Source organism: Neoarius graeffei, chromosome 5, assembly GCF_027579695.1.
Source record: "Neoarius graeffei isolate fNeoGra1 chromosome 5, fNeoGra1.pri, whole genome shotgun sequence".
Classification (NCBI taxonomy): Eukaryota; Metazoa; Chordata; class Actinopteri; order Siluriformes; family Ariidae; genus Neoarius; species Neoarius graeffei.
Window position 1 is genome coordinate 47,648,787 of NC_083573.1, and position 57,992 is coordinate 47,706,778.

Below are 57,992 nucleotides of genomic sequence, written 5' to 3' on the forward strand. Positions count from 1 at the left end.
ATGAGCAAACACATTGTACCATTAGAACACTGGAGTGAGAGTTGCTGGAAATGGGCCTCTATACACCTATGGAGATATTGCACCAAAAACCACACATTTGCAGCTAGAATAGTCATTTACCACATTAGCAATGTATAGAGTGGATTTCTGATTAGTTTAAAGTGATCTTCATTGAAAAGAACAGTGCTTTTCTTTCAAAAATAAGGACATTTCTAAGTGACCCCAAACTTTTGAACGGTAGTGTATCGACTAGGACGAATCAGATGATGAGCAAATGATGATATTCGTGGTGGGTCTGTGTGTGTGTGAGAGAGTGAGAGAGAGCAGTGTGTGTGTGTGTGTGTGTGTGTGTGTGTGAGAGAGTGAGAGAGAGCAGTGTGTGTGTGTGAGAGAGTGAGAGAGAGCAGTGTGTGTGTGTGTGTGTGTGAGAGAGTGAGAGAGAGCAGTGTGTGTGTGTGTGTGTGTGTGAGAGAGTGAGAGAGAGCAGTGTGTGTGTGTGTGTGTGTGTGTGTGAGAGAGTGAGAGAGAGCAGTGTGTGTGTGTGTGTGTGTGTGAGAGAGAGAGAGAGAGAGCAGTGTGTGTGTGTGTGTGTGTCCCCGCGCGCGTGCACGCCTCACTGAGCAGGGCACACTGCGCTTTGTTGCCCTCGGGGGCGGAGCTCGGCTCTGAGGTGAAGCTCCACATGACGGGAGTCGCATTGTGCGCCGAGATTTTGAGGAAAAGACACAAAACCGAAAACTCGACACAGAGGAAGCGGACTATACTGAATGGACAAAGAAGTTCCTCACTGTATTTAATTAAGAGGCTTTTTTTTTTTGTGTGTGTGTGTGTGTGTGTGTGTGTGTGTGTGTGTGTGTGTGTGTAAAAACAAATGGTTTGAAACTCATAGAGAAGGAAGGCTGCGGCAACAACGGCCGCTCTATTGTTATGGGTAAGTTACAGTTTGTTTGTTTGTTTGTTTGTTTGTTTGTTTTTACTAGTGGTCCAATTTGTCCTGTGCTATTTTATGTGATCTGACATGTAAGTTTATTGTGTAAAAGTTAACTTTTATATGGCGAAATGTTGTCAGGCTCTTTAGTAGGCAATGAACTACAACGTTTCTAAGCAACCTGTTGTCTAGGAAACGCTCTCGCGGCGTTATTCATTGGTGCTTCAAGCCTCGCTTTAGATGAGCGCACGTGCTCGCTGTGTTTTTCAACGAATGCATAGGAATGCAAACGAAGTAACACATAGAACCGTATAAAATGTGAACGTACAAAAACAACATTTCTGATGCTCCTCCTTCGTCCAAACTACTGAATAAAACAAACAAACAACGCTTTTAAACATTGCGTCATAAAGTTATATTATTATTATTATTATTATTATTATTATTAAAGTCTAAAACGTCTTCATATAAGGATACATTTGAAAAGTGTAAAGTGTTGTGAGCACTCTTGTCCAACTCGTGTGTTTTTGTTGTGTTTAGCGCTGCCCTGCGGTTGGATGACCACGGTGTGGACAGCGCATGCGCGAACAGCATGTTTCCCGCCGGCCGGCAGGTGCGGGACGCGGTGCATTGTTGTAAGATTTCCCGCCAATATTGCACTCGTCCCGGCCTCCTGGAGCGCGAGGACACCGCGAGCCGGTCTGAACTAGCAATGGACGGATTCATTAATGATGTCTGTGGACGCGGATGTGATCCACAAAACACACTGACACCCCTACATTAGAACATTCCGTTTCTTAACAGACAAAACAAATACATAAACAACTCTGTGTGTGTGTGTTAGTTAAAAAGCCAGCCAGTCTTGTGGTCGTCTTAATCTACTTGCAACTTCACTGGAACTGTTCTATAATTAAACCTTAGTTATAATGTGTGTTCGAGTCACCTGGATGTAACTGTAGTCTAGAACCCGCACTGTGAGTAAAGACTCTCTGTAGGCCTATTGTTTCATATCTGAGGCTATTCACTTTTAATTATATGTATATTTAATGGTGGTCTATTAAACCTGCACATCTTTCATTTTACAATACAATACAATACAAGATATGACACAGGATGGCTCCTTAAGTGTTATTCTTGGCAAATCTGTTTCTTATATACTTTAAGGTTGGTTTAATGGGATATTTACAATAGTGGGATGACAGATTTATGGTGAGAGGTTGCCAAGGAAATCTGTCCTCGATGTAAAGTCAGTGATCATTAACACATGGTCATCTTTACCCATTTTCCCTTTCAGTTCCCTCATACATTATACACACACACATGCACACGCGCACACAGCTTTTTTGCTTTTTACATTGACCTGAGGCATCTACCTGCTACAACAGTCTCATTCATATCATAGAAAAGTCAGTTGTTGGTTTCTCTACTTTGATTTAGCTTTTTAAGATTTCCACTTTTTTGATCTTGTGTCATTTTCTTTCTTTTTTTTTTTTCTTGTGTTCCCTTTCACACAAGAGCTCAATAGTCTGACTTGTGCACAGTGGCTGGTTTGCAGACCCAGAGCAAATGTAGAGACTTTGAGTGTTTCTGTATGAAGAGTCAGTGCAGATCAGGGTGGCCAGATTTGATTCTCCTATTCCTCACACCTGAATGTGCATTAGTACTTGTTTATGCTGTAACTCAAAGTCCTCCGGGACAGTGTCTGTAAAAAGACAGATATAAATATTCAGCCATCCTGTAAAGCATGCTTACTTGAGTATTATCCTGTCAGTAAAGATTTTTAGTTTTGATTCTACTGCTCAGTCACTGCAAATTATTATATTAAAAAAAAAAAATCAGCATTGCATGATTCACTGGATGTTTATCTGAGAGTGTGTTAAGGGTGCGGTACCATTGCATCGGTAGCGTAGGTTGGACCAGATGATGTTCTCTTGAGAAAAGCAGAAAACTCCAAGCCGACCTCCTCTCATAGTCGTGTCAATCACTACATCGGAGTCAGCCACCAGTTCCATTCCCTCATAGAGTTTTACTCTGACACACACACACACACACACACATACATATATACTGAAGTTATAGAATTCTTATTATAGGACATATGAGTGTATTTCAATAACAAGTCTGGACTTTATCTGGAGTTCAACAAAATGCTGGGTTTGATTCTGATAATAATAATACAATGCTTACAAAGTGCTTTACAGAATATTACACACAACAAAGAGAAAACCAGGTACAACAGATTATTAAATGTAATCAAGCAGGAAACAAACAGTTAAGGAGACAATTAAATCTGAATAAATTCAAAACCCCAAAAATAATCTCATGATACACATGATACATGATGTGTAGTAAGGTATTAGGTGCCAATGCTTTGTTGCTGCAAAAAGCAACTAACTGGACATTATAAACTACACTGAAAAAAATGGCCTGTTAAATTAACCCAAAAAAATCGTGTACATCGGTTGCACTTATTAAAATCATATCCACTAAGACCAATTAAGTCATGTTCTGTTTGACTGAACATGACTTAATTGGTCTTAGTGGATATGATTTTAATAAGTGCAACCGATGTACAAGATTTTTTTGGGTTAATTTAACAGGCCATTTTTTTCAGTGTATTTTATGCATTATTGCAGGATAACAAAACATGTTTTTAGATTTTTTAAATATAAAAATCTCTGAAATTACAAGGAACTTTGTTGAGACTTTGTTAGCTAAACCTTAGATTAGTATGTTGGTGATCTATACAGTGGTGCTTGAAAGTCTGTGAACCCTTTAGAATTTTCTATATTTCTGCATAAATATGACCTAAAACATCAGATTTTCACACAAGTCCTAAAAGTAGATAAAGAGAACCTAGTTAAACAAATGAGACAAAAATATTACACTTCGTCATTTATTTTTTGAGGAAAATAATCCAATATTACATATCTGTGAGTGGCAAAAGTATATAAACCTTTGCTTTCAGTATCTGGTGTGACCCCCTTGTGCAGCAATAACTGCAACTAAACATTTCCGGTAACTGTTGATCAGTCCTGCACACCGGCTTGGAGGAATTTTAGCCCATTCCTCCGTACAGAACAGCTTCAACTCTGGGATGTTGGTGGGTTTCCTCACATGAACTGCTCGCTTCAGGTCCTTGCACAACATTTCGATTGGATTAAGGTCAGGACTTTGACTTGGCCATTCCAAAACATTAACTTTATTCTTCTTTAACCATTCTTTGGTAGAACAACTTGTGTGCTTAGGGTCGTTGTCTTGCTGCATGACCCACCTTCTCTTGAGATTCAGTTCATGGACAGATGTCCTGACATTTTCCTTTAGAATTTGCTGGTATAATTCAGAATTCATTGCTCCATCAATGATGGCAAGCCGTCCTGGCCCACATGCAGCAAAACAGGTCTAAACCATGATTCTACCACCACCAGGGGCGTCACTAGGCCTTTTTTACTGGGGCACGTGCCCCAGTAAAAATCAGCTGTGCCCCAGTAAGAAAATGTTGAAAGATTTTCGTAACAAACTAGTTTCTTTGGCAGATCATTTATCTACTGTAAGTTGTAGGACAGAGTGTGTTTCAAACTTCTATCGCCTCTTCTTTCTAACTAATTTTCTGATTGGTCTGGGAGATTCTCACTGTAAGCATAGCGTGCGTGCGGCGTGCCATGAGTTCATTTAGCCTACTGGAGAGACGAGTCTACTCTTTGGATGAGTCAGAGAACGGGCTCTGGATGAGTTAAGGTAGCGCAAAGTTTTTGCAACAAAACTAAGCAAACCATATTCTAACAAACCCATTAAACTACATCGAATTAAACGATATTAAATTACTTTTCCAGATGGATATCAGACAATTCTTCTCACGAAGCAGAGACAGGGGCAGGGAAACAGTGACAGATGAGGAGGAGGGTGAGAGAGGTAAGATTAAGGTTGTAGGCTATGTGCTAGTCAGTCATAACTAACCAGCTAAGTTCGTGACTTGTGAGACTTGAGGTGACACGTTTAGCATCAGCATGCATTAAAAGCCCAAATGCCAACAATCAATTTTTTTGGGGACTGGGATGTGTTTTCCATCTCGTTGACCTATTCCTCGCATAACTTCATCCACGAGAGCATGAGAATTATCCACTTTGCATAGGTTGGGGACAGGACTGTTAAGGTGCATTGGGGGGGGGGGGGGCATTTTGTGTGTGTGTCGGGGGGGGGGCAGTGCCCCAGTAAAGCTTAATTCCTAGTGACGCCCCTGATCACCACCATGTTTCACAGATGGGATAAGGTTCTTATGCTGGAATGGAGTGTTTTCCTTTCTCCAAACATAACGCTTCTCATTTAAACCAAAAAGTTCTATTTTGGTCTCATCCGTCCACAAAACATTTTTCCAATAGCCTTCTGGCTTGTCCACGTGATCTTTAGCAAACTGCAGAAGAGCAACAATGTTCTTTTTGGACAGCAGTGGCTTTCTCCTTGCAGCCCTGCCATGTACACCATTGTTGTTCAGTGTTCTCCTGATGGTGGAGTTATGAACATTAACATTAGCCAATGTGAGAGAGGCCTTCAGTTGCTTAGAAGTTACCCTGGGGTCCTTTGTGACCTCGCTGACTATTACACGCCTTGCTCTTGGAGTGATCTTTGTTGGCCGACCACTCCTGGGGAGGGTAACAATGGTCTTGAATTTCCTCCATTTGTAAACAATCTGTCTGATTGTGGATTGGTGGAGTCCAAACTCTTTAGAGATGGTTTTATAACCTTTTCCAGCCTGATGAGCATCAACAACGCTTTTTCTGAGGTCCTCAGAAATCTCCTTTGTTTGTGCCATGCTACACTTCCACAAACATGTGTTGTGAAGATCAGACTTTGATAGATCCCTGTTCTTTAAATAATACAGGGTGCCCCCTCACACCTGATTGTCATCCCATTGATTGAAAACACCTGACTCTAATTTCACCTTCAAATTAACTGCTAATCCTAGAGGTTCACATACTTTTGCCACTCACAGATATGTAATATTGGATCATTTTCGTCAATAAATAAATTACCAAGTATAATATTTTTGTCTCATTTGTTTAACTGGGTTCTCTTTATCTACTTTTAGGACTTGTGTGAAAATCTGATGTTTTAGATCATATACAGAAATAAAGAAAATTCTAAAGGGTTCACAAACTTTCAAGCACCACTGTATATCTCGTATTAGTATACATACACAGGTGATTATAGAAAATCGTGCGCACTGATATGTTGTGAAATTCTGACTATTTCTTCATAATCACCTCGAACGACTCAGTAAAATGGCAGCCAATCGCTTTGTCACTGTAAGTGAGGAAGAATTAGAAATTATGAAAGAAAATGCTGTTACTAAAAGCACTAAAGATGCTACAAAGTTTGATCTAAAACTATTCAAACGTAAGGTGGAATTGTGATTTATTTTATCCATTTGAAAACAAAGTATTTTATGAGTCGGCATAGATAAGTGACACAAGTCACTTTACATTTCCATGCCGCTTTTTGAAGTTTGAAATAAAATATTTAAAATTTTTTAAAAATAATCACCTGTGTATTTATACTAATACAATTATTTGCCTCAGGCTAAGTGAAGATCAGATAATGATAACCTCGACTTCGTCTCGGTTATTATTCACTGATAGTCACTTCGCCTTTGGCGAATAATTGTTACTTGTAAATTCAACATTTCAGCAATATTGTCCACCCATAATACCCCATAATTAATCTGTAATAACTGGTTAATATCAGGAATTACTAATTAATTAGATAATACTAAATACTATTTATATTAGATAGTGTAGGTATACAGGTAGTATAAGAATAAGTCAATGAGAAGTGCTTAAGGATTATTGCAATACAGAATATCCATGCTAGAGTTTGGTGAGAGAAAAGCCGTTGGTGTTTAAAGACAGAAAAGAAGAGTCCGGTAGGAGTTTGGAGGATGACGTGATGTTTTAGAGACACTGGACTGAAGTGCAGTATAGTGTGTGTGTTTAGTTCTATTCAACACTAACTGAATACAAAGCAGGTGTTTCTCTGTGTGTCTGAAAGAGCTTGGAATTTCACAGAGAACTGGCTACACACACACACACAGCAGTGTGACAGAGTGACCCCCCCCCCCCCCCCCCCCCACACACACACACACACACACACACTCCCCCATCTGCTGTAAGTAGTAATGTGCAGAAAGGCGTGTGACAACTTCTCTAATTCTGAAGCTAAATCCTAACTCTTGCATGTTTGGGGCTTTAAAATATATATTTCTTTGATGTTGGTTAGAAATTACCACTGCACATAAGTGCATTAATATATAGCTTACATATTATTCTCCAATGTCAGGTTTGGTAAACAGTTATTTTCTGAAACACTTGTACTTGGTAATACTTTGTGTGCTCGAATGAAAAATATATTCCACATGAGTATATATTGTATATGTATATAATACATTAAATCACACACATTCCTTGTTCTGTCTTCTCACTTTTCCTCACTGTCTCTCCAGCGTGTCCACTACAGTAGTTTCCGTTGGATCTGCATATCAACAGGCACCAAGGAAATTCTTGCCAAGGATTTCATTGGCATGGCAACCACAACAATAGAAGACCAGGAGGCCCAACCACTCACTAAAGTCACAGAGGTTTTGTAGGGCTAGGGCTTTAGGAAAAGGGGGAGCAGAACAAAAAAAATAATCCAAAGACAAGCATCCAGACCCCCATCTTCGTGCCCACCAGTGAGGATTTTGTTCACCTCAAGTTGGGATCAATGCAACCATTAACTGTATGCAGAAGGGCGCCCTCTAATGTTTAAAAAATGTTTTACAGAATGTGAGGGAATGATAAAAATTTCTCTAGATTGAACAAGTATTAAACAATAGGAATAAGACCCAGGTATTGTAATCAAAATCAACAGTTTTACAACATGGAGAATTTGTTATATATATATATATATATATATATATATATATATATATATATATATATATATATATATTCAGGACACGCTTTTACTCTGGGGTACTGGTATTTACCCTTCCCAGCTTTACACACACACACACACACACACACACACACACACACACACACACACACACACACACTCACCTGATGTAGCCAACCTGGGGCCGGTGACTGAGCTGCCAGCGATAGGAGGTTTTATCTTTCCAGCCAACATTGCGTGGGTCTTTCCATAATAACTTCACCTCACCTTCTGTATCTCCAGTGTGCCACAAAGCGTTACGGAGAAATTCGCCAGGCCCTGTACGGGACTTTACTGCCTACAGAGGGAGCCAGGGAGCCAAGTGTAAACCATACCTAATCTGAGTATACGTGGTTCTGTATCATGAGGTCTCTAATATACGAACACAGTACAACACAGTAAAAATCCAGCAACACATGGGAGAAACCTGTTAGGTAAACTATATAAAGCTATTTCAGTTAAATACTTCTAAACCAATAAAGTTGTCCTGATCTGAAGAGTATCTGATGTATGGCTACCTTGAGCTGTAGGCCAGGCTCAGCCATGGCTCTAAATGGCACAAACTGCCAGTATGTCTGCTCCGTCTGCTTCCACATCACTACATAGAAGCTGGATGAGTCCTGGTAGCCAAAGATGAAGCCAGCATAGTCATCATCTGTCACTGTGTTCACATGAAAAGTGCCTTCAAAGTCCACGCCATTAAATGCTGTGTAGCCTGTAAATGAAAGGGAGGGGGTTAGAAGAGAACAGACAGAGGATGGGAGAGTGCTGAAATGTGTAACCTCACATAACTCACATTATTAATAATTTATAAATGAATGATTGTGGCTAATATGAACAGCACTAAAACTACCAATGTTAGAAATCAACTGGTGTTGAAATGCTGAGTTTTGTAAAGGGGCCTACCGACTGCTAATCCAGGATCGCTGTTCATCGTCTGAACAATCTCCATACCCTGAAATGTCAAAATAATCAATAAGGATTTTTTTTTTCACATAAGCAACTACACTGTAAAAAATTTTACGGGCGGGTGTTGATTGAACATAGATTTTACATATCATTTGACTCAGAAATGTCATTTTCACTTACAACCAACTAAACCAGGTCGGCCTAATACACTTTCTCTCATTGTGATATCATGTTGAGCTATCAAGAATTTTAACATCCAAATATCAAAGATATCCTTGTTGATAGAACTAGCTGCAACCTGTTGCAACGCTGCATGTTGGTATCCTTGTTGGTAGAACCAATGACGCATATATACACGTGCTGTATGGGGTTTCCTTACCTCTGCGCAGGGGCAAATCACATCAAGGAGGTGTAAAGGTTAACTTAATTTAAAACTCAGGTAAAGGTTAACAAAGGTTTTTAGTTCTTTGTCGTAAAATTGAAATGTGAGATTGACACATAGCAGTCACAGTTGGTTTATTTTGTCAAGTGCAAGTAGCTGATGCAGCCTGAGCACTTGTTTCTGTGATGCAGCCTGAGCATTTTTTTTTTATTGTGATGTAGAATTTCAGTTTATTCCAGAACACTTTATACTTTTAAAGGCCTTAATCATTCAACAAATGTTTGCAAAATTTCAAATCATAGTCCATATATTAACACTAACGCTCAGCTGTGAAGGTTAACTTGATTTGAATACTCAGGTAAAGGTTTAAGTTTTTTTTTTTTAGTTTTTTGTCGTAAAATTGAATTTTGAAATTGACACAGTAGTCGGGTGGCATGGTGGTGTAGTGGTTAGCGCTGTTGCCTCACAGCAAGAAGGTCCAGGTTCGAGCCCTGTGGCCGGCGAGGGCCTTTCTGTGCGGAGTTTGCATGTTCTCCCCGTGTCCGCGTGGGTTTCCTCCGGGTGCTCCGGTTTCCCCCACAGTCCAAAGACATGCAGGTTAGGTTAACTGGTGACTCTAAATTGACCGTAGGTGTGAATGTGAGTGTGAATGGTTGTCTGTGTCTATGTGTCAGCCCTGTGATGACCTGGAGACTTGTCCAGGGTGTACCCCGCCTTTCGCCCGTAGTCAGCTGGGATAGGCTCCAGCTTGCCTGCGACCCTGTAGAACAGGATAAACCGGCTACAGATGAGATGAGACACAGCAGTCACAGTTAGTTTATTTTGTCAAGTGCAAGTAGCTGATGGAGCCTGAGCACTTGTTTGTGATGCAGCCTGAGCCCCTTTTTTATTGTGGTATAAATGTCAGTTTACTCCAGAACACTTGTGAAAGACTCATTCAACAAATGTGTTCAAAATTTCAAATTATAGTCTGTAATCCAACTTGACTTTAATGTTCAGGTAAATTTCAACAAAGGTCTTTAGTTCTTCATTCTAAAATTGAAATGTGAGATTGACATGTAGCAATCTGTCTGGAAGTGGATCACTTTTTTCCTGCACATTGCAGAATTCTTTTTCATTTGCAAGAGACACAGTCTTACAAATAAAAGTGTTTTCCTTTGACAATTATTTGTAAGTGTCTTTTTTGCGCCAGTGATTTATTGTATGTTTTAAGGTACAGGTAACTTGAAAAAAACATAATATGAAATGTAGAAATACATGTTATTATAGCAAACATTTATTTGTTATTATAAGAAGAGTAACCTAATTTGGGTAACAGCAAAAATATGTTGGTTGAAATCAAATGTAAACTCAAATTTTCTAGGCAACATGATGCAAGAGAATTTTGAGTTGAGATGGTCAACAACAAATAGTATGTTGGTTGAACTCAAATTTCTCTCATCTCTCATCTCATTATCTCTAGCCGCTTTATCCTGTTCTACAGGGTCACAGGCAAGCTGGAGCCTATCCCAGCTGACTACGGGCGAAAGGCGGGGTACACCCTGGACAAGTCGCCAGGTCATCACAGGGCTGACACATAGACACAGACAACCATTCACACTCACATTCACACCTACGGTCAATTTAGAGTCACCAGTTAACCTAACCTGCATGTCTTTGGACTGTGGGGGAAACCAGAGCACCCAGAGGAAACCCATGCAGACACGGGGAGAACATGCAAACTCCACACAGAAAGGCCCTCGCCGGACGCTGGGCTCGAACCCAGGACCTTCTTGCTGTGAGGCGACAGTGCTAACCACTACACCACCATGCCGCCCAGCAGGGAGAAAAATAATATGAATTATTTGTTATTTTATTATCAAGCACAAAACTATCAATAAATTGCAGCTTCTGGATCCCGGAAAAAGGCAGCCTTGCCTCAGGGCTAATTTCGCATGACATCACACGTGGAACCCTGGTTATATCTGGGTCATTTCGGTTCATCTGACTCCAAGCTTGTTTACTCACTGAAATTGGATATTGTTGGAATTTTACAAAAATAAAGATGAGAAAGTGCTGCATTGTGTTTGGATGTTCAAATCCATATACAACAGGACATTCAGTTCACAAATTTCCGAGAAATGACAGATAATCTAAAGTGACAGTGGATGAGGTTTGTGCAAACGGAGCGGGCAGATTTTGTGTCACCTACTAATAATAAACCTGATTCGTCAAGCGTTCATCACCACCAGAACGACTACATGGGAATTACTGGAGCAAAAAGAAATCCATTTATTTAATAAATGACATTTGATCTGACATTTGGACAGTTCGTTGATTCCCCTATTATCACCCACTTCATATTTTCTTTCAATAATTACACTGAATAAGTGTACGTTTTAAAGATTATATTTCTGCATTTATTGAAGTACATGTAAATATTTTCCCTATATTTTGCAGTTGCCAGCTTAGAATAAAAATCCACAAACCAATCTGTGTTTCCAATTCTCTCTGGCTGGTGGTGCGCTATCAGCGGTGAATGGGACTGTCGTGAACTGAGCGAACTGTCAGTTTCTCGTCTTGGAGGTTTGAAAAGAGAACCATTTACTTCAGAATATCCTTGATAATCATCTGTCCCTTTATCCGACATATAAAAATCCCAATCACTATCAGAATTCTCTCCAAAGCGTGATTCCATATCGAGACTGGTCTAACCACTGCTGTGCATGGGAACTAAATTGATACCTGGATTGTTCCACGTGTGATGTCACGCACCCCTTCAGGATCTTCCAGTTCAAGTCTCGGCAGAGTCCGTGAGAATCGGCTGATTTTTATTGATTTTACATTAATTTATGGCCTTTTGGATCAGCTATGGTTTGAAAACACATGGTCAATCAATATAACGATTGTTGCTTTGTACAAGGAAAAAAGTGGAGTTTAGGGACATTACATTCACTTTAACCAAAATTACAAGCTTTGGTTGAATTAACTATATACTTTGCCTGTAAAATGGTTAAATGTCTATTATTTTCCATGAAATTAGATCAGCACAAGAGTTATATAGAAATTATCTGCCAGGCTCACCTGGTTAAGCACCACCCAGTTAGGATCAATTTGGGCATCACCCTCAGGGTCCAGTATGACAGTCTGATAGGCTCTAAAGTCTGTAAGTGTGACTTCAGAACTCTCTGGACACACGTCGATCAAATCCAGTACTGCATCATTGTCAAAGTCATTCTCACACACGTCTCCAACACCATTACCTGGGGAGATGGGGAGAAATAGAATAAAAAAAAAAGAAACAAAAATAAATCTTGGTTGGGTTAAATGGTGATGGACTTGTATATTGATATTTTAATAAGAGAGTGCAAAATATTAAAAACTTTGCAATATTTTGGCAAGAATGAGTTAATATTAAATATTATTTACATCCCACTTAATATATGTGATACATTTTACACCAAAATATTGCTTTAAGTTATAAAAAAAAAATAAAGAATGGAAAAATTTAATTTGTTTTAACCTTATCGACCAGAGAATTCTCAGATTTATCTATATCATTTAAATGTTTAAATTTGTAATCTTCACTGGTCATAAACAGGTAACCAAGTGTTTCTTTTTTGGCACGACCGAGTGTGTTTCTCACCCCTGTAAATGTATACTGGTAAAAAAAATAAAACCACATGTAATCAACCACGATGTTGTATCAGCTAGCCATTTAGTTAAAGGTCAACAGTACCAACAGCACTGAAAACAGACTGTCAGGAATGCTAAGCTGTGATCATAATGGTCATAACACCAGCGCAAATAACCATGAGATGAGTTCATTACCATCTGAGTCTTTCTGGTTGGGATTGGGAATGAGCCGGCAGTTATCAGGACCGAGACCTCCTGCAGTCTCAGTGTCGGGAATTCCATCATTGTCATCGTCGTCATCACAGTCGTCTCCAATACCATCGTTATCCGAGTCAAGCTGAGAGCTGTTGGGGATGTCGGGGCAGTTGTCTCGACTGTCTTGGTGTCCATCCCCATCACTGGCCAAACAACCATTCAAACTTAAATCACACACTATACATTAAGAATGCAACCAAATAAGAATACACTATGTGAAAAGGTTAATATGGCATCTGGTTGAAATTAGAGCCATCTGTACTGGGATCCTGCAAAAAGCAACAAAAATGAAAATGAAGCAGGAAGGTTTTTACCTTAATGTAGGTTACAGATCAGACATGAAGCTTACAGCAAGGCCGGATTAACTATATGGGCCTGCGGCACAGTGCCCAGGGGCACTAACCACTCACAGCCAGTGGGGGGCACCACATGACAGAAACGTTAAAAATATTTTTCGTGAATGTTTGTACACTTAAAATGGTTATACACTTGACATTGTTAAATAGTCATATATAATTCATTATGAACACTAATTTCATAAGAACAACAACAATAATCATAATTCTGAGCAAGAGTGGCCTATGTGACCATTAACCGCCCTTTCCTCAACCTGTCAGTTGAGCCAGTCCACCTACAGTGAAATGTATCAATTTTTTAAAAACCGCGGTAGAAATGAAAAATGGACAGACATCAATTGAGTGGTTGTGTGAAGAGAAAATTAAAAAAGAGAAAGACTCCAGGCGTGTAGCTGCAATTAAAAATGTTCCAGTGTTAGATCGTTTTTTTATAAAAGCATCGACAACTGCTGTCACTACCAGCGCTGAAGCCGAAGCTAGTGAAATCAGCGATGCTAGTGAGGGAGATGGCCCTGCTACCACTAGCCGGGGAGATGCTACAACCACAGCCAGTGTTAGCCGAGGGGTCGGCGACGACGAGGATCCCCTTGAGGAAGATGGGAGCGAGGGAGACCCCGGGGAGGAGGATATGTGCGAAGCCACTTTAAGCCAGGTAGAGATCAGTTCACACCATGGTGACGAGAAAGAAGACGAGGGTGTTATGGATGTCAACCCAGCGCAGCCGACGCCAGTAGAACACTTCTCTATTTCAACTGATCCTGCGCTATGCGGAGATCTAACGGAGTTCAAAAAAGAACTGGCTATTGCTAATGGTCCCGCCAACTACCACAACCGGGCGGCTAAATATGCAGCATCCGCATGGCACGACAGTAAGAAAACCAGATTTCTAATAAATGATCTCTTTCAATGGCAGCTGACGAACAAACAGTCAGGGTGGTGGTGGTGGGGGGGGGGGCACTTGAGGTATAGTGCCCAGGGGCACCGCATTGGCTTAATACGGTACTGGCTTACAGGACAAAGAAAGACTACATTAATTAATGTAACCATGAACAATGCATTTACAGTATTCATTAATCTTTAGTAACTGCCAGGTCAGGGTGGTTTAAATTGGGCTATTACATTGTGTAAGGCTATATTTTGGGAAATAGAACCAACTAAATTGGTTAGAACATGTAACAGGCAGGTGCAAACAAAAATAATAAAAGCACAAGCCAGATTAATAAAAAGCAGATAGTGGCAATGTGTTACACCCCCAGTGTTGTAGCTGAGTCACTAAACCTCGAGTTTAGTGACTCAGTCACTAACCTCCAGTCTCGAGTCCCCAGTGTTCAAGTCCAAGTCTCATCTCATTATCTCTAGCCGCTTTATCCTGTTCTACAGGGTCGCAGGCAAGCTGGAGCCTATCCCAGCTGACTACGGGCGAAAGGCAGGGTACACCCTGGACAAGTCACCAGGTCATCACAGGGCTGACACATAGACACAGACAACCATTCACACTCACTTTAGAGTCACCAGTTAACTTAACCTGCATGTCTTTGGACTGTGGAGGAAACCGGAGCACCTGGAGGAAACCCACGTGGACACGGGGAGAACATGCAAATTCCGCACAGAAAGGCCCTCACCGGCCACGGGGCTCGAACCCGGACCTTCTTGCTGTGAGGCGACAGCGCTAACCACTACACCACCGTGCCGCCCAAGTCCAAGTCCAAGTCATTAAAAAAAAAAAAATTGAGTCAAGTCTGAGAACAAGACTCCAACTGCACCATTTGACAGTGGCTGTTTTAGCCCCATTAACTCAACTCAACTTTATTTATATAGCACTTTAAAACAACCGTAGTTGAAAACAAGGTGCTGTACATAAAAGACATAAAACAAAAGCAATGAAATAAATAAAAACAGACATTCAAACAGTTGTTTCATTGTTTTTAAAAGCAGTTAGAAACAATAAAACAATAAATAAAAGCAAACCATAAAACACTAAAACAAGAGCAGAGTCTCATGCGGCGTTAAAAGCCAAGGAGTAAAAATGGGTTTTAAGACTAGTTTTAAAAAACTAAAAATTAACATTAGTTTGTTCCTGAACATGACGTATGAACAGGTGAATGTGCTTCTCTTTATCAGGGAGTGTGAAGTATTCTGTCAGAGATGGTTGGGAGACGGATGTAAGTGCAGAAAGTGTGTTTATTAATACAAATGAAGACAGGTAAACAATCCAGAACGGCAGGCAAAATCATAAAACAGGCAATAGGTCGAATGAGGCACAAACAGGCTATCATAGACTCGGGAGAATCAAAGATGAGAAACAGGAAATCAGGGATCAGGAAACCAAACAAGGAAATAAGGCTCGGTAACGTGTCAGCAACGCAACTCAATACTTCGCAAAGTAAGTGCGTTTTCACAGTTTTTATATAGGCGCGCTGATTGCGCCTTAATCCTGTGCAGGTGTGAGTCGTTTACGGCGCATGCGCGAGAGTCCACTTTGTGCACGCGCTGTCCGGAACGTGTCCAAGAGTCTATCTGGTGCATTTGCCAAGGCGCACAGGTGTGACACTCTTGCATGAAATTAGTACAAAAATTAATGTAGATATCTTATGCCAAATTATTATGGCATGTTACAAAAAATGGGGTGGCACGGTGGTGTAGTAAGAAGGTCCTGGATTCAAGCCCAGCAGCCGGCGAGGGCCTTTCTGTGCGGAGTCTGCATGTTCTCCCCGTGTCCGCGTGGGTTTCCTCCGGGTGCTCCGGTTTCCCCCACAGTCCAAAGACATGCAGGTTAGGTTAACTGGTGACTCTAAATTGACCGTAGGTGTGAATGTGAGTGTGAATGGTTGTCTGTGTCTATGTGTCAGCCCTGTGATGACCTGGTGACTTGTCCAGGGTGTACCCCGCCTTTCGCCCGTAGTCAGCTGGGATAGGCTCCAGCTTGCCTGCGACCCTGTAGAACAGGATAAAGCGGCTAGAGATAATGAGATGAGATGAGACAAAAAAATGGGGTGGCACGGTGGTGTCGTAAGAAAGTCCTGGGTTCGAGCCCCGTGGCCGGCGAGGGCCTTTCTGTGTGGAGTTTGCATGTTCTCCCCGTGTCCGTGTGGGTTTCCTCCGGGTGCTCCGGTTTCCCCCACAGTCCAAAGACATGCAGGTTAGGTTAATTGGTGGCTCTAAATTAACCGTAGGTGTGAATGTGAGTGTGAATGGTTGCCTGTGTCTATGTGTCAGCCCTGTGATGACCTGGCGACTTGTCCAGGGTGTACCCCGCCTTTCGCCCATAGTCAGCTGGGATAGGCTCCAGCTTGCCTGCAACCCTGTAGAACAGGATAAGCGGCTACAGATAATGGATGGATGTTATAAAAAATAAAGAAAAACTCAGAGTCCTCATCTCCAATTTATGAGTCCAAATGCAGTTAATGCACGAGTCTGAGTCCAAGTCCAAGTCATTAGTGCTCAAGTCCAAGTCGAGTCACGAGTGCTTAAAATTAGGGCATGAGTCGGACTTGAGTACTACAAGGCTGTACACCCCTAATATACAGTTCAAGGCAAATGTCCGTACCCCTCATGGTTTTTTCATTTCATTTCATTTCATTTCATTTCATTTCATTATCTCTAGCCGCTTTATCCTGTCCTACAGGGTCGCAGGCAAGCTGGAGCATATCCCAGCTGACTACGGGCGAAAGGCGGGGTACACCCTGGACAAGTCATAAAACAAAATGTAAATCAAAATCAACAGAAATTTTTTTTGAATATCTGCCATGACCTCAGCCTCCAGACCTGATATGAAGAAGACAGTGTAAAACCGTATATGTATAAATCTGGCAGATTAATACAGTATTGTTCTTGATAGGCCATGAAGGGATGCAAATGGTCAGCAACAATACTCAAATAGGCTGTGGCATTCAAGCAATGAGTGACTGGTATTAACAGGCCCAAAGTGTGCCAAGAAAACATTCCCCACACCATTACACCACCTCTACTAGCCTGGATTATTGACAAAAAGCAGGTTGGGTCCATGGATTCATGCAGCTGACAGCAAATTCTGACCCTATCATCACTGCCTCATCAGAAAATGAGATTCATTAGAGTAGGGTATGGTTCTCCCCCAGTTTTCAGCTGTCTAGTTTTGGTGAACCTGTGCTCAATGCAGCCTCAGCTTTCAGTTCTTAGCTGACAGAAGTGGAACCCGATGTGGTCTTCTGCTGTTGTAGCCCATCTGCCTTAAGGTTTGATGTATTGTTCATTCTGAGATGTACACAATAGTTATCTAAGTTTCTGTAGCCTTTCTGTCAGCTCGAACCAGTCTGGCCATTCTTCATTGACCTCTCATCAACAAGGCATTTCCATCCACAGACCAGCTGCTCACTGAATGTCTTTTCTTTATTTCACCATTCTGACTAAACTCTAGAGGCTGTTGTGTGTGAAAATACCAGGAGATCAACAGTTATAGAAATACTCAAACCAGATCATCTGGCACCACAATCATAACTGAGATCACATTTTTCTCCATTCTGTTGGTTGACGTGAACATTACCCAAGACTGCTGGCCGTATCTGCATGATTTTCTGCATAGCACTGGTGCCACACGATTGGCTGATTAGATAATTGCATAAATGAACAGGTGTACAGGGAGGCATGGTGGTGTAGTGGTTAGCACTGTCACCTCACAGCAAGAAGGTTCTGGCTTCAAACCCAGTGGCCGGCGAGGGCCTTTCTGTGTGGAGTTTGCATGTTCTCCCCGTGTCTGCGTGGGTTTCCTCCGGGTGCTCTGGTTTCCCCCACAGTCCAAAGACATGCAGTTAGGTTAATGTGGGGCAGCCTTGGGCTGAAGTGCCCTTGAGCAAGGTACCTAACCCCTGACTGCTCCCCAGGCGCTCTAGTATGGCTGCCCACTGCTCTGGGTGTGTGTGTGTGTGTGCGCGCGTGCGTATGTTCACTGCTTCAGATTGGTTAAATGCAGAGGATGAATTTCACTGTGCTTGAAGTGTGCATGTGACAAATAAAGGTTTCTTCTTCTACAGGTGTTCCTAATAAAATGCTCAGTGAGTGCAGATGAAGAGTGGATATAAAAGAGGTTGGATGTAGTTATAAAGTTGCAAATGATGGGCACACTGCAAAAAATGATCTCTTGTTGAGAGAAAATATCTTTAATATGGGTGAATTTATCTATTATTTCTTATTAGAAGTTTACTAGAACTCAAATATAAGATTATTTAGCTTACTTTGAGATGCTTTTACTAATTTCAAGCCTTACATTTTCTTATTCTATTGGCAGATAATTTTGCTTCTTTCTAAAAATGAGCAAAATTATCTGCCAATAGAATAAGAAAATTTAAGGCTTGAAATTAGTACAACCCCGATTCCAAAAAAGTTGGGACAAAGTACAAATTGTAAATAAAAATGGAATGCAATGATGTGGAAGTTTCAAAATTCCATATTTTATTTAGAATAGAACATAGATGACATATCAAATGTTTAAACTGAGAAAATGTATCATTTAAAGAGAAAAATTAGGTGATTTTAAATTTCATAACAACAACACATCTCAAAAAAGTTGGGACAAGGCCATGTTTACCACTGTGAGACATCCCCTTTTCTCTTTACAACAGTCTGTAAACGTCTGGGGACTGAGGAGACAAGTTGCTCAAGTTTAGGGATAGGAATGTTAACCCATTCTTGTCTAATGTAGGATTCTAGTTGCTCAACTGTCTTAGGTCTTTTTTGTCGTATCTTCCGTTTTATGATGCGCCAAATGTTTTCTATGGGTGAAAGATCTGGACTGCAGGCTGGCCAGTTCAGTACCCGGACCCTTCTTCTACGCAGCCATGAAGCTGTAATTGATGCAGTATGTGGTTTGGCATTGTCATGTTGGAAAATACAAGGTCTTCCCTGAAAGAGACGTCATCTGGATGGGAGCATATGTTGCTCTAGAACCTGGATATACCTTTCAGCATTGATGGTGTCTTTCCAGATGTGTAAGCTGCCCATGCCACACGCACTAATGCAACCCCATACTATCAGAGATGCAGGCTTCTGAACTGAGCGCCGATAACAACTCGGGTCGTCCTTCTCCTCTTTAGTCCGAATGACACGGCGTCCCTGATTTCCATAAAGAACTTCAAATTTTGATTCGTCTGACCACAGAACAGTTTTCCACTTTGCCACAGTCCATTTTAAATGAGCCTTGGCCCAGAGAAGACGTCTGCGCTTCTGGATCATGTTTAGATGCGGCTTCTTCTTTGAACTATAGAGTTTTAGCTGGCAACGGCGGATGGCACGGTGAATTGTGTTCACAGATAATGTTCTCTGGAAATATTCCCGAGCCCATTTTGTGATTTCCAATACAGAAGCATGCCTGTATGTGATGCAGTGCCGTCTAAGGGCCCGAAGATCACGGGCACCCAGTATGGTTTTCCGGCCTTGACCCTTACACACACAGATTCTTCCAGATTCTCTGAATCTTTTGATGATATTATGCACTGTAGATGATGATATGTTCAAACTCTTTGCAGTTTTACACTGTCAAACTCCTTTCTGATATTTGTCGGCGCAGAATTAGGGGGATTGGTGATCCTCTTCCCATCTTTACTTCTGAGAGCCGCTGCCACTCCAAGATGCTCTTTTTATACCCAGTCATGTTAATGACCTATTGCCAATTGACCTAATGAGTTGCAATTTGGTCCTCCAGCTGTTCCTTTTTTGTACCTTTAACTTTTCCAGCCTCTTATTGCCCCTGTCCCAACTTTTTTGAGATGTGTTGCTGTCATGAAATTTAAAATGAGCCAATATTTGGCATGAAATTTCAAAATGTCTCACTTTTGACATTTGATATGTCGTCTATGTTCTACTGTGAATACAATATCAGTTTTTGAGATTTGTAAATTATTGAATTCTGTTTTTATTTACAATTTGTACTTTGTCCCAACTTTTTTGGAATCGGGGTTGTAAAAGCATCTCAAAGTAAGCTAAATAATCTTATATTTGAATTCTAGTAAACTTCTAATAAGAAATAATAGATAAATTCACCCATATTAAAGATATTTTCTCTCAACAAGAGATCATTTTTTGCAGTGCATAAAATGATCAGAACGTATTTATATCACATTAAAAAAGGAGAATGTAACTTTTGAGAGGATTTTTATTTGGTATTTATACTTTAATATTCACTAATTAACCATCTTTTGTTGCGTGTGATTAGGGACATGATGGCACAGTGGAACATCAGGCAGCTACACTGTCAGAAATAGGGGCACAATAGGAGTCAATTTCTGTCTCCCAAGGTACAATTTACACTAATGTGCCCCCTAGGGTTTATTATTGGACCTCAAGGTAACCTTTTTAGAGCCAAAAAGGTACATATATGTTTCTAAGCAGTATATAAAGGGTACAAATAAGTACCTTAGAGGGTACTGTTCCAGTGACAAGCCAGTGTACCCCTAAACGTACAACAATGTACTTTATTTTCTGAGAGTGTATTGCTATCTCACAACTCCAGGATCCCAAGTTTGATCTTGAGTTTGGGTTACTGTCTGTTTAGAGTTTCTGTACCCTCCATGTATGTGTGCATTTCTTGACAAATGCGCCAGTAGGTTGACTGTCTACACTAAATTGCCCCGAGGTGTGAATGAGCGTACGAATACGTGTGAGTGCGGGACTGTCTTCTCATTCTGGGAATATTCCAGTTGCACACCCAGTGTACCAAGAACAAGTCCTGCATCCACTGCTACCCTGACCAGATAAAGTAGTTACTGAAGATGAACGGAAGAATTATAAGAAACATCTGTGACATCAAACACACTGATTGTGTTATTGATATAAATTACATAATATCTTCTGTATGCTCTATGTGTATGCAAACAATTGCAATCATCTGTAGAGTACCAAAATATTACCATCAAAGCACATACAGAACTATGTGACAGGCAAAAAGTCTGAGGTCTAGGTGGCGCCAGAGTATACAGAATATTCATTACATTGCACATGAATACACTACCATTCAAAAGTTTGGGGTCACCCAGACAATTTTGTGTTTTCCATGAAAAGTCACACTTTTATTTACCACCATAAGTTGTAAAATGAATAGAAAATATAGTCAAGACATTTTTCTGGCCATTTTGAGCATTTAATCGACCCCACAAATGTGATGCTCCAGAAACTCAATCTGCTCAAAGGAAGGTCAGTTTTATAGCTTCTCTAAAGAGCTCAACTGTTTTCAGCTGTGCTAACATGATTGTACAAGGGTTTTCTAATCATCCATTAGCCTTCTGAGGCAATGAGCAAACACATTGTACCATTAGAACACTGGAGCGAGAGTTGCTGGAAATGGGCCTCTATACACCTATGGAGATATTGCACCAAAAACCAGACATTTGCAGCTAGAATAGTCATTTACCACATTAGCAAAGTATAGAGTGGATTTCTGATTAGTTTAAAGTGATCTTCATTGAAAAGAACAGTGCTTTTCTTTCAAAAATAAGGACATTTCTAAGTGACCTCAAACTTTTGAACGGTAGTGTGTGTGTGTGTGTGTGTGTGTGAACTTACGAGTCTAGATTGGTGTCACACACATCTCCGACCAGGTCATTGTCTATGTCAGTCTGCAAATATATAAGGAGCATAATGTGAGCATTTTTTAGTACTTGAACTGGACTCAACATACGAACAGTGAATAATCCCAGTGAGTAAAGACCATTCACTGATGAAAAACTAAAACAAATGCATTAAAAGTTAGAATTCTAGCTTTTTAGAGAGAAGGGGTTTTCATGTAAAGATAAAATGCATTCAGAGCAGATGCTGCCAACTTATGCACAGCAGTAAAACAGACAGACATGGAAAAATTCAAATAAGTTTTGATTATGATGCAATCTGTTTGGTACAAACAAGCCAAACATTACTCACCCAGTGCATACTAGAGCACTTCCATGACTACTGGAATTTTTAAAGTCCACAAAAGAACTAAACTAGTCCTGCAATAGCCTTTTTTTTAAAAAAATTGCTTAAACTAAGACATTAAACCTTAGAATGGTGCTTTGGAAACTGTGAGGACCTGCGTGGGGTTGTTCATCTCAGGGCAGCTGTCACAGGCATCTCCCACTCCATCGCGATCCCGGTCTGTCTGCATAGGGTTTGGCACTTTGGGACAGTTATCCAACACATTCGGAACACCTGCAATGCATGCAGGCACACATCAGATGTGCAGTCTCAAACTCCATCCATCCAAAATCTGTAGCCACTTATCCTGTTCTACAGGGTCGCAGCTATCCCAGCTGACTATGGGCGGGGTACACCCTGGACAAGTCACCAGGTCGACACAGAGACAAACAACCATTCACACCTACGGTCAATTTAGAGCCACCAATTAGCCTAATCTGCATGTTTTTGGACTGTGGGGGAAACCGGAGCACCCGGAGGAAACCCATGCGGACACGGGGAGAACATGCAAACTCCGCACAGAAAGGCCCTCGCCGGCCACTGGGCTTGAACCCAGGACCTTCTTGCTGTGCGGCGACAGTGCTAACCACTACATCACCATGCCGCCGCAGTCTCAAACAAATTACATGAAATGCCAAACCCTATGTAGATACAAGAGTTGTGCTATTAAATTTTTTCACCTTAAAAAAAAAGTGTCAGAGTAAAGTTGACTGCTTGTTGTATGAAATGCTCTACATTAGAGAAAGAAGACCAACTCTCAGCATGCAATCGGACTCCTTACAGGCCAAACTTTTTGTTTAGCATTATGCTAATCTATTTTTACATGTTTTGACATTGACTTAGCTTACAAACACTCGCTTGATAATGGTGTCCAAGTGGCACCGAAACGTCACATTCTTTTCCTTAATTTTTAGTACACTTTGTTTTTCTAAATCTTCACTTATAAATTACATTTTTTTGAAAACTATTCATATGCTTACTTTACCCCAAAGACTCAAATTATCCAGGACCTTGTCCCAATGCTTACCCTAAACTACAAATGTAACATAAAGGAATAAAAAATATATATTTCTTACTTTTAAAAAAAGGAAACAAGTATTATTCTTCAAGCATATTCTAGGTCACCAAAGACAGCCCTTGAAAACATTTTTAATATTTATTATTGAAAGATATTTGGCCCTAAATGATGAAAAAACATGAGCTCAAGCACAAAGAATGTCTTGTTAATTAAAGGAAAAAATCCACTGTGAATAACTTACATATTAATTTTTGTAATTAATGTTTTCTTCAGTGGCGTCATTATTTTGTAATGAAATTCGGAGTTTGACTGTTTTAGTCCAAACTTCAGTTACTGCCATGTAGATATAATTTTACTTGGTTAACAGTTTCCTACGTTACCTACAATGCCATTCAATTACCTGCTGATACTGGTGCGAGTGGTAATTAGCGCTCACTTTATCTCTCCCTAAAGACAGCAATAAATGTTAGTCCTTTAGTCGGTCTATCTCCCTCATCTCCTCACCTGCACTCTCTGCTCAAACAGATCAGGTTCCAAAACTCCAAAATATTCATGCTCATATTATCAACACTATCATACTTGTCATCTTGGGAATTACTAACTAGCTTAGCCGAGTCTCTGCTGTAGCCTATCTGCATCATATAGCTACACTGCATTCTTGGACATTGAGTTTAACATTTACTTACTTATACACTGGATTTCTTATTAATATGACATTGAACATGGCTGGAAAATGGTAAGTGTTATTATTTATGTGTGGAATTGGTTAAAAAATTTTTTCTCCAATTAAACATCTTTCTAACTGTGCTAGTAAATGTCCTCCTGTGACATCAAAGCAGTAGACGAATGCTAATTTCTCAGAGGAACAACAAAACTAGAGCACCAGCCAACAAATTAGCACCAGAATCCCTAAGCATTCATATCATACATACAGTATTGGCCAACAGTTTGGACACATCTTTGAATTCAATGTTTTGGTGGGGTTTTTTTTGTCTCATCTCATCTCATCACATCATCTGTAGCCGCTTTATCCTGTTCTACAGGGTCGCAGGCAAGCTGGAGCCTATCCCAGCTGACTACGGGTGAAAGGCGGGGTACACCCTGGACAAGTCGCCAGGTCATCACAGGGCTGACACATAGACACAGACAACCATTCACATTCACACCTACGGTCAATTTAGAGTCACCAGTTAACCTAACCTGCATGTCTTTGGACTGTGGGGGAAACCGGAGCACCCGGAGGAAACCCACGCGGACACGGGGAGAACATGCAAACTCTGCACAGAAAGGCCCTCGCTGGCCACGGGGCTCGAACCCGGACCTTCTTGCTGTGAGGCGACAGCACTAACCACTACACCGCCGTGCCACCCTGTGTTTTTTTTTTGTGTTATTTTTATTAATTAAAATGAATCTTCATGTTTTAAAGTAATGATGGATGTCGTTTCTCTTTAGCTGAGCAGTTCTTGACTTTATATGGATTACTACAATTGTGGAATAGGGCTATTTACTGTATTTTTATTATTTACTACAGTGGTGCTTGAAAGTTTGTGAACCCTTTAGAATTTTCTATATTTCTGCATAAATATGATCAAAAACATCATCAGATTTTCTCACAAGTCCTAAAAGTAGATAAAGAGAACCCAGTTAAACAAATGAGACAAAAATATTATACTTGGTCATTTATTTATTGAGGAAAATGATCCAATATTACATCTGTGAGTGGCAAAAGTATGTGAACCTCTAGGATTAGCAGTTAATTTGAAGGTGAAATTAGAGTCAGGTTGTGGCAGCGGGGGTGTGGTCAAGCATCGGTCTGTGACCGGAGGGCAGAGTCAGGGAAGGTAAGTGGCAGAATCACTGCACCTGACGTTAATGTGTTTGTGTGTCTTCCCCAGTGACCGCGCCCTATTTAAGGAGAGAGAGCGAGAGCAGAGGGAGCTCTCTCCCCAACCAGATGACTGATGTGTGTGCGTGTGTCTGAGTATGTGTGAGAGTGTATATAGAAGCTGAAAAGCTGAATAAAAGAGAGTTTTGTGAATTCAGTTCTGGCCTGCCGTCCTTCTGTGCTCCACCCACCTACACGAACTGTCACAGTGGTGCTGAAACCTGGGAGCGAGCACAGAAGAGAACAGCCCCATGGAGTCCTCCCCCTTCGCCGACCTGATCCACGCCCTCACCACGGCCCAACAGAGCCAGCACCAGGCGCTGCTCGCCCTCCGAAAGAAGCAAGAACAACGGTTCGAGGCGCTGGTGCTGGTGCTGGCGCAACAGGAAGATCATCAGGCGTTCCGGCACCTCCTCGCGTCGGCGGGGTCCACCATCTCCACCGCCGCGGGCCCTTCCCCCCTCACCCTCACGAAGATGGGCCCGCAGGACGACCCCGAGGCCTTCCTCACGCTCTTTGAGCAGGTAGCAGAGACCTCGGGGTGGCCAGTGGAACAGCGCGCGGTGCGCCTCCTCCCCCTGCTAACAGGAGAGGCGCAGCTGGCCGCGCTACAGCTCCCCGCCGACCGCCGGCTGGCCTACACGGACCTTCGCCGGGCCGTCCTCTAGTGGGTGGGGCGCACCCCCGAGCAACAACGTCAGCGCTTCCGCACTTTGCGCTTGGAGGAAGTCGGCCGGCCGTTCGCGTTTGGCCAGCAACTCTGGGATGCCTGCTGGCAGTGGTTGAGGGCCGACAACCGCGATGCCAAGGGACTCATCGACCAGGTGGTACTGGAGCAGTTCGTCGCACGTTTACCAGCGGGAACCGCAGAGTGGGTCCAGTGCCACCGCCCGGCGTCGCTGGATCAGGCAATCGAGCTGGCGGAGGACCATTTGGCGGCTGTCCCAACGGCAGGACAGCAGACAACCTCTTCTCTTCTCTCTCCCTCCCCCCCGTGTCTCCTCCTCGCCCCATTCCCCCACTGCAGAGGCGGGGGCCGGCGCCACCCCAGCCGGCCCGCCACACCCGCGGTGCCCTCCCGTTTCTCTCTTCTGTGTCTGTCTCTCCCCCCCTCAGGTGAGTGAGCCCCAGAGCACTAGTGCAGAGAGGAAGCCCGGGCCGGTTTGCTGGCGCTGCGGGGAGCCGGGCCACCTCCAACAGCAGTGCTCGGTAATGGAGGTGGGCGCGGTGGTTCGGATCCCCGACGTGCCAGGAGCCGCCCTCGATCAGGCCGGAGCGTATCGCATACCGGTGAGTATCCAAGGGGATACATATCAGGCGTTGGTGGATTCTGGCTGTAATCAGACCTCAGTCCACCAAAGTCTGTGACCGGAGGGCGGAGTCAGGGAAGGTAAGTGGCAGAATCACTGCACCTGACATTAATTAATGTGTTTGTGTGTCTTCCCCAGTGACCGCGCCCTATTTAAGGAGAGAGAGCGAGAGCAGAGGGAGCTCTCTCCCCAACCAGACGACTGATGTGTGTGTGTGTGTGTCTGAGTATGTGTAAGAGTGTATATAGAAGCTGAAAAGCTGAATAAGAGAGTTTTGTGAACTCAGTTCTGGGCTGCCGTCCTTCTGTGCTCCACCCACCTACACGAACTGTCACACAGGTGTTTTCAATCAATGGGATGACAATCAGGTGTGAGTGGGCAACCTGTTTTATTTAAAGAACAGGGATCTATCAAAGTCTGATCTTCACAACACATGTTTGTGGAAGTGTATCATGGCACAAACAAAGGAGATTTCTGAGGACCTCAGAAAAAGCATTATTGATGCTCATCAGGCTGGAAAAGGTTACAAAACCATCTCTAAAGAGTTTGGACTCCACCAATCCAGTCAGACAGATTGTTTACAAATGGAGGAAATTCAAAACCATTGTTACCTTCCCCAGAAGTGATCAACCAACAAAGATCACTCCAAGAGCAAGGCATGTAATAGTCCTGACCTTAATCCAATTGAAATGTTGTGGAAGGACCTGAAGCGAGCAGTTCATGTGAGGAAACCCACCAGCATCCTAGAGTTGAAGCTGTTCTGTACGGAGGAACGGGCTAAAATTCCTCCAAGCCGGCGTGCAGGACTGATCAACAGTTACCGAATACGTTTACTTGCAGTTATTGCTGCACAAGGGGGTCACACCAGATACAGAAAGGAAAGGTTCCACGTACTTTTGCCACTCACAGATATGTAATATTGGATCATTTTCCTCAATAAATCAATAACCAAGTATAATATTTTTGTCTCATTTGTTTAACTGGGGCGGCACGGTGGTGTCGTGGTTAGCGCTGTCGCCTCACAGCAAGAAGGTCCTGGGTTCGAGCCCCGTGGCCGGCGAGGGCCTTTCTGTGCGGAGTTTGCATGTTCTCCCCGTGTCCGCGTGGGTTTCCTCCGGGTGCTCCGGTTTCCCCCACAGTCCAAAGACATGCAGGTTAGGTTAACTGGTGACTCTAAATTGACCGTAGGTGTGAATGTGAGTGTGAATGGTTGTCTGTGTCTATGTGTCAGCCCTGTGATGACCTGGCGACTTGTCCAGGGTGTACCCTGCCTTTCGCCCGTAGTCAGCTGGGATAGGCTCCAGCTTGCCTGCGACCCTGTAGAAGGATAAAGCGGCTAGAGATAATGAGATGAGATGAGATTTGTTTAACTTGGTTCTCTTTATCTACTTTTAGGACTTGTGTGAAAATCTGATGATGCTTTAGATCATATTTATGCAGAAATATAGAAAATTCTAAAGGGTTCACAAACTTTCAAGCACCACTGTGTTCATTGTTTGATCTCAAACTCATTAAGGCGACAAGAAATTGCATTAATTAATTTTTATGAGACACACCTGTTAATTGAAAAGCATTCCAGGTGACTACCTCATGAAGCTGGTCAAGATAATGCCAATAGTGTACAAAGTATCAATCAAGGTAAACGGTGGCTACTTTGAAGAATCTAAAATATGGAATATATTGTTTTTGTTTTTTAAATGCTTTTTTGTTGACCACATAATTCCATATATGTTCCAGATGTTATTTCATAGTTTTGATGTCCTCAGTATTGTTCTTCAATGCAGAAAATAGTCAAAATGCAGAAAAACCTATGAATGAGTCGGGGTGTCCAAACTTTTGACTGGTACTGTATTTCAATATGAACATATTTAATGTGATTCAAAGTGGTGTTTTCCATTAATGGAAGAGAGACAACTGAAACACAGGAATTGTATTGACCGTCTCCATCAATGTCTTGGTCACAAGCATCGCCCTCGCCGTTGTTGTCTGTGTCTTTCTGGTCAGTGTTGGGCACATTGGGACAGTTGTCACATGCATCACCAAACGAGTCTGTGTCTGAGTTCTGTTGGTCTTTATTAGGTACCAGCCGGCAGTTGTCCTAAAACAAGGTGATTAGTGGAAAAAAACAAACAAACAAAACATTTATGCATCAACTTGTTACACTGCATCTCACAAAATCAGGAAGTAAACTTGGCTTAGATAAATGCAGAGGTGTTTTAATAACAGAATAGTCATATAATGAGCTCCATTGTTATACCTCCACATTCTTAATGCCATCTCCATCAGCGTCCTCATCACACTGGTCACCTATGCCATCATTATCTGCGTCTTCCTGGCCCGAGTTTGGTGTGTATTTACAGTTATCCTGTACAAGAATGACAGTGAACATACCAAAAACAGTCACATAAATAGGTGATAAATCAAGACAGATATTGTGAAATATATGAGAAATCGGGGCGGTACGGTGGTATAGTGGTTAGCGCTGTCGCCTCACAGCAAGAAGGTCCGGGTTCGAGCCCGTGGCCGGCGAGGGCCTTTCTGTGCGGAGTTTGCATGTTCTCCCCGTGTCCGCGTGGGTTTCCTCCGGGTGCTCCGGTTTCCCCCACAGTCCAAAGACATGCAGGTTAGGTTAACTGGTGACTCTAAATTGACCGTAGGTGTGAATGTGAGTGGTTGTCTGTGTCTATGTGTCAGCCCTGTGATGACCTGGTGACTTGTCCAGGGTGTACCCCGCCTTTCGCCCGTAGTCAGCTGGGATAGGCTCCAGCTTGCCTGCGACCCTGTCGAACAGGATAAAGTGGCTAGAGATAATGAGATGAGATGAGAAATCATAGGGAGTGTTCTTTTTATTATGACAAAGTATAAACTGTTTAAAAATGTTAAAATGAAACCTCTGTGGTTAAAAAAGGTTAACAGTTACTAAATACATAAACGCAAATCGTTAGAATCAGAGCTGTACATTAGGTTTATTGGTGTGTTGTAGCACAAATTTAATTAAGCACTGAGATTAAAAAAAAAGTGTAATTGTGGCAGCAGGAGCATGATCAAGCGTGGGCTGTGGGCAGCAAGGAGTCAGGTGAACCAGCAGGTAACATGGTGAGTTTCACCTGCATCTGATTACCGGCAATTTTGTTATGTGTGTATCTTGGGTTCTTGCAGAGAGAAGCAGGTAACTAGAGAGAAAGAGCTGAGCAACCCAGCACCATGTTTATGTGCACGTGTGTGTACCTGAAGTGCTGAGAACCGAATAAAGTCACTGATGAGTGAAGTTTGAACGAAAAATAAAATGCACCTTGAGCTGTCAAGCCTGTCTCCCACTTACTCACTCTATATGAACTACAGGAGCATGACAGTAATTAATCCTTATTAATGCTACACTCATGAAAAAATGATTCTTGGCCCCAATAAACATGAAGCATTATTTTAAAGGGATAGTTCGGGATTTTTGACATGAATCTGTATGGCATCCCCATCAATAGTGTCGTGCAAACACACTGACTTACCCCTGACAGCATCCTGTGAGTCCAGTTCTTGTCCAGTTTTGGTCCAGACGAAAGTAGTCCGGCAAGTTTGTTGGGGTCACGAAAGTAAAACGTTTTTCGTCTCAAAACAGTACGTGTTCAAAAGAGTGATATATTTGCATCACAAAACCGTTGCCAAATAAAAAGTCAGACCTCGAAATCGCTTGGCACTATTTTCTCTCCCTTCTTATCACTGCACGCTGCCGGCTTCATCCAGCTGCAGCTCCAGCTTCAAGGATAAGCTGGAGCTGCATAAGTAGGAGTTTGTATTCAATTCGTTTATATCCCAACCTTGTCAGCTGTCAGATTTATGTTCATGGACCCGGTAAGCTGGTAAATAATATTTATTTATTTTTTTCTTTACCAAATTCTAACAGAAAACGAGAGCGCCCGAAAGGGAAAGCCGAGCCGAGCCGCCTCACGGCTGTAATGCAAATTGCTTTCCTCCTCAGTATACAAGTGCGCTTCCATGGCAGGGAAAAAGAAACTACCACTGCTGCCTATGTAGTGCCCTATTTATACAAATAGGAGTCATTCAGGATTCAGCCATGTTTTTGCTCCGTGTCATGGCTGAATTCTGAATGACTCCTATTTGTATAAATAGGGCACTACATAGGCGGCAGAATGTAGTTTCTTTTTCCCTGCCATGGAAGCGCACTTGTATACTGAGGAGGAAAGCAATTTGCATTACAGCCGTGAGGCGGCTCGGCTCAGTTTTCCCTTTCGGGCGCTCTTGTTTTCTGTTAGAATTTGGTAAAGAAAAAAATAAATAAATATTATTTACCAGCTTACCGGGTCCATGAACATAAATCTGACAGCTGACAAGGTTGGGATATAAACGAATCGAATACAAACCACCTGCCGGGACTCCTACTTATGCGGCTCCAGCTTATCCTTGAAGCTGGAGCCGCAGCTGGATGAAGCCGGCAGCGTGCAGTGATAAGAAGGGAGAGAAAATAGTGCCAAGCGATTTCGAGGTCTGACTTTTTATTTGGCAATGGTTTTGTGATGCAAATATATCACTCTTTTGAACACGTACTGTTTTGAGACGAAAAACGTTTTACTTTCGTGACCCCAACAAACTTGCCGGACTACTTTCATCTGGACCAAAACTGGACAAGAACTGGACTCCCAGGATGCTGTCAGGGGTCAGTCAGTGTGTTTGCACGACACTATTGATGGGGATGCCATACAGATTCATGTCAAAAATCCCGAACTATCCCTTTAAAGTAAATGGTAACTAAAATTGGTAAAACAAAGTTTATTTGATATGAATAATTAAGGCATGGTAGAAACACTTTGAATTAAATGGGACCCTTACATTGAACTTGCCTAATAAAATTACATGGAAAAACTTCATGTAATTGAAATACTTAAAGTCAACGTTTTTGGTACAATTATTTTTTTGAGTGTATATAGACTCAATCCATAAGATGTTTAAATTGACTACAACCATGAACACAAAACCTATTCAGATGGACCTACAATATATAAACCACAAAATTTTATTTTATTTGCATTCGAAGAAGGTAGGGGTGGTGCAGTGGTTAGCACTGTCGTCTCACAGCAAGAAGGTTCTCGGTTCAAACCTCACATGACTGGGGCCTTTCTGTGTGGAGTTTGCGTGTTCTCTCTTTACCTGTGTGGGTTTCTTCCAGGTGCTTTGGTTTCCTCCCACAGTCCAAAGACATGTGGTTTAGGTCAACTGGATACTCTAAATTGCCCGTGAGTGTGAATGGTTGTCTTAGCCCTCTGATAGATTGGTGATCTGTTCAGGGTGCACCCTATCTCTCTTAACTGAAGCCAGTTGGGATTAGCTCCAGCTTCCTCTGCGTCTCTGATGGATAAGCAGTGTAGATGATGGATGGGTAGGACAGGAAAAGAATCTTGCTTATTGTATGCCTCTCTTAGACATTTTCCACATGCTCTCTAATTTATATGATAGCTTGGTGTCTTGAGGGTTAACACATGTTTCCTCCATAACACACGCTGCCAGTAAATACATCTGCTGCTCACATACTTAAACATATAGCAAGCTAACCATCTTTTGAGGAAAGTGGATGGTTGGGCCATTCCTTGGAGTTTCTTTGCAAATTGCACCACATGCAAGCTAGAAGGAAACTAAACCTGTAAAATCACCCAAATTTTGAACCATGATGATTCCCGCACTCACTCTCTTACTTTCAGCTGCAAACATGAGACATTCAAATACATTTTTAAAAAATTATATAAAATGTAGTAGACTTCAACAATGATATACTATAGTGATGACTTCAAACCTGTTTGCAGTGCTTGTTGTTGTCCATGCAGGGCAGAGCACGGTCAGGGTAGCCATCAATATCTGTGTCTACACCACATGTTTTCCCGTTACCAGCCCAGCCAACGTTACACTGAAAAACACAGAACAGATGTTAGACATAAAAATAGTACACACACATATCCTCAGTCAGACCATACATTCAACATGAAGTCCAAGGAAACAATCATGAATTAAGAAAACACAATAAAACATGCATGTTCTTAGAATGAGGCCTCAGTTGAAACAAACATGATGCTTTTACCCGTTATTAAGGTTAAAGTGATATTAGCTGTTAGCATACCGCGCAGGACACGTCCCCGTTCCTCTCAATGATACAGTGAGCATGGGAGTGACATGGGTTAAAGTCAAGTGTAGCACAAGACTTCCGAGGAAAACAGCCTGCTGTTTGGTTTCCCACATAGCCAGCTTTGCACTGTCCACATTTAAAAGACCCCTGAGAGAAAATGAGGGAGAGAGAGAGAGAAATTGAATTAGAAGTTTGTCATTTTACTGCATTCCACCTGACTTCATCAAAGTTTCTGCTGAGGTCTAAATAAGAGCCTTAATACTTACCATGGTGTTGATGCAGACAGAATTGGCTGTGCATGCATTGGCAACTTCCACACATTCATCAATGTCTAGACATTCCTGTGAAGAAAAAACCCATCAGAGAAAAAAGCTACAATGCTATATTATATATACGTAGAGAGAGAGAGAGAGAGAGAGAGAGAGAGAGAGAGAGAGAGAGAGTACACTGTGTAAAAGTCTTAGGCACCCTACTTTTTTTCATACAAACTTTGTTATAGATTTCTATTTTATGACTTCTACATTATCGAGTCAGTACAAAAACATTTTAGAGTCCAAACATTCGTTTTCCGGCACAATATTACATGTTACAGGAAAAAAAAATTCTGTCTGAGCAGCATATTACATAAGAGCGCACTTTTCAGATTAAAAAAGAAAGCATAATGAAGGCTGCTGGGTTTTTGGTGCAAAATGAAGAAGCGAGTGTGACAGTCAAAGTGTCCAGAAGAACTGTGGCTGGTTCTGTAAAATGCTCAGTAAAACCTACAGCTCATTTCCTTACCAAAGTACACTCATTGTAACTGAGATTACTTTTTTTTTAAAGCAAAGGATCGTCTCACACCAAATATCGACTTTGTTTCATTTATTATGGCTTACTACTGTTTATAGTTTTGTTTTTTTTTAATACTGAAACATTTCATTTCAAAATTTTTAAGCCATGTTTGGTCGACAGCATTTATTTATATGCGCCTAAGACTTTTGCACAGTACTGTATATAAATAACATGGTTTTATTTTAATTTTTACCCCATTTCTCCCCCATTTTTAGTTACTGTCAGTTCCCAGTTCTCCCCTATTGCATGACAGCTACCAGAAAGGAGAAGGCTAACATGGTGAAGCCTCCAGATTTTTTCCCAAACTGCAGCTCATGTCAGTAACTGCCCTTTTCCATATACATAAGTTCACAGATCCCTATGATTAGCTAGTGTTATACTGATTGACAGGGGAGAAAGCAGGGCAACTTCTGCTTTCTTGGACCTCCAGTCACAGATGAATGTAGCCTCATCAGGATTCAATCTGACAATTTTCCCCTGATAGGAAAAATGTTTTGCTGCTACTCAGGAGCCCAAGACAGATTATGTAGTTCTGTATTATGTGAGTAGGGTTGCCATCTTTTCAACATGCTAAACCCAGACATCCTATGCCATAACACTCAATGTCAAAATTTCATTAGACACACCCCTAATGTTTCTTCCAACTGTAATTTGCATTTGACCATGCCGCTATTAGCACTGTCTTGTTCTTCAGGACAAGCTCGCAGAATTCAGCACATGAGAAATTCAATGCAGATTTCTTCTTGACAAGACTGACATTTTTTTTTCTTTTTTGAGGATTTCTTCCTTGGGCATTTTTGCACTTCTACACATTTTGGACACGCACTGTGACTTGTAGCAGCTCTTTTTATGATTGGCTGTTGCTTTAAATTAAACAGCAATTATGCAAAATGGTACAATTGGTATAACAATTTTCAGTGAGATAGCGAAGTAGGGAGTGACAAAAGAACTGTCCAATATGATTTTATTGCTTGTTTTTTTTTTTCAACTAAACTACAAGGCACAGTCTGAAAAGCAGGTGGGTGGCAACACTACATATACTTAAGTGTGATTTGTGTGTCCTAATGAGCACCTGTTGGTGGTTCTTGGCGGAATCTAGACCAACCCCTAAGACAGGTTTCCCCCAATATCCAGGTGGGCATGGCTCACATTTGAAGCCTATCACTGTGTTTACACATGCACTTGGAGAGTAGCAGGGCTGAACCAGTGCACACTGAGAGAAAGGCAGAAAGAAAACATTAGTACATGTATATGCATGTCTTGCATTTATATATTCCAATGTTTGTTTTTATTATAGCATCAGATTCACTTCGTCGAGATCCTGACAGTGGGTGCCATTGCCGGTCATCCCTTCGGGACAGGGACCACAGCGGTATCCTGGGAACTCGAAAATCTCCATGCAGGGAACACCCTTAAAGCAGGGGTTGGGCTGGCAGCGGGAGCGAGGCTCATTGAACCCTATACAACACATCACACACACACACAAAAACAGCTAATGCTACAATACTCCAATTTTTTTCTGACTTTGCCATTTCTAGTTGGTATAAAATGATATATTTTATATTACTGCAAGCAGCACTCACTAATACAGATGTGACATGGTTGCCATTTCAGGATTATTGTCCACTATTCCCACTGAAAGCACCATGGCAGTTACAGGATAATTAACACGAGAGCTTTCAGACTATTAGGTGTAGACTCATAGGGCAACTGCTGAAGATTGAAACGATCTCATCGTAGTCTAGCCCAGTGTTTCTCAACCTTTTTTCAGTCATGGCACCCTTCAGAAGTATGCAAATTCTCAAGACACCCCCATATAAAATATATGCAGTCACGCTGACCATACGCTGACCCCAGCAGTGACGTTGTGACATGGGAAAGGGGGCCGTGAGACAAATTTTGATGATGCATGAGGCGGTGATGATCTGCATTAGTGTAACTATCGTTTTTTGGAATTTTAATTCATTTTATTTATTTCAATGTTAGAATATATAATTTTTTTTGATGGCACCCCTAACACGGCACCCCGGTTGAGAAAGGCTGGAATAGCCACTTGAGAAATCTTGTTCTTTTTGCCACTTATTTCTTTTGAAATGTAATATAGGATTACTTCTCTATCTACACGATTGGTATTGAAAAAGGTAGCTTCATGCAGTTTAACACATTGTTTTTTCTTTCCTTACTGATAGAAATTACAGATAGAAGTAAAAAGCTACCTATGAAAATAATCTGCCATGTCATAAACTAGTTTTAGTTTACTGCTTTATAATTGGACTTTTCCCCAGTCACTCAGTTTAGAACAGAAAGTTGGGTCAAAAATAAAGTAACTCAAAGTAAATCTAGTTTCATTGATTCTCTGGAGAGATCTAGGCAGAGAAGACGTACCACACACTTGGCACTCCATTATGGTATTCCTAATTAGAGACATCTCCTTCACCTACAGCAGGCAGAGAGATATGCACATCCACACTCAGTCAAAACAAAACACAGCAAAAATTTCAGACATTTATCATCATCATCATCATCACACACATTTGTCTCACTATCTTTGTGAGGACCTTCCACGGACATAATTATTATTGCAGTTAATTAATGCTGTGCCTGCACCTAAACCTAACCCTAACCTCAGTAATGAAAAGGAAACTTTTTGGCTCTTTTATTACCTCGTCTGGGACGGAGGCTACCAGGGGTCGAGGTTTTGTTTTCGGTCGGGTTTCTTTGTTTGTTTGTTAGTTAGTATGTTACGGGAAAATAGCTGGGCCAATCTTCATGAAACTTTCAGGATAGATGGGCATTGGTCTCAAATAGAACCTCCAAAATTTTGGGGCTCATCCATTCAAGGTCAAGGTTTTTGTGGCTACTGCCTCATATAGAGGCGGTAGCCACTATGTCATTGTGCTGTAAGAATGTAACAATCACGTAGTACGGTGTGAGAGCAGTACAGTGTGTTCTGATTGGCTGACAGCAGTACGGTGTGTTCTGATTGGCTGAGAGCAGCAGAGAATCAGAATCAGAACCATGTTTATTGGCCAAGTATGTTCACACACAAAGTCAAAATCAAGGTCAAGGTCACCAAAAAGGTCAAAATCGTTTTTTCGTGATATCTTCCATCATATTCATCATAAGTGCTACCGGGCGAGGTTTGTTTTTCCTGGCAACACTTGTTTTATTTTTTTCTTTAAAAAACACATCAACAGTAATTTCCTTGTGGGGACCATCCAAATGTCCTCACAAGGTTGAAATTGTCTGATTTTACTATCCTTGTGGGGACATTTGGTCCTCAGTAGTATATAAACACACACACACCTGTTCTCTGATATCTTCTCGAAGCTCACCCAGGATCTGATTAAAGATAATGAGTTGTCCAATCAGAGCTTTGGTGTGATCACCTGTGACCAACAAACAATTCTTTCTATTATATGCACCCACAAATACAAATGGTCTATAGTTGGTTTATAACACTCACCAAGAATGGAGTTGACTTCCCCATTTACTGTGATGGAAGCAAAGATAGATGCAAATTTATAAAAGCAGAATACAACTAAAGAATATCCCTAGAATTCACAACAGACATTCAGTAATTCTCGGAGACAATCTTAGAAAACACTGACATAATTAAAATCAATATTATTATGTGTTTCATTATCCAACTGAGTATCTCATAGTGTGTTACCTATATTGTATGAGGAGGCATCACCCTGAAAAGGGCAGCCAGTGAGAGCACCTGCATTAGCTACAGTCCCCCCGAGAGCTAGTTTTAGGCTCTCCACTGATCCCTGCAACCAAACACAAGCATTCTCAGACAAACAGTAATATCTCTAATTTACTCAATCAAGTTACCCTTCTCCTGCAGATTCTATTCAAAATAGAAATGTGGGCCAAATTAAGGAACATTAACCAACCTAGTGAAAATTTTCTTCTGTACACAAATCACAACACTTCTGCTGAGCTTCATGTTTTTATGTGTGCTATGGCAGAACAAGCAAAACGCTATCATGAGCAAAGCTACCATACCTGAAGCCGAGCATATGCCTTGTAGCCATTTTTAATCTCCACCAACTCCGCCTGTGCAGGCAGGGCAACCAATGGAGGTAGGCGCTGGGCAGAGTCAGCCAAACGGCAGTTGACATAAAGCTCAATGCTGAGGTTTTCTCTTTGCAGACCTCCTATGCGGAGGATGATGGACTGAGCACGCCCGTCTGCCAAGTTAGAGCTTTGCAGATTTACTGTGTGCAGCTTGCCGTCCTCACGAACATACCGCACAAGAGCTGTTAGAACAGTAATGTCATGATTACAGATTTTATTATCTGTGAACTTAAATGTTGATATTACCAATTATGAAGTAGTTAGTTATAATCCAAAGATTATAGTGTAGTCAACACACTTATTAAGTTGTTGAGGGTGATTTATGCAATGCAATGGGGCCTTTGTGGAAGGTAAAAGAACATCAGTGTGTGTGTATATTAGCAGAGTATTAAGACTACCCTCTGGTGACCTCAGGTTTGGGTCTTTTTTAGTGGAACAGTTCAAGCATTGTTCTCATGGCCTGGCAGTCTTAGTAATGTATTGCTCTGGTTTCTCCTGCCTTCTTGCTCAATACTGCCATCAAATCACATTCAGATTTACTCATGTCTAAAAGTACCTTTATTGATTTTGCCCATGATGGCAAGCTCCAGGTACTTTTTATTGTCTTGCTTATTGTAGAAGCCGAGTAGCATTCCTCCGAGTTTGGGTGGCAGGCGAAACGTGGAGACGATGTAGAGATCACTGAGAATCCTCAACGCTCCAGATACCTTTTCCACCGCAGCCACATTCTGCTTGACATCCTGCAGAGCCAACATGTCTATCACTGAAATATAAGAAGGATGGACTTTAGTGATTAAGAAGGCATTTGCACCTAATATGCAATTATGATAAATTCATAATTTCAAGGAATATTCCAGGACTTTTCCAACTTTCACCAGTGTTTTGGTGTGGGGTTTTTTTTCCCCCATTTTTGCTCTTTCTACTTTTGAGATTCATATATACACAGTCAGATTAGATTTTTTTTCCTTTTGCATATATTGTATATATTGAATTAGGGGTCGCACAGCAAGAAGGTTCTGGGTTTGAACCTTGCGGCTGACTGAGGCTTGTCTGTGTGGAGTTTGCATGTTCTCATCGTGCCTGCGTGGGTTTCCTCTGCATTCTCCGGTTTCCTCCCACAGTCCAAAGACATGCAGATTAGGTCAACTGGCTACTCTAAATTGCCCATAGGTATGAGTGGCTATCTGTCTCTCTGTGTTGGTCCTGCGATGGACTGGTGGTGTGTCCAGGATGTACCCCGTCTCTCATCCGACGTCAGTTGGGACTGGCTTCCCCACAATGGATAAGCGGTAGAGAAAATGAATGAATGAAATTTTTTTGTTTTTTACTAAGAACCTAGACATTTCCTAGCCCAACTGGAATGCATTTCCAAGTATTCTTAGCTCATTGGCCAAGAATCTATAAACAACACATCTTCAAAATTGCAGAATAAAGTAATGAGAAAGATAAGCTTCTTTCTGTATAGCACCATGAATATACCACACACAAAGATTACATACATACTATTCACCCCACCATCTCCCCCTGGGGAAACCAACGACTTTATACTTTGATTTTATTTACAGCAATGTTTAGGTAATTGCAAGCATTACATAACTGCCTTCACTTTGACAAAAGCATTATCAACCACAGAAGCACTAATCTGAGCATAGATCACTGACGAATATCATATTTGTATCATTTTCGGACACTCAAAGCACTTAAGCAGCGGGTTAAAGACTTCTGCTGACTTCCAGTTGCACTCTTCCTTGGTCATTTCTCACATATTGACTCACTTACTATTAAAATGTTTATGTGACGGCTTGTGGCAGGCCAGCAGTACTGCAGCCAGGACAAGGCTCTGTGTGTGTGTCTGAGGTAAAGACAGAAGGAAAGAATGAACCAAAGAGACAGTACACAGGTCCAGGGTAGTGGGAAATCTCTAAGCCTCTGTGCTGTTTCACTTGTGTTCATGCTCCTTTAGGTCAGCACACGGACAGATGAGTGACGAATCAAAGGGAAACCCACCCTGTTATCCATCTCTTGAGAAAGATGCAAAGGGCTTCTAAGGTCAATGAGCTAAGATATCAAGACAACATCAAAGACGTGTGTTGAGATGCATAAAGTATTCCTGAAACGCATGATATGCTATATGTGTACTACTACTATTACGACTAATAATAATAATAAATTACTTGTAATACTTTTTACTTAACAATAATAACAACAACAACAACAATAATAATAATAATAAAACTTTTCAACAAGCTATAAATACACACTGAAATATTTTTGCTTTCTCAAGGGGTTCTGTCTGGAAACGTTTCAGAAAGGGAAACCCTCTGTTGTGGGTTATAACCTACAATAATCTTTGACAATACTTCGGGTGTAGACAAAACAGAATATTGTTTCGATTATTTTTATGAAGTTTATTTTGCAAGAATGACATCATTCATTGGAATAACCACAGCAATATTCAGCTGTAATGCCTGTGGTTGTTGAGGATGCTCAGAGCATACAAAGAAAAATGTGAGATTTAAATTTAAAAAAAAGTATTTATTTATTCTTTTGTATAGTTCTGTATGACAGCCTTCTGTAATGTTATTACATATTGTGTAACCCTCATGATATACATGTGCAGACAGTGTATCAGAGAAAAATGCAGTAAGTATTTATCACATGCACTCAGTCATGTTTGGTGGAGGATTTGGGCTTTGAACAAATTTATTAAACGTCTGAATCACTTCTTGCATGTTTATTATTTATTTCAAACCTTGAAAAGTCCTGCATCTTTATCTCCTGTGTGTATTATAGCAAGCAGCTAAACACAGGATACTGATTTCTTTAGAACAAATCTAAGCAGAAAGGTTTTTTTTTTGTTGAAATCATGTAGTAAAATAACCTATAAGAGAGAGAGTGAGAGAGTGATAGTGGTACCTTGCTTTGGTTGTTTCTCCAGAGGTTCACACAAGCAGGAGATCTGCATCATGGCCAATACAATCCAGACTGGCATAGATCGCATTGCACCCATGTTAAAAGGATAAAGCAAGACAAGAACAAATGGCTAATCTCCAGCGGAAGAAAAAGAAAATAAAATGAGTTATAAAACTCAGAAGGTTTTCTGATCAAAGCCCTGCGGGTGAAGCTGCGGTGCCGCGCTGAGATCGCACTCCTTCCGACCAACTGGCTCGTGCGCTCAGAGAGAGAGAGAGAGAGACACACACACAGAGAGAGAGAGAGAGAGAGAGAGAGAGAGACACACACACACACACACACACACACACAGAGAGCGAGCCGCGGTCCAATTAAGCGCGCGTGGCGGTGGGTGTGTACCAACCAATTAACAACGTTGGACTTTATGACTCACTTTACTGATTGGGTTCTTTCGAGTTACCCACTTAACTGAATCCTTTTTTGGCAGCCAGAAGTACTGTGTGTACCCTCTCAACCCACATTCACAGCTCCATAACGTCACTCTGTCTATCACAGCCAAGGGCGCTGCCAGAAATTTTGGGCCCCATGAAAGATTAGCATTTTGGGCCCCCCAACTCAGCCCACCCTCGTCACAATTACACTATTGTCATTATTATATTATTATTATTGTTGTCACAGGGCGGCACGGTGGTGTAGTGGTTAGCGCTGTCGCCTCACAGCAAGAAGGTCCTGGGTTCGAGCCCCGGGGCCGGCGAGGGCCTTTCTGTGTGGAGTTTGCATGTTGTCCGCGTGGGTTTCCTCCGGGTGCTCCGGTTTCCCCCACAGTCCAAAGACATGCAGGTTAGGTTAACTGGTGACTCTAAATTGACCGTAGGTGTGAATGTGAGTGTGAATGGTTGTCTGTGTCTATGTGTCAGCCCTGTGATGACCTGGCGACTTGTCCAGGGTGTACCCCGCCTTTCGCCCGTAGTCAGCTGGGATAGGCTCCAGCTTGCCTGCGACCCTGTAGAAGGATAAAGCGGCTAGAGATAATGAGATGAGATGAGATTATTGTCACAAATGTTACCCATAAAAGACAGGAAACATCTTATTATAAATTTATTTCAAAGTGACACGGAGTGACATTTCAATTTGATCAATTATGTACGTATTTCTTCATATGTTGTAACCTCTATCCCTCTTTTATGTGTGCTGCGCTTTCTCCAGCTCCTCAATTTGAAACCAATGGTTTAGAACGTGTGAACATTCCACACACGTAACCATGTCAAACACTTGACTGGTGTCCATTATTAGCAACACTTTAATCTAGCAAACTGTACCATATGGCGCTCGCTCATTAAAAACTTCAATCCTAAAGCATTTATGGGTTGTATTGCTGCTTACCTCCTTCTCCAAAGGGGGGTTCAGTGGTTTGGTAGGGCGGAGGTCCCTCTGAGGCTGAATCTGTGCATATTTAGGACACCCCATTAGTTATGAAACTGGTTATTAGCACTAGTTATTAGCACCAGCATAACGTAATATTTCATCTTGTTTATCACACAAGTCAGTTCAGTTATTAAAATGGAAAAAATGTCACTGTACAAACTGTAAAAGTGTTCTCTTGATAGCCTAATCCAACCACGTTCATACTGTTCATTTACCATTCGCTAATATTTTGAACACACATGTGAGCGATAGCTACCTTTCTTTGGGAAAAACTGAGTGACCAGTTGCCTGCCTCTCCGGTCCCTCTCAGCTTTCAGCTGCCTTTCTTTCCGTTTTTGACAGCCACTCTTCATATTTAGCGATCATAGACTGTACGCACTCCACTGCTGGCTGGCTGGCTGCTGCACCGCGACACAGCAGCAAGTAGCGTTGCACTGATCAGCACACAGATTTAACGCATCGCGCTTCTACCAGAACTGGACCGTACCATTTCGCAAAAGGGGGAGGGTTAAATGACAATATGTCGAAGAACTCAAGAAATAGACAACCTTGTTCAATTAGCTCATTTTACCAGATGGAATATTGCATTGTTGTTATTTCAAAAGTCTTATTAAAATCATTAAAAGCATATTATCAGCCCCTTAAAGGGCCCCATGGTAGTGCTGGGCCCCTAGAATTGTTCTAACCTTTCCCCCCCTGGCGGCGCCCATGATCACAGCTACTAAAGTGCTACCATGTGCGACAGCAGTCTAAGATATGGCCAACTGTATTTGGACACCTGATCTGATCATCACACCCAGATGTGGTTCTTCCCCAAACTGTTGCCAGAAGGTTTTTGTATTCTGTCGCATTACAGTTCCCCTTAACCGGAACTAAGAGGCCCAAATTTGTTCCAGCTTGATAATGCTTCTCTGTACAAATTGAGGTCCATGGAGTCATGGTTTCCTAAGGCTGATGTAGAAGAACTTGAGTGGCCTACACAGAACACTGACCTCAACCCCACTGAACACCTTTGGGGTGAACTGGAACAACAGTTTTGCACCATACCTCCTCACTAGGTTAAATTACCCAGGGTCCACTTTAAACAAATGATCAAATTGTGCTTCTTTACTTGCCTTCATACAGGAATATATTTTTGTAAGCCTCCTGCAACACATAGGTAGGCTGCATTTCAAATGGCTTCCTGTTCACTATATACTCTATTACTTGCAATCCACTTTAACAGGAATACCTATATGCACCTGCACGTTCATGCAGTTATCTAATCAGCTAATCACGTGGCAGCATAAATTCATGCAGATACAGGTCAAAAGCTTCAGCTAATATTCACATCAACCATCAGAATGGGGAAAAAGCATGACCTCAGTGACTTTAACCATGGTTGTTGGTGCCAGATGGGCTGGTTTGAGTATTTCAAATATTACTGATCTCCTAGGATTTTCATACATAGCAGTCTCTAGAGTTTACACAGAATGATTTGAAAATTTGATTTACTGTAAACCAAATCACCACTCTTTACAACCATGGCGAGAGAAAAAAAAGGCATCTCAGACTGCACAATAGGGTGCATCAGTTGCCCCCTAAAAATGAAAAGTTCCTCTGATCATGATGCATTTTTGTTTTTATGTTCCTTTTGGTAAGAAAACACACTGGGTGAAATATTTTGACAAAATTCAAAAGTTTAATGGTGGCACCAGGAGCTCAAAGTTATGGAAAAAGCTGCTAATGGACAATTCCATGTAAATGTCAACCTCACCATGCAAGAATAAAGCAACATATAATACATCAAAACCACTCCCAGAGATATCACCTAGGCCTGTATTTTACAGATGTGAATAAGTTGAACCAATTTGTCACAAGAATTGTTCCCATCGCCTTAATATGTCAGTCTTTCTTTCTTATAATGTAAACCCCAAGCTAAAATCAACTTTGATCATGTACAATTCTATATTATTGCCACAAGCCACATAAATGTATGCTAAAATCCACAAAACAGCAAAACAATAGCCATCCTAAATATTATTTAAGAACTTTGATAGTTTTAGCTGATATTTAGAGAGTTTTTCAAAGGGTTATAGTGGTTAAATTGCTGATTTTCTAAACGTATGCCATGTCTATTTCAGATGCATCACATCCTTAACGGAATTTCGTCACATCCATAACGCTGACTTTTCCTTCCGAAACTCTGCATGAAATACAAAATATTTTAAACAAAGATTTTTTAATATTCACCTTGGACCCCTCTATCAAATGGATATCTCCATTTTGACATTAGGTTTACAATTTCACAGAGTTTGATAAAAATGTACAGTCACCCAAGAAAAGTGATACTTTTTCTGTCACATCCATAACGCATCTTTTATTGGCATTTTCTGGCATGTCCTAGATGTACTATGGGAATTGTTCTTGTTCTATCACTTCTCCAGTATGGTACAGCCTTAAAATATGCAACACCTGTTTAAATACTGGGAGACAATAAAACATGCACTGGGTCATTTGTTGCCATTTTGAGTTCAAGTGTCACGTCCATAACGCTGGAATTGCTCTATTTTATGACTTTTATGACAAAATTTTGATCACTTTTCATGAAACATTATGGCACCTTATAGAGTATACCAAATATCTTAGATACACATTTTTAGTACATATTCTAAATATATTATCAAGCACAGTTTGAGTTTTAGCTGTTCATTGAATCATTGTTCAACTACTTTTAAACAATACACATGTATTATGAATCACATTAATGCTTCTCAATCCCTTGCAAAGGTTCTTAACATGATCTCTGGGTCACAAGAAATCAATAAATGGAGTCCAACATTGTGATTCAAACCTTACACGAAAACATAAAATAAGCATTTTTTGGCAAAAAAAAAAAAATGAACCTCATGGTGCCACCATTAGACTTTTGAATATGGTCAAAAAATTTTACAGGATGTCTTTATTGGTGAAAAGGAACACCCAGACAAAAATGCATCAGATTTTATGAAAGTGAGGGCAACTGATGCACCCTACTCCTCACATGACATCAGTGCCTGACCTCACTAATGCTCTTGTGGCTGAATGAGCAAATCTCCACAGTCACGTGTGAATATCTAGTGGAAAGCCTTCACAAAGGGGAAGGCTGTTATAGCTAAAAGGGGGGGGGGGGACACCAACCCGTGGTTATGGTGGTTATGGAAAGGAATGTTGAACAAACACATCTGGTTGTGATGGTCAGGTGTCCATATACTTTTGACTATATGTTAAATCAGGGCAGTTTAACTGAGCAGTATTTACTCTCTAGCCTGATAAGTAAAAGTCAAAATTTATGTTACTGAGCCCTTGCAGTGGAACAGGTTGACAGAAGTAACACGACTTATATGGTCTGGTTCATGGTTTGGAAATTGGTTCAGGCTTTTCTAATAAATTAAACTTGTTATTGCTGTAAGAAATAAATATTAACAAGCTAACATCTTAATGTAATAATTTTTGCTTTGTCTGCTATACTCGTACAATATTAGTTTATGGTGATGACAATTACTGAAATGTGATTTACTGATGTCATGAATGCATCGGGGCGGGCACAGTGGTGTAGTGGTTAACACTGTCGCCTCACAGCAAGAAAGTTCTGGGTTCGAGCCCAGTGGCTGACAGGGACCTTTCTGTGTGGAGTTTGCATGTTCTCCCCGTGTCTCTGTGGGTTTCTTCCGGGTGCCCCGGTTTCGCCCACTGTCCAGAGACATGCAGGTTAAGCTAATTGGTGGTTCTAAATTGACTGTAGGTGTGAATGAGAGTGTATGCACCTACCATGACCTATCCTGATGAAGAAAAAGAAGCCTTCTATCATGAATTAGCTGATATGGTAGACAGGGTACCTCAAGTAGAGAAGCTTCTGCTACTGGGAAATTTCAATGCAAGAGTAGGGAATGATCATGTAACATACGAAGGTACTATTGGGAAATTTGGGAAGGGAAATAAGAATGCAAATGGTGAACTCATGCTCAACTTTTGTACTCAATGTGAACTATGCATCACAAATACCTACTTTTTCCAACCAGGTAAAAATTACTTCACCTGGTGCCACCCAAGATCTAAACACTTACATTTCCTTGATTATGTCGTGACTTGCAGATCCAACATGAAAGAGAGTCTGTCAACAAAGGTAATGCAAGGAGCTGAATGCTCAACAGACCACTATATGGTCCAATCAAAGCTGAGACTCAGACTTGTATTTCCTAGATGCAAGAGAGCAGTCTCCACAACAAATAAGAAACTAGACATAGACAAGTTGAAGAATGATGAGACAGCGCAAACTCAAAATAGCTATTACAACTACTCTACAGGAAAATGCCCCTGATCAAGAAGACATAGAAAATGTTGAGGACATGTGGCAGCGGCTGAAAGATATTGTGTACACAACTGCAAGTGATATATTTGGAAAACAGAAGAAAAGTACACCAGACTGGTTTCAAGAACAGGCCAATTCTATCCAAGCTTTATTAAAAGAAAAACAAAATTTACAACCTACATCTAAAAGAGAACGCCGATAAAAGCATGAAAGCTTTCAAAGATATTAAAGTGAAAGTGTAACAACAAATCAGAGCCATGAAAGACAGATGGTGGTGCAAGAAAGCTGAGGAACTACAGGAACTGGCAGACAGGAAGGACTAGCATGGATAATTTGACGGACTGAAGACTCTCTATGGACCAAGAAGCAATGTAGTGACACCAGTGAAAAATGCTGATGGAAGTATACTCCACACAAACCCAGAAGACATAAAAAGAAGATGGAAGGAGCATTTATCCAATCTCCTAAACCAGCAAGGGTCAGCCAATCCTGAGGCATTTCACTGGCTTGAGAAGAGACCAACAAGAGAAGATCTGTGTGTACCCATCACATCAAATGAGCTTGAGAAAGCACTCAAGCATACTAGATGTGGCAAAGCACCCGGCCACAACGGCATCCCAGCTGACGTGCTGAAGTGAGGCAGCCCAGCCTAACAGCTGCACTCTTAAAACTGTACAGTACATGTTGGGAGAACATGCGTCTTCCCCAAGACTTCAAAGATACACTAATTGTGACCATCTACAAAAAGAAAGGAGAAAGGAGCGAATGTGGAAACCACCGTGACATATCTCTGCTTTCCACTGCAAGCAAGATTCTGGCCAAAATAGTTCAAAACCGAATTAAAATATCTCAGAAGATGTATTTCCAGAAAGTCAATGTGGTTTCAGGGCTGGCAGATCTACCTCAGATATGATCTTTACCCTGAGACAACTCCAAGAGAAAGCCATCGAGCAATGTCAACCTCTGTACATGGTTTTTGTAGACTTCTCAAAAGCCTTTGACACCGTTGACCAAGAGACGCTTTGGAAGACTGATACGGCTCATTAAGTTCTTACATGAGAACATGTCTGGGAAGGTTTCAATCAGAGGAGACATTAGTGAAGCTTTTCCTGTCAATTATGGTGTCAAACAGGGATGTGTTCTTGCCCCGACATTGTTTATACTCTACCTTACAGCAGTCCTAGAGACTATGGGCACTAGCCTAGATAAAGGAGTCTACATCAGAACTCGATCGGAAGGCAAACTCTTCAATCTTGCCAGACTCAAGTTCTCAACCAAAACTTAGCAAATTTGTGTGCAAGAACTGCTGTACGCAGATGACTCTGCATTTGTAGCAACAGATTTGGATGACATGCAGGAAATCATTGATCGCTTTGCCACAGCTGCAACCCTCTTTGGATTGAAAATCAATACCACGAAAACAGAACTCCTGTACCAACCCTCACCTGAGCCACAGGCAAGGTCAAACAACATTGTTTTGGCTAATGGAATGCCTTTTAGGAGTTCTGAGAGTTTCATCTACTTAGGCAGTGCAGTTACCAATACAAACTCCTCAGACTTGGTGGTAGACCACCGGATTCAAGCTGCCACCAAAGTCTTTGGTGCGTTACAAAAGCAACTATGGTCTTGCCATGACATCAAGAGAACCACCAAGTTGAAAGTATACAACGCTGCAGTCTTATCATCTCTGCTTTATGCCACTGAATGCATGACGCTCTACTGTAAACATTTCAAGAAACTGACCAGGCTACAACTCCGACACCTGCGTTAAATCCTCAAAATAAGATGGCAGGACAAGGTCCCGGATGTAGAAGTCCTCAGGTGAGCTAATACAGTAAGCGTGGAAGCCCTGATCACAGCCTCACAACTTTGTTGGGCTGGACATATCTGGTGCAGGCCTGACACATGACTAGCCAAAGCCGTTTTCTACAGAGAACTGAGCCTTGGAAAGAGGAGGCAAGGAGGACAGAAACTGAGGCACAAAGATGTCTTGAAGAGGAACATGAAGAATGCCAGAATTATCAATCAGATGTGGGAAAGGGATGCCTCGGATAGAGCAACATGGCAGAGCATAGTTAAAAGCTCAGTGTACACAATTGAAGACAAGCATCAAAGGGAGTATACGAAGACTCACAAAGCCAGACATTCCATGGCAGCTCAGCCAGGCTGTTTGTGCCACCGCTGTGGACGACTCTGTCGCTCTGGTGCGGGCCTCGCGGCCCATCTGCACTTCTGCACATCGTAATGAAGTAGTCATCATTGCTAGCAATGGACAGCCGACAGGCTTTTCCAATGAATTAAACTTGTTATTGCTGTAAGAAATAAATATTAACAATACAACATCTTAATGTAATAATTTTTGGTTTGTCTACTATACTTGTACAATATTAGATTATGGTGGTGACAATTACTGAAATGTGATTTACTGATGTTATGAATGCGTCAGGGGCGGCACGGTGGTGTAGTGGTTAGCACTGTCATCTCACAGCAAGAAGGTTCTGGGTTTGAGCCCAGTGGGCGACAGGGGCCTTTCTGTGTGGAGTTTGCATGTTCTCCCTGTGTCTGTGTGGGTTTCCTCTGGGTGCTCCGGTTTCCCCCACAGTCCAAAGACATGCAGGTTAGGCTAACTAGTGGCTCTAAATTGACTGTAAGTGTGAATATGAGTGTGAATGGTTGTGTGTCTCTATGTGTCAGTCCTGCAATAACCTGGTGACTTGTCCGGGGTGTACCCCGCCTCTCGCTCATAGTCAGCTGGGAGAGACTCCAGCTTGCCTGCAACCCTGCACAGGATAAATGGATAATGGATGGATGAGTCAGCTTCATAACAAACATGTCATCGTGATGACAGTAAAGGCCAAAAGAATATACATATCACAAACTGCCAAGTATTTCACCACAAAATAATAGTCAACATATTGAGGATTTCAGAAATGTAATGTGTTGGCTATGTTATTTTAACAATGTCAAGAAAGCTTAGACTGTAGAAATTCAAAAACTGTCCCAATATATCTAGATTCAGCCTATAAACAGCATCTCTGACAGTCAGCAGTTTAAAATAGTCAATAGTGGACATTATATGGCCTTGAAGAAGTTAAAGAGGAAGCTCTTTAAATGAATATTTCTCGGTGAATACAAGAAATATACTGTCTATTTTGTACCCTGTTCCATTAGATGAAGAAACAAGGCATAATCTGAAGTTAAAATAAACCAGGTCTAATAATGAAATGACACGCTAAACATGTGAGCATCAGGAACTGAGAAAAGAAATAATTTCCAAATTAGAGCCTGTCACTTGAAAAGGAAGCTCAAAGACCTGAAAACATGGGCTTGTAGCAGCTTCTAAATTCACTCCTTGAATTAAATTGAAAATCTCATCTCATCATCTGTAGCCACTTTATCCTGCTCTACAGGATCACAGGCAAGCTGGAGCCTATCCCAGCTGACTCTGGGCGAGAGGCGGGGTACACCCTGGACAAGTTGCCAGGTCATCACAGGGCTGCACTCACATTCACACCTACGGTCAATTTAGAGTCACCAGTTAACCTAACCTGCATGTCTTTGGACTGTGGGGGAAACCGGAGCACCCGGAGGAAACCCACACAGACACGGGGAGAACATGCAAACTCCGCACAGAAAGGCTCTCACTGGCCACAGGGCTCGAACCCGGACCTTCTTGCTGTGAGGCGACAGCACTAACCACTACACCACCGTGCCGCCCAATAAATTGAAAATGTTCAGGAAATTAAATGAGATATTTGAGCTGCTGAGGAATTTGGTAAAGCACACTACTATATTATAAACAAGTAGTTTAGCAATTCAAAATTTCATACTCCTTGAAACTTTTTTTTTTTTACAAGACATCAGAAAACTGGCCTTCTCACAAATGTGATATAGTAAGCCAGATGTAGAATAACAACCAAGTGTAGGCATATTTAATGATAATATATCATGATGATAATTTGGGGATGTTTTTGAAGCAAATGTGACTTAAATTTCCAGGTAGTGACCTGGAAAATGATGAAAAAATTGTGTTAAAATAGAACAGAAAAACACAACAGCTTCTCTAGACTTCTACAGCACACTGATATAGTAGAAGGAATGAAAGAGAGGGACAGATGTTCTTGTCTTTGCACATGACCCCTCCAGGCAAACATTTGACCCCTACTATGTCCTCAGGAACCTTTAAGAACCTTTTAATTAACAAGGCAAGGCAAGGCAAGGCAAGTTTATTTATATAGCACATTTCATACACAATGGCAGTTCAATGTGCTTTACAGAAGTAAAAACAAAAACAGTAAACAATAGAGAAATAAAATTACATAAAATAATTTTATCTTTATTCTAAAATAATTAATTAAAAGAATTAAAAGAATTAAAAGAAAATAATAAGAATTAAACAATAGTAGAAATAAAATATTAAAATGCCAAAAATAAAAAGAAAAAGGAGAAAAAGAAAGAAAGAAAGAAAAAAAGAAACTAGCAGAATAAAATAGAATAAAGTTAAAGTAAATTTAAAACATGCAGAGAAAGTAAAGATTATAAAAAATGTAAAAATATTAATTATTTAACAGAAAGCATCTGAAAACAGCTTGGTCTTTAACCTAGATTTGAAGCTGCCAACAGCAGGAGCATTTTTAATGTCCTCTGGCAGTTGGTTCCATAGCTGTACTGCATAGTAGCTAAAAGCTGCTTCACCACACTTTGTTTTAACAACTGGTTTTAATAGTAAATTTTTCTGTTGCGATCTGGTAGATCTGATTGGGTTAGGCCGCTGCAACATATCAGAGAGGTAATTGGGCCCTGTACCATTTAGAGATTTGTACACCAGCAGCAATACTTTAAAGTCAATAGTTTAACACAACTTTGAAACCTCTTAGATGCTTTTCACTGGACACTCTTAAGTAGAATGTTGTTGTTGGAATGATAAAAGTTTATAATAATTATTCTAAGATATGTTTAATAAAGACTGAAAAACTTTGTAGCCAAGTTTTAGTGAGGGCAGACTTGACATCTCCCTCCCTGCTCTGAGAAAATGTTTATTTTTGATTGCTACTGTGTTGCCTCAGCAACCGCTTTTAACAGCCTGTGCCAAGGAAATATTTCCGCTCATGCTTCATTATTGCTGGACTTTGAAAGCAGGAGATTTGGAACTGAATGGTTGGTTCTTGCCCTTTTCAAACATCATTACACAACTCAAAAGTGTGTCGACTAAAAAGGCATGTTAAACATGAAGTAACGTGTCTGTATGGAATGGGTGGCTTGTGAAAATCATTCTCTTACAGAGAGAAAAATCTGAGTTTCCAGAAAAATATTTGAATGCTTAGCAGTAGCAAGCCTAGAAGGATGACTCACATGTTTTAGAACCTGAACTAAATTAAAAGCAGATATAATCATGACATGCATGTTCAGGCAATAAACTTCATCATTCACGTTCTGTCTAGATTAGAATGAACAAAGCTGCAGAATATTTTTCCTATACAGTACATTTTCCAGGTCTGGCTTTTTTTTTTTAAATGTCATCAAACTTCAGCTCTGTTGGAGAGGGCTCATAAGACACACACACACACACACACACACACACACACACACACTACCCCCCCTCGCCAACACACCCAGTCAAAAAAAAAACAACCCTGAAGTGAACAGGAGCCAAGATGGGATTCCTGAGCCATGCTGTAATACACAGCTGTGTGTCCATAGGGTGCAGTAGAGAGACAGCCATCAGTTTGATGTTTACTATTCTTCTCAGAGAGGTAAAGAAATATAGAAATAAAAACCCCACTAGGATACTCAGCTGGAGGCTTTTTTTTAACATTGTGTTGTAAATAAAAAGTCTACTATAAATCCTCCTAAGATAATGGCTTGCCCTTAAGTATTGCACAAAACACTAATGTCAGAGTACAGGCACTTACGGATGTATGTGCAGGGGAGAGCAGGGAGCAAACTTGTAATGAAGCCAAATCGCAAAACAAGAAGCGTGGTCAAAAGGCAGGCAATGGTCAGTCGATCGGCAAACAGGGCAATACAGAAGAGACAAGAAGCGTAAACAAAGAGAGATAGCGAGGGTCAGAATAACTAAAGTCAGGCAGAGATAGAAAGGCTTGATATGGACTGGAACACAAAGAACGATACTTCGCAATGAGGTGGAGCAGGGGCGATTTCTCAGAGACAACAAGGGAAGCCGAGCTTCCCCTAAAATTCTCTCCTCAAACTGTGGCATCTATGACGTTGAATTCTCATTAAAACAATAACTTGCATAACATAATATATGCCCAAGATTGTATTTACGTTCATAACTATCCTGTAACTTATTTGAGTGATGTCTGACGAACTTGCAGTTCGCTACAAGAATCACCTTTGCTGCCAGGCTGTAACCAGCGTTGCCAGATACTGCTGACGTTTTCCAGCCAAAATATGTTCAAAACCCACCAAAATGCACTTAAAACTGCCCAATCTGGCAACACTGGCTGTAACCTTTCTTATTTCAATGGGCTCTATGCGCTGGCAGCCGGGTTTCCATTGCAGTCTATGAGAGGGCTCTGAACAGCCAATTTCGGCTAGTTGTTATTGGTTAAAATCGACAAAATCGTCACTTCCAGGGAAGCCGGGCTTCTCTGGGACTAAACAAGACAGTGGGAGGGGCAAGAAGCCAGGCTGATGAAGGATTATTGGAGGTAGTGTTAAAGACATGAGGAGGGCGGGCTCTGTACTTCGGCGTCGGCGAGGAACACGGAAACATGATCAGTCAGTCCCTAGCGGATGTCGAGAAAGTGTAGTCATGTGCCAAAGTGCTGTCCGAATTTCTTTTCATATAAACGTTTCTTCTCATTGATGTCTCTGTACATTACTCTGTAAATAAATGTAAATATTACTCGTTGTGCTCCGTTAACTTTCATCCATTCTATCAGTTTGATCATTCGTGAATTCACTCGTTTATTTCATTTGTAGTTCAATCTGGTTGTAGGCTAGCTTGAGCCTTATTGGGATCTGCAGTGCTAGCTGCTAACAGAAATTGGTGAAGTCTCTGGAAAGCACAACCAGCTAGTATGACAGGGTCACAGACCATTTTCTGGAAAAGGAGTGGAGGGCAGAATTTGTGTATAAATAGTGTGCATCATATAATGTTCATGAATCTGAAGTGTGTATATTGTTCAGTAATGTTAAGAGAATGGTGGGCTCTGTGTTATAGGTTATACCTGGGTATAATATTCAAGGTTCTGTGTGTTGCATAGCCTACCTGGTTATGAATTTCCAGACTGTGTTGCAGAAGATGTTCAAGGATGTGTTGCACAGCTGGGTGTTGTGTTAAAGACTCTGTGTTGCATATCAGGGTATGATTGTTCAAGGATCTTCATTGAATAGCCAGTGATTTTTGGATGTTTGATATTTTTGATTAAGGATATGAGGCACTAGCCTGGCAAGCCAGACTATAACATGAAATGTACAAGCAAAAATACTTTCTGCCACTAGGTAGGGTTGTCTAGTTCACTATGCTAATGGGGCACACCTTTCTATGCTTTGATATCCGGCCTACAGGTTTTACGATGAATGCGTAAAATGGGCTTCCCCTGTTTTAAAAACCAGCAGCCGCCACTGATGTGGAGTGTGAGTGAGGCTTAAGTAGTGTGACTGATGAGTTGTGAATGAGCGACAGCTGAGTTCAATAAGCCGGTGACAGAGGGCGCTGTGCTCTTTGGGCATTGTAGTCCTGAGTAGCCATGTCTGTAGTCTGGCTAGCACTATTGTTCTCAATGCCTTTACTGACAGAACACCACCACCCCCTAGGAGCTCCCTCTGGGAGTTAAATTCTTCCTCGGGCACCCTCTCCCCCTAAGTGCAGGTTTGTCAGGGTATTCTGCATGGAATTCTTGCTTTAGCAGAGGGTCCAGAATGTCCTTGGCTCCCACCCAGCTTCGTTCCTCTGGTCCATAGCCCTCCCAGTCTACCAGATACTCGACTTGACCTCTTCTGCATCTGGAATCAAGGATTCTGCTTATCTGGTAGATGGGCTCACCTTCTAGGCTTAGCGATGGGTGCTCTTGGACGAGAGAGTTCTCAGCAAGAGGGCCTGGAATGGCAGGTTTCAGACAGGAAACATGAAATGTGGGGGATATCTGGCTGTGAGGGGGAGCGCTAACCTGTACGAGACGTCATTGATATGCTGAAGTACTTTAAATGGGCCAATGTAGCATGCCTGTAGCTTCCAGCAAGTATTGGGTTCCCTGAGGTTTCTTGTGGAGACCCATACACTATCACCTGGAGAGAAATCTGGGTTGTTGCTTCTGTGTTTATCTGCGTATTCTTTGTATTTGGCGTTAACTATCTCCTCCCATATGGCTTGGCTATGAGAGAACCAGTCCTCAACTGCTTGTACCTGTGCCGGTGTGTCATCCCAGGGGAACAGGGGCAGTTGTTAGCCACTGAAAGGGTGTTACTTGCATAGCGGAGTGTTTGAGTGAGTTCTGTGCATACTCGGTCCATGGAAGGAATCGAGACCAGTCCCCCTGATTCCTCATACAGAAGATTCTTAGAAAGCATCTGATCTGTTGGTTGGCCCATTCCACTTGGCCGTTAGATTGAGGATGATAATCGGATGTGAGACTCACTGAAACTCCTAACTGTTCCATGAAACAGGTCCATAAGCGTGAGATGAACTGGGGACCCCTGTCACTGACTATGTCCTCAGGAATGCCAAAGTACCTGAACACCTGTTGGAATAGCAATTCAGCTGTTTGGAGTGCCGTGGAGATGCCAGGTAAAGGAATGAGTTTCAGAGCTTTGGAACATCTGTCAATTGTCACCATGATGGTGGTGTTGCCCTGGGAGGGAGGGAGGTCTGTGATGAAATTGATGGCTAGAGGTGACCAGAGTCTTTGAGGTACTGGGAGGGGAAAAAGCTTACCAGTGGGAGGGGTTTGTGGGACTTTCACCTGGGCACACTCAGCAGGAGGCGATGAACTGGTTAATTTCAGTGAGTATGTTCTCCACCAGTATTTGTTCCTAAGCATTTGATGAATTTGTTGGCTGCCAGGATGCCCCGTGGTGGGAGATGTGTGAGCCTAGGTGATGAGTCGCCCTCGGAGGTGCTTTGGGACATAAAGGAGGCCAGGCGGAAGACTGATTGGGCTTGTCTGTGGTTAGGAGTTCTTTATTTCTTGATCCAGGACAAAGCAGTTGGGCGAGAGAATGGGGTGAATTCGTGACGTGATGAGTCGAAGGTATGGGACAGGGCGTCTGCCTTGGTGTTCTCTGACCCTGGGTGGAACAAGATCGTGAAATTAAAACATGTGAAGAAGAGTGCCCATCTGGCTTGGCATGGGTTCAATCTTTTGGCCTTCTTGAGATATTTAAGGTTCTTATGGTCAGTTAGTATCACAAAGCGGTGCATGGCTCCCTCCGGTCAGTGTCTCCACTCGTCGAGAGCGAGTTTGATGGTGAGTAGTTCTCTGTTCCTGACATCATAATTTCTCTCTACAGAGGTGAGTTTCTTAGAGAAAAATGCCACTGGGTGAAACTTGTGTCTCTCACCAAAACATTGGGACAAGACTCCTCCTACTCCTGTGTCAGAGGCATCTACTTCAGCCATTGAATGGCTTGGTCAGGTCAGGGTGCTGTAGGACCGGGGCGGAGGTGAAGGTGTTCTTGAGCCGATTAAAGGCTTCTTCTGCCGAAGGGTTCCAGTGGAGACGCTTGGGTCCCTTCTTGAGCAGGGCCGTTAGGGGAGCAGCAATTGTGCTGAAGCCTCTAATAAAGCGATGGTAGAAGTTGGCAAAGCCTAAGAAACATTGAAGCTCTTTCATGGATGTGGGTACTGGCCAGGACGTGACCACAGATACCTTGGACAAATCCATGCTAACTCCTTCTGCACTAATGACGTACCCCAAAAAAGAGATTCGATTCAAATGAAATTCACATTTCTCTGCTTTCACTTAGAGGTGATTAGCTAGTAGATGCTGGAGGATGGCTCTGACATGTTCCAGATGACTCTTCTCGTCAGGAGAGTAGATCAAGATATTGTCGATATATGCGATCACAAACTTTCCTAGCATGTCCCGTAGCACATCACTGATAAAGCATTGGAACATGCTTGGCCCTGAAGAAAGGCCATAGGGCATTACCATACACTCAAAATGGCTGACGATCGTGCTGAAGGTGGTCTGCCATTCATTGCCCTTCTTGATCCTGATCAAGTTGTAGGCACTGCGTAGGTCTAGTTTGGAGATCTTAGTGGATCAAAGTTGTTCTAGGGCAGAGGGAACAAGAGGAAGAGGATAGAGATATTTGACGGAGACTTGGTTAAGTCCTCTATAGTCTATGCAGGGTCGGAGGCCACCACCTCACTTCTCCACAAAGAAGAACCCCGCTGATGCTGGTGACTTAGATGTATGTATGTAACCCTGTCTGAGGGCTTCTTGGATGTACTCCTCCATGGCAGAGTGTTCCTTTTGAAAAAGGGGATATTCCCAACTCTCCTGGAAGTTCCAGGAGTCTCTCGCAAATTAGATACAATATCCCGGAATCTAGAGCAAGTGAGCAAGAGGGCACATGAGAGAGAGAGAGAGAGAGAGAGAGAGAGAGAGAGAGAGAGCATCCTGATTGCTCTGTCTTGTTCAGTAGACCAATCAGTGTTCTGTGTGGGTGGGCTTTACATCTTCTCTCCTGGACCAAGAGACCATCAGGTCGGTGTATCCAGGAATGTCACAAAAAACAGTAACAAAAAAACAAAATACAAAACTCACTTCACCTCAGATTACACGACAGTGTACCCTTCCCTAATACAGATAAAAATAATGACGTATTGTGCACTGTACTGTTTGTAACAGTGACTTTAGCATTGCCCATGATGGGGTAAACGATTGTAAAAGATATGTTGAGGTGAGTTTAACAGTGTCATTTGTTCATGTGCAGATTATTTACACTCGCTGACTCACTGCCTAGGCTACATGATCAGGCCAAACTCTTTGAAGACTTGCTTAAAGTTGCAAGAGAATATTAAAAAATGAGTTAAATAATAGTAATAAGCAGTTTACATAAATAGTATAAGTAGTCCACATATTTTGTCACATTTTCTACATATAGGCCAGTCTAATTTGGTTTAGAGACGAAAATTATTACAAAGTCTTATAAAGACAAAGTATTACATATAACCTCCCCAGGCAATATAGTAATGATACCTTATGCTTTTATATATTTTAGGGACCATATCTTTAAGGGATTGTTGAAAATCACCATTTTTATAGTAATTATTCAAGAGTTACATCAATGAAGTTCCAACAAAACTAATTCAATCCCTTCAGTGATCCGGCCGTGTTATTGTTTATGAAATTCCAGGGAAGCCGAGTACAGCAGGTCTGTGTGTAAAAATAACCATGTTGTAATATCTAATCATAGATTATTAGACTCTGAATTCATAGAAAGCAGAGAAACGGCAATCAAATACCTCAATAAAATATCTGTGGTGAATCTTCATTTCATTCTGAGTTTTTATTGTATTTTTCTTTTGTATGGTACACATTAACCATCACAAATGATGTAAAATATTTCACGGGAATTTTACGACAGTGCCGAACTCACTCACAATTTGTTTTCATTCATAATGTCATTCTGTCCCCCTTACCATATCCAACTTGTTTTCTTTCTGGTTTATTTCTTTAAATCAATTTATACTTCAGGTTTTACTGGATTAATGAAAATGTAACTTTGTTTCCTCCAGAAGCTTTGAATTTGGCTGAAT

General features: G+C 41.6%; 1 protein-coding gene across 1 annotated transcript; it reads right to left on the minus strand.

Annotated features, from left to right (window-relative positions):
• Positions 1-1,708: 1,708 nt before the first annotated feature.
• On the minus strand, positions 1,709-40,783 carry thbs3a (thrombospondin 3a). Its single transcript, XM_060921846.1, has 23 exons — positions 40,507-40,783; positions 38,147-38,353; positions 37,519-37,772; positions 37,178-37,280; positions 36,971-36,997; positions 36,811-36,893; positions 35,890-35,941; positions 34,814-34,962; positions 34,577-34,717; positions 32,940-33,014; positions 32,668-32,820; positions 32,347-32,457; positions 28,804-28,911; positions 28,485-28,644; positions 22,449-22,567; positions 21,947-21,999; positions 12,999-13,201; positions 12,252-12,430; positions 8,804-8,852; positions 8,416-8,612; positions 8,023-8,195; positions 2,820-2,959; positions 1,709-2,630 (listed from the first exon to the last, which is right to left on the minus strand). Exons 1-23 carry the CDS (start codon positions 40,598-40,600, stop codon positions 2,569-2,571), a joined length of 2,892 nt encoding a protein of 963 aa, XP_060777829.1. The 5' UTR covers positions 40,601-40,783; the 3' UTR covers positions 1,709-2,568.
• Positions 40,784-57,992: the final 17,209 nt, after the last annotated feature.

What these genes read in the sequence shown, in the direction of transcription:
- thbs3a (XM_060921846.1), bottom strand. Translation starts at nt 40,600, where the DNA reads ATGGGTGCAATGCGATCTATGCCAGTCTGGATTGTATTGGCCATGATG. An exon ending in CATGGGCAAAATCAATAAAG is followed by an intron (nt 37,773 to 38,146) that starts GTACTTTTAGAC and finishes CTGTTCTAACAG; the next exon opens with CTCTTGTGCGGTATGTTCGT. An exon ending in ACGGGGACGTGTCCTGCGCG is followed by an intron (nt 32,458 to 32,667) that starts GTATGCTAACAG and finishes TGTGTTTTTCAG; the next exon opens with TGTAACGTTGGCTGGGCTGG.